Here is a 72,089-nt window from a genome sequence, read left to right as displayed (position 1 = left end):
TAAAGATTATCATCTCTATTTCTGCAAAGGATTGTTCAAATGTTTTATGATTAGGAGCAAAACAGAGAAGAGAAAGGAAAAGATCTAACTCTCATAGAGCTTATAAAGATCAAACAATTGTGGGCGCCAATATCTCTATGAGATCTCATGTTTCATTTAAATCTTTGCATTATTTTAATGCAATGAAATAACCCCAAAAACTTCTTTAAAAAAATCCTTTACTGTAGTGTTAACATTCATTTTTTGATTCCCAGAAAAAATATCTCTTATCAAATATTTGTGTTAGAACTGAGAGGTGTTGTTCACTTGTTGATATACAAAAATATGACTGTTATATTGAGTTGTATATGTAACTTATATATAAGTGATGTATCCTTGATGTTGGTGTATTGGAAAACGGCACTAGCTTAATAACCAAGGTCACACGCACAAATTTATCATATCCGTCTAACTAATACTAGAAGTGAATAACACAGAATAAACGTGTCAAATAAATAGAACGACTGTTCCCTGTTAGTGGTCGTCACCAGAGAAGGCGTTATGTTTTATAAATAGTGTTAATCTGCCTCAACGACAACCAGCACCACCTGATGTACGATTGTGTTCACAATATAGACAGGTGAAAAGACCTCAGATATGATTCACATAAAAAACTTTAACATCAGCTAGTCCTTAATACATTAGGGAATCATAACTAATCTTACAGTTCTGGTATACACAGGACATGGTTATAACTTGGTGTTTCCGGGCCATTTTATTACAACTGGACATTTCCACATTCTTCAGTTACAACTGCGTGTTTCCGGGTCCTTTGAACTGGCCGTTTGCAGGTCATTTGGTTACAACTGGCCCTTTCCATGTCTACAACTGGGCGTTTCCATGTCCTTTGGTTAAAACTACCCGTTTCCATGTCCTTTGGTTGAAACTGCACATTTTGAGGTCCTTTGGTCATTTTGGTTTATAGTCTGAACACTACGTGTGATTCTTAACTTTTTTAAATTTAAAATTGTGAACGATTGTTATGCAACCCACGATTATGTACCTCATCGAAGAGTACGTCTAGATGTATTGTAGGCTGGATAGAAGGGCTACAGCATTATAGTAATGACATTTTGTAGAAATTTGTTATTCGTTACAATACACACCCAAGTCATGCGCTTGAAGGTCGTCACCTGTCAAACACTGCATTGACTCCAATTTGAAGACTATAAAATCTCAATCTCTTTGGCGCTTGTGACGTAAGTCGAAGCCAGAAGAATTTCCAGGATGGAGAAAGCATTGGACTTCCGTTGCCACCCCCGCATGCCAGTTCGGCTTTTAGTATTGATTAGGCGAGACACACTGCTACATACGTCTGTCAACAAGCACTCTCGCCAGCCTACACAACGCTAACATATTTCTCAGGTCTAATATCTTCTATTTCACCAAGTGTTGCAGGAAATGATGAAAACAACATTATTTTGGTTTTACTGTAAACAAGACAATCCATTCGATGATCCGTATTACTGTTTAGGAAATCATGTAGACATAACGAAACCATAACGATCGGGGAAACACAGAGCTCAAATCATATATATTAGATGTTTTGAAGTGATCGTGCTTATAAGGTGATTAGAATAAGGTGATTAGCATGGGTTTCTACCGTTATAAACTAAATTCGGAAGCGCAAGGGCGTATGCATTATTGCAGGAACATCGGAGAAGCCTAGGGAATTCGCATAGCTAATAAGTGGCATCTCTTTGATTTTAGGAATATCTGGAAATATCGAGAAATCCATGATCTAGGAAAAGCATATGATACATGCATTTACAACCGGAAGTAATGTGATAAGATTATCAGGTTACAGAAATTAATGGACGAATCACATGCTCTGAAACACTCCCAGGTCACTATGGGATATCTATATGAAATTAATCACAGTAGACTATCTCTATTAGCAGTAGCTGTCGTCTGCTCCAGTAGATGTTGATTAGTGGCTCTGACGTAATGCACTACACATAGGTTTACATAACATCAGACAAAACACGGCGGTATGCTTTGTAATGAATGACGTCACTTTTACGGCAAAGCTGCGGGCGGCAATCACAACAGATTCTGTATGCTGCTTTTTACTGCAAGGGCCAATTTGTTAGGTAACATAACAAAACGTACATTGGTTCTACATTGTCTCATCACGAAGTACTACAGATTTTCTGGTAGTGTTCTAATTGTACTACCAACCGTAAGTTTAGGTAGATTTTGTCTGTCTTCCATTGCCATCATTAAACATTCCTCGTCTTCCACTCCAATTGTGTGCATGTTGTAGATTCATGAAATCAATCAAAATGTATTGTGTAATTCAACGGAGTACAATAAAATAGATCCAAAAATTACATATGTGAATGAACGGTTTTTTAACCTTTTTAGAAACACTAGAGTTATATCTACGGTTTTATTATAAAACATTTTTGAACAGCAGTTGTAGCTTCAGTATATGTATAAAAAATGTGCAACTACACATCAGTGTTTCTAAAAACTTCAAGGTTTCACATGTTCGCGAAAGCAAATCGAAGATTCGAGGCTGACAAAATCAAAATGACAATGCAGGTGAAACAACTCGTTCAGAATTTAGCGTATGTATACATTAATTCCAGGTTTAGCTCTCGGTATTTTATCTGCCTTTAACTTGTTTTTTTTTTCGTTGAAAAGTATTGTTGAAGAAATTCGCATAGCATTTCACGAGGATTTGCTTGGCTCTACAACCATTTCTGATACACCTGAAGTCGTATATCAACATACAGACCATCTATTACTGTCAGAAACATCAGTTAAACAAAGAGTTTATCAGACAATTGATTAACATCTTCAACTGCATGCCTCGTTTTATCTCACACGAATAATGATGGCACGGCTCAGAATATGCACATGTACTTGACGTTGTTCTAAAGTCATTGGATATTTGAAAATACGAACGTTATTGAATTATGGGACCAGTACACCTTCCCATGTAGATTTTGACTTCTTTCGATCAATTCGGATTCTCCTTAGTTGCCTCCTCTTTTTCGAAATATAGGGTCTTATCATCACTGATGAATCCTAAAAGGACGAACCAGTTGTATGTTGCAGTTTAATTCGCTGTTTGGCTCTACTTTATCTAACGCTATATTTTTATTGAAAGGAGTTGTTCACTTGCGTGACTTTTGTACAATCTTTACTTTGTTTTGGCTCATTTCTAAATATTGTACAAAAGATACACATGTGAATGACATCTTTTCATAATTTAGAGTGAGATACAGTAAAGACAAACAATGAATCAAACTGCACCATACATCATGGCACGTGATTGCTCAAGGTGTACATTACATGAATTAACGTGTTATCCTTGTTACTAATGTAAAGCACGATGTACAGTGTTCTACATAATTGGATGTACATCTACTCGAAAAAGAATTTTTTGAAGTTCAATTAGATAAATTGGGTTTTAGTTGTAGATATGTTATCAGTACTTTACCACCTCAAATTCAAACGCTGACTTTCATTGTATGTAAAATCGAAATGGACCATGCTCAAACATGTTTTGTATATAAAGAACAGTAGACATTTTCACAATAACTAAAAATACAAACCTGGGGTGAATTCATGTAAAGATACGACATTATCTTTGTTCACATTGAAGAGCTAGACTGGGAGGTGCATTAGTACATAATTAAATGAATTTCGACTGAGAAAGAAAGGAAAATAAACGAAAACCACTGATGTCTAAGATGAGGGTGAAATTATATGACTTGGAAGCCACTGAAAATAACTTTGTTACTCATTGTTTTAACGAATTTATTCCATTGTTGAGTCACCTGATGTTTTTTTTAAGATATATTTTTGATGTGTTCTAACAAGAAGTTAATTGAACACGTAGATGGTATATTATCTCCCCATCTGAAATCTATAACACCATTTTCTCCTACTGTTTAAGTCAGTCTTTACTTACAATGTAAACAATTCGGTCAGCTAACTACTAAATAGTATTTTAAGCATATTATTTTACTGCAAATTTCGATAAATTTCTATTTTCGTAAGTAACATACCTGTTTCTCTATATTATTGGAGGTCGACATCATCAAAAAGTCATTCATTTGTCTAGTCGTTCCATTGTCATTAATCCTGATTTTTTTTAAATGTTATATTGTTTTGGTCAAACAATAAATTAAATAATACTGTCGAGAGAATGTTTACTCTACCAAATGCATGGTCTTGTTGCTGTCAATGATGACCACCTTGTGTTTTTCTATCATCCGTTGTTTCTGGTTCATCAATTATACTATGACGATTTCAGTCTCAATTACGTCATTATTCGTTTGCGTTTTTGTCATTATGAAGATTTAATTGTACTATGTCTGATATATGTAGATATAGATGGACAGGTGTTATACATACCTTGTAATTCATTTTGGCCTACCCACAGTTTTACTCCACGTCGTGCGAACAACATGGTATGGTTTTAGGAGATGAGGTTAACGACCGCCAATGACGGATTGCTTCTTGTTTTGGTCCACATGAAAAACAGCTGTTGCAGATACAATCTTAAATTCCGTTATCGGTTATTGCTTTGTTCCAGTGTCGTTATCCTTTAATACATTATGATCTTCATGTCAGCACGGAGAAATCTATACGTCAGCGTTAGATGCTTCCGCCTTTTTAATATTCTCTAGTATGCCCCAGAAGCCTTTCGTGCGCCCTTCAGTAAGGAGCATTCTGTCATAATACAACCTCCACAGTAAAGATAAGACAGTAAAATCTGTCCACACGAGATTCTTGTACATTTTATTTTCTCTTTCTTTTTGTTTGTTTGCTTTTTATTTTGTTTTCTTTTCACCAAAGTACTTACATATTTTAAAGACCATGATCATACCGTTTGCCTGTCTGACTTTCCACGACTGCTGTCTGAGGTGAGACAAGAAATTACATGTACCTTCCCCTGGACAAGTGTATCGATGCATTTCTGAATTTCTTAGACGTGAGGTTTCCTTTTCTTGTCTTGAGGTTGAGACGGGAATAACTCTTTTATATCTGTTAAAGTAACGTCAGTGATGCGAACCACTGGACCAACGGAAACAGGCATGTAGAGCGAGAACGAAAAATTTATCCTTCCCCTTAGAGGTGATTTTGGAGGATTTTAACCTTGGGGAAAGATGATTAAGTTGCAAACACTCGGAAACCCCTCGTGTTTGTCAACATAAACATCTTTCCCCTCGGGTGAAGATCCCCTAACCTCACTTCTTCCAAGGATGTGAAAGATTCTATGTCCTGCTGATCAGGATAATGGGGTCTGTTTTTATAGTTTTTTATGAGTTTATTTGTTTTCAGTACCTTCAATTCTTCAATATTGCATATTCTTCAGTAACCAATTATTATTTTCGTGTGCATATTTGTAATCGTATAAATTAATATCTCCGCCAGCTTTCTTTAAGAACTTCCATGCAATTCACTGCCTTCTTAATTGGCATGTGATATGTATTGTTATGACCTATATATAAGTCTCTAAAGCTGGTTTTTCAGTCTTATGTATGCGTTTGATTTGTTAAGAAGTCCCTTCAGAGTCGTACTTAGTTCTGCGTCGTTTGTCTCTTAAAGGTTTTTTCTAAACTGTTTATGTTTTGATTTTGGCAAATGTTTGAATGTGGAAGTTTAATCGTCTTAAGAGGATAGTTTAAATACAAAAGGCTTTACGAAAAGGAGAAAAATTAAGATCTATGTTGAGTTCTTCTATCTCTTGTTTCGGCTACAATTTCCGATATATTTGTATCTCAATATCTTACGCCACCAGATCCCGCAGGCGTGTCAAAATTTTGTAAAAACATCCGAACTATACTGGAGGATGTCATTGTCTTTCTTGTCGATTAGGTAATTTGAGTAAATGTGGAGTGCAAAACATATTTTCTGCACTATTCAACGTTTTGGATTCCAATTATTCATGTTGATCATCACTTCCGCTAAATTTGGCGAGTCAGTACTTCCTATGGTGGTGTCTCCTTACGAATTCCATGTGACCTAGTTCATGTGCGGGAGATTAGGAGAGATGTTGTAATTTTCCAGTATTAAATAACGTATTTGACTTCTCTACGAGGTACGCCGTCCTTGTGATATACAGAAATCTGATCAATATATTTACTGAAACTAAGAGCAGAATGTTTCCAAAGACAAATCTCAACATCATGAACACAAATAACTTTGTAAACGTCATAGGGGGATAAAGCCATGTTTCTGGACGAGCGAAATTTCAACTACATCAGTAGATCTAAATCATTCTATATATTGTTCTCAAAATAAGAACCAGGTCAATAACAACGAAGACATCAAGAGTATTACGAGCAACATAACTAATCTCATATTAAACAAGGAAAAATCGTTCATCTTCCTGTAAAACTCGTTGTATATACAGTGTATATAATATTTTCCGTTCTTTATCAGGTACATGCCATATTTACGTATATGATTCTTATGGTGGTATGCCTTTGTTTCCTTTGAAAATGATCATGTTGTGAATGAAAATATTCTAAGCACCTTTGATTCACCTTTCTTGACTATATCTACTATTTCTTGTTGATATAAGATAGCTGATTGATAAGTTGTGAGCCCCATATTAATGGATTTGACTTTCGGCGGACATTTTGCATTATTTTTCAACATAATCCCCTTCAGTATCTATAACATTTTGCCAGTGATATTTCAGGGCCTCAATGTCGCTATTAAAGAAGTCTTTTTCTTGAAGGTACAGAAAGTTCTCCACCGCATGTATGACGTCATCATCTTACCGAAAGTGGGTATCGGAAACGACCCTTTTTAATTTTAGAAATAGATGAGAGTCTGATGTCGCGAGATCGGGCAAAAAAGGTGAATATTCAATTAATTCAAAGCCACAATCATTAATGTCAGCCATGGCAATGACTTGTGAACAGGGACATTCCTTTGGTCGAAGAACACACCTTTACTGAGTTCCCCAGCATCCCAGAAAACTGAGGCCAGCTGATGGAACAGACTTTGCCTTCTTTGGCTTGGCTGAACCAGGGTGCTTCCATTGTAAAGTGTGTTGTTTGGTCTCTGGGGTGAAATGATGGACCCACGATTCATCCATAGTCACATAATTCTGCAGAAAGGTAGCAGGTTCGGCCTCTAACAGGTTCAGATTTGCACGCGACAAAGTCTGCCTAGTGTGCTTCTGGTCCACTGTCAGAAGTGATGGTAGCCAACGAAATGGAATGTACGCTTTCTTGTGAAATCCCATCTGTACTGACTATGTATTACTCTGTAACTTGCCTGTCAGTCTTGAGAATATTATGGACTTTATTGACTATTTCTAGGGCTGCAACAGTGGTAGGCCTTCCAGGACGGGCGTCATCCCCAAGGCTCTGTCTGCCGCGCTAAAATTCCACTCACCTTTTCACTGTAGCATATGAAGGGGCATCATGCCCTAGTATTGATACTATATCAATATGGATACCCTAAGGTGCTAGACCTTTGTTATCCAAACATGCTCCTTCAGCGATTTGTCCAGTTTCAAAATCACCCGCCACCTTTACTTCTGAGTGCTACCTCTTCGACATAAACTGACCAAATGCCATCAGTTGTCGGGTTCACAGCCTTAAACAGTCCGGGAATAGTAGAGCAGAAAAAGGACATCCCTGCTTAACTTCTTCAGTTCAAGGCTTACAACTTATCAATCAGCCCTCGTATTTTTCAATGTTGTATCCATGTCTTGATTCTAACGAGCTCCGTGTAGCTTGTTTGCTTATTATTATCGTATTACTGTATGCTATTATGACATTACATTTTCTGGTTGAATTTGCTAAGTCGTATAATTCGATAGTTTTCCGTTGTCTTTGTTATAACCCAATGGGATATCCAATATGATATGGTAACCATTCTTCACCTTTTCTCCATTGGTTGGTTGGTTGGTAGGTTTTTCGTCTCCACGACTCCTACCAATACCGGGTATCGTCTCACCGACGAACGTCAGTGTTCTGGCAACGTGTCCTTTTCAGATGTGTGATGTCCATTTTTAACCATATGACGAGACAGCTGTATGATGCAGTTTAGTTCATTATTTTTCTCTGTTCTTTTAATTCTATATTGTACTGAAAGACTACATTCACATCTGTCTTTTGTACATTATTTGTAGTGTTTGATATACAGAACCAAAAACTATGTCCATCATATTGCACCGATGGAAATTCTGTAACGTTTTGCTTCCTAAATGTTCCTTGTAGTTTTGGAATACATAAACGTATTATCATATCTAATGAATATTAAGCTGCATTTTGAGTTGGTATAACTTCAGATTTTGGACATGATACGTTTGGATGTATCTCTTGGTTGCCAAGGGTGCGATGGTATTGGTTTGATATTTTTCATCGATATATGATTTGGCGTTGAAACAACCAGTCCCAGTGTACCCAAATATCGTCTTAACACCGACGTCCGTATGTACCAGTTTCAGTGTACCCAAATATCGTCTTAACACCGACGTCCGTATGTACCAGTTTCAGTGTACCCAGATATCGTCTTAACACCGACGTCCGTATGTACCAGTTTCAGTGTACCCAGATATCGTCTTAACACCGACGTCCGTATGTACCAGTTTCAGTGTACCCAGATATCGTCTTAACATCGACGTCCGTATATACCGCTATTTTTTTATTACGATTATACGTTTTCCAGTCTTTTAATCTCAATAAAAATGGAAACTTTATATACATTAGGCATACAGTCGGTTGATATGTATATAGTATTGCTTTATATATTGCACTGATCCTAATAGAAAACATTTAGAGACTGCACAAATTGACACTCCTACATTACACCGGAGATACTCTCTTCCACCTCATTACACAACTCATCCTCATATCCGCCCACCTCACTATTCTGTACCATGGTTTTTATGGTGTTTACGCTACGCCAGTGTTACAGAGATTGCTTAAATCCAATTGATGCAATACAGTAACAATAGCGTTATATTAGTCTGGCTAATTGATAACTTGGTATTTGACATGACAGTTATCAGATAGAAGCCGTTATTGAACCAATACCTGATAAAACGGTATTTCGATATTTATTCGTGTTTTTGAATCTCACCACATCGAAACCATTGGCCACTTTCCGGTAGCACGGACTATCGTGATGTCATCTTATTCCGGTCTAACAGACGGTCATGTGATCACATTTTCTCGACATTAAAACTCCACGCGATCATATGTCCACCTCCAATTAAGCATGTCATGAATGATCATATGACTGACTTCCCGCCACACATGCCCTAAATGATCATGTGACTGCATTCAGATGTATTTCACGGTCATGTTTTCTGTCTTTATTAGGTTTGAGGTGACAGTTTGGTGGCAGCGTTGGAATGGTGGAGACGGCAGCATGCAACTAGCTAGTGTTGTGTTTACCTGGGACCCGATCGATCGCGAGGTCTCCCAGCACATGTAAACACACCGTCACCGCCATGACGTAAGCACCTCGCTCTGGGCCTGGAATAATTTTCATCAATGACAATCTCTTCCCATTGAGAGCTGCCGATATGTGAACGGACCTCTACCATCACTGGGTGGTGTGGACATTCTGCTACAACATGGCCACACGCGGTACAGACCAAAGTTTCATTAGAACTATAAATGGCGCGCGTGTGACCAACTGACCATGGGATACGTCTCATCACGTACATCAGCACGTACTCTCGCACATGCCTTGACATTAATAAGGTAAAGTGAAACATAGTCGATCCAGTGGCGACTGTTATTGTAGTATAAGTATTGATTTGAGAGACTGGTGTTGGTGCAGAACCACCATGGCAGTCTGGCGCGGAGTATATACTTATGCAGTGTAGGAAATGTACAGATTTCACACAAATTACGTCGACTTCTGCTAATGTGATTGACACACTAGCTGGCAGCCGAACGCTGTGATAGAGGACCGTGGTTCGCTCGACGACGTTACGTTAGGTAAGTGTTGATGACGTACTACACACGTATTAGTACACACATACCAGGAGAGTTGTAGTTGTCTGTGTGTAACTTGTGATGGTTTACGAGATGTTTGTAATAGCAATTTAATTGACTATCATATCAGTGTGTATCGTGGTAACAATAAACTGTTTAATTAAGAAACGTTACATCATTACAATGTTTCGCGGTATCAATATGATGTGTACCGGTGTCAGACTTGTAAAGTGTTTAATGATATCGTGGTATAAGTATCTTTATCAAGTATAAAGATATCATATCTTAGTGATGTGAATATTCAATATCGTGGTATCAGCATTCTCTCAGAAATATGTAGATATTATATCGCGATGTTCAATATCGTGGTATCAGCATTCTCTCAGAAACATGTGGATATTATATAGCGATGTTCAATATCGTGGTATCAGCATTCTCTCAGAAATATGTAGATATTATATCGCGATGTTCAGTATCGTGGTATCAGCATTCTCTCAGAAATATGTAGATATTATATCGCGATGTTCAATATCGTGGTATTTGTAAGCATCGCCTTTGTTATTTGATATATTATCTATGAACTTGCCTTAACGACTTTGGCCTTCGAATAGTTTGATATATATAATAATTTGCATGTCATATGAAAAGATATGTATTGTATCATATAAATAAATTTCCTGGTCCTGTAAAAGTAAGATTTCTCTATAAATATTATCATATATATATATATAAAATATCCAGGTTCTGTGTCAGTTTGATGTGTCTATAATACCGTGGTATATATAAAATATCCAGGTTGTATCAGTGTGTCAGTTATATATAAGATGTGTCTATAATATCGTGGTATATATAAAATATCCAGGTTCTGTGTCAGTTTGATGTCTCTATAATACCGTGGTATATATAAAATATCTAGGTCCTGTATCAGTTTGATGTCTCTATAATATCGTGGTATATATAAAATATCTAGGTCCTGTATCAGTTTGATGTCTCTATAATATCGTGGTATATATAAGATATCTAGGTTCTGGATTGATGTGTATATAATACCGTGGTATATATAAAATATCTAGGTCCTGTATCAGTTTGATGTGATGTCTCTATAATATAATACCGTGGTATATATAAAATATCCATGTTCTGTATCATTTTGATGTCTCTATAATACCGTGTATATATAAAATATCTAGGTCCTGTATCAGGTATATATATAAGATATCTAGGTTCTGGATTGATGTGTATATAATATCGTGGTATATATAAAATATCTAGGTCCTGTATCATTTTGATGTCTCTATAATACCGTGGTATATATAAAATATCTAGGTCCTGTATCATTTTGATGTGTCTATAATATCGTGGTATATATAAAATATCTAGGTTCTGGATTGATGTGTATATAATACCGTGGTATATATAAAATATCGTTCTGTATATATAATAATATCGTGGTATATATAAGATATCAGGTTCTGGATTGATGTGTATATAATACCGTGGTATATATAAAATATCTAGGTCCTGTATCAGTTTGATGTCTCTATAATATCGTGGTATATATAAGATATCTAGGTTCTGGATTGATGTCTCTATAATACCGTGGTATATATAAAATATCTAGGTCCTGTATCAGTTTGATGTCTCTATAATATCGTGGTATATATAAAATATCTAGGTCCTGTATCAGTTTGATGTCTCTATAATATCGTGGTATATATAAAATATCTAGGTCCTGTATCAGTTTGATGTCTCTATAATATCGTGGTATATATAAGATATCTAGGTTCTGGATTGATGTGTATATAATACCGTGGTATATATAAAATATCTAGGTCCTGTATCAGTTTGATGTGTCTATAATATCGTGGTATATATAAGATATCTAGGTTCTGGATTGATGTGTATATAATACCGTGGTATATATACAATATCCATGTTCTGTATCATTTTGATGTCTCTATAATACCGTGGTATATATAAAATATCTAGGTCCTGTATATATGTGTCTATAATATCGTGGTATATATAAGATATCTAGGTTCTGGATTGATGTGTCTATAATATCGTGGTATATATAAAATATCCATGTGTATCATTTTGATATATATATATATAAAATATCTAGGTCCTGTATCAGTTTGATGTGTCTATAATATCGTGGTATATATAAGATATCTAGGTTCTGGATTGATGTGTATATAATACCGTGGTATATATAAAATATCTAGGTTCTGTATCATTTTGATGTGTCTATAATATCGTGGTATATATAAGATATCTAGGTTCTGGATTGATGTGTATATAATACCGTGGTATATATAAAATATCTAGGTCCTGTATCAGTTTGATGTGTCTATAATATCGTGGTATATATAAGATATCTAGGTTCTGGATTGATGTGTCTATAATATCGTGGTATATATAAAATATCCATGTTCTGTATCATTTTGATGTCTCTATAATACCGTGGTATATATAAAATATCTAGGTCCTGTATCAGTTTGATGTGTCTATAATATCGTGGTATATATAAGATATCTAGGTTCTGGATTGATGTGTATATAATACCGTGGTATATATAAAATATCCAGGTTTTGTATCATTTTGATGTGTCCATAATATCAGAATGCAGATTATGTATCAGTTTTATGTGTCTTTAAAATAGTGGTATACACCATGATATGTTAGCTTTACGATTTTTACCACTATAACAGGCTCCGTTTAATGTAGCCTCCGTTATGATCTCTCTTTGTTACCTCAGTCTTCTCTAGGCTAAATATAGGTCTTTATTTACATCACTTATAAAGTTGATGTGTTATGTTCTCCGTCTGGTAGTCAGACATTCCTACCAGTGATGTTCTACTATATCCATGTAAGTTGGGATAAGAAGCATTCTCATCCTTTAAAATCGTGCACCAAGCTTCACAAAAAATAGGACTGTTTACACGATGTTTGAACCTGACGATCGGCGATAAAGGAATCTTCACGATAGTACAGATAAAGCTGTAAGGTAAATATAATGTAAGTTAAACCCTTGTGACGTGTTCTTAGTAGATTTATGAATATGTGTTCGATACAAAATCTATTTATTCTGTATTGTGTACAGAGTTCGGGTAAGATGTGGTACGGTGGGGGAGGTAGGGGGGGTTGTTGTGCATTAGGGGTTGTGACCAGCTAAACGAAATCACAAGGCTAGTAATCAAGCAAAACACTTCAACGTAATTCCAAGCAAATATACAATGGTTAGGTATTAATGATGTCGGTGGCAGACCAATATTGTTACGTGGTCACCAAATCATTAAATAAAACATCACGCGGTAACCTGCATGTTGTGTTTATAAAGGAAAGCGATTACGTGGTTACCCGTGTAGTATTTAATCAGGAGGATGGGTGATCACGTGGTGCGGAAGTTAGAAATTATGAGCATGTACAGAGAGCATTTGGCAAACCTGTCTGTTACACGTGAATAATTCAACAGCCCTAGTAAGTTAAACCGTGAGGGATGCGGGTGTGTTCTCAGGCGCCGCTCACCTTTCATATTGTTTAATTGCTTGGGAATGGATGGCGTGGTGCTGCCGGCGCTGAAGGTGTCGAAATCACACCGCTTGGAATTAGTTTCCGTTGAAAACATAAGTTATACAAACGAAAATAGAAGCAATATTAAAGCCTTTATCACTAGGCCTACCTTGTGTGCTGTATGAAGACTTATGGTCTGGAGCATTGTCAGTGTTCTGTATCGACATCTAGAAAAGCAGTGGGCTGCTATGTCGAGGGGATGGAGAAAGGGAGGGGAAGGGGGTGTTTAAATATGTTTATCTGTCCATCTGATGTTATTTTGTTAACCATGTTATTTTGATTTTAATGGTATTCCTAATTCAATCTTTATAATGTTATGACCAAAGATCTGTTCCACACTATTTTGATGATCACCATGTGATGATGATAGATATTATAGACTTTACAATTACAATCCTAAAAAAGTCAAGGTCACTGTTACTAAAAATGTCGTTTTATTCTTAACACTGTATGATTTATACTACTGCAGGGGACTTTTTCCTTTCTTTATTTTTTACTTTACTGATTTCGATGTATGTATAAGTTTATGCGTGGTTGACAGAAGATAAATGAAAATAAATACTACAGATAAGATTCCATATGGTGGTTAACTCATTTTCTCAATTAAGATTTGTAAGATCTAGAGATAAGTAATCTGTTCAGGACAGAATGCCATCTCAAGGACATGGTGACCTTTCAACAACACGGATAAGATTGAAGCACACTTTCTAGTCAATACGATTGGATTTACGTAGCGTAATTTCATTAAAACAAAATGACGTCAGTCCTTTTTACATTATTTAGTGGGATGATTATAATTTCTCGAAAGATTTCTCTGATATTGTTAAAGAAGCGGGAAATCCTGTTGGTTAGCTTTTACTACACCGGTAGTGACGTCGCTAAATAGTATAAAGCCGGATCAATTATCGTTAATTGGTGACGTCATTGCTACAGGGCGATGCTCACACAATCACGGTTAACGACAATCAACACCGAACAACTATATGGGCTGTTTACAGCTGCCAATCGATGATGTATGTGAGAGACGTGCGGGGGATGAAGCCGAGCTCGGGTAAACCGTACAACCCGATATTTACTACCGTCCTCAATTAATACGTCTGCTGTCTGTCGACGGTTAACTGGGACACGGAATTGGCGGGTTCGTAAATGAATTAAGACCCTTAGATTTACATAGGTGTATTGTAATTTAAGAAACATTTACTACGTCAAGCCCGACAAAATACCACGACATTGTTAAATAATTCACAATCCAGTAACAACTTATGGAAATGAGGTCACTTGTGAATGTCATACCAAGTACAAGTTACGGTAACTAGGTATTTGTTGATGGTATACCAAGTACAACTTACGGTAACTAGGTCATTTGATGGTGTCATACCAAGTACAAGTTACGGTAAATAGGTATTTGTTGATGGTATACCAAGTACAAGTTACGGTAACTAGGTATTTGTTGATGGTATACCAAGTACAAGTTACGGTAACTAGGTCATTTGATGGTGTCATACTAAGTACAAATTTCGGTAACTAGGTATTTGTTGATGGTATACCAAGTACAAGTTACGGTAACTAGATGGTGTCATACCAAGTACAAGTTACGGTAACTAGGTATTTGTTGATGGTATACCAAGTACAAGTTACGGTAACTAGGTCATTTGATGGTGTCATACCAAGTAAACAACTTACGGTAACTAGGTATTTGTTGATGGTATACCAAGCACAAGTTACGGTAACTAGGTCATTTGATGGTGTCATACCAAGTAAACAACTTACGGTAACTAGGTATTTGTTGATGGTATACCAAGTACAAGTTACGGTAACTAGGTCATTTGATGGTGTCATACCAAGTACAAGTTACGGAAACTAGGTATTTGTTGATGGTATACAAAGTACAAGTTACGGAAACTAGGTATTTGTTGATGGTATACAAAGTACAAGTTACGGTAACTAGGTATTTGTTGATGGTATACCAAGTACAACTTACGGTAACTAGGTCATTTGATGGTGTCATACCAAGTACAAGTTACGGTAACTAGGTCATTTGATGGTGTCATACCAAGTACAAGTTACGGAAACTAGGTATTTGTTGATGGTATACAAAGTACAAGTTACGGTAACTAGGTCATTTGATGGTGTCATACCAAGTACAAGTTACGGTAACTAGGTATTTGTTGATGGTATACCAAGTGCAAGTTACGGTAGCTAGGTATTTGTAGATGGTATACCAAGTACAACTAAAGGTAACTAGGTCATTTGATGGTGTCATACCAAGTACAAGTTACGGAAACTAGGTATTTGTTGATGGTATACCAAGTACAAGTTACGGTAGCTAGGTATTTGTTGATGGTGTCATACCAAGTACAAGTTACGGTAACTAGGTATTTGTTGATGGTATACCAAGTACAACTAACGGTAACTAGGTCATTTGATGGTGTCATACCAAGTACAAGTTACGGAAACTAGGTATTTGTTGATGGTATACCAAGTACAAGTTACGGTAGCTAGGTATTTCTTGATGGTGACATACCAAGTACAAGTTACGGTAACTAGGTATTTGTTGATGGTATACCAAGTACAAGTTACGGTAACTAGGTCATTTGATGGTGTCATACCAAGTACAAGTTACGGAAACTAGGTATTTGTTGATGGTATACCAAGTACAAGTTACGGTAACTAGGTCATTTGATGGTGTCATACCAAGTACAAGTTACGGTAACTAGGTATTTGTTGATGGTATACCAAGTACAAGTTACGGTAACTAGGTCATTTGATGGTGTCATACCAAGTACAAGTTACGGTAACTAGGTATTTGTTGATGGTATACCAAGTACAACTTACGGTAACTAGGTCATTTGATGGTGTCATACCAAGTACAAGTTACGGTAACTAGGTATTTGTTGATGGTATACCAAGTACAAGTTACGGTAACTAGGTCATTTGATGGTGTCATACCAAGTACAAGTTACGGTAGCTAGGTATTTGTTGATGGTATACCAAGTACAACTAACGGTAACTAGGTCATTTGATGGTGTCATACCAAGTACAAGTTACGGAAACTAGGTATTTGTTGATGGTATACAAAGTACAAGTTACGGTAACTAGGTATTTGTTGATGGTATACCAAGTACAAGTTACGGTAACTAGGTCATTTGATGGTGTCATACCAAGTACAAGTTACGGTAACTAGGTATTTGTTGATGGTATACCAAGTACAAGTTACGGTAACTAGGTCATTTGATGGTGTCATACCAAGTACAAGTTACGGTAACTAGGTATTTGTTGATGGTATACCAAGTACAAGTTACGGTAACTAGGTATTTGTTGATGGTATACCAAGTACAAGTTACGGTAACTAGGTATTTGTTGATGTATACCAAGTACAAGTTACGGTAACTAGGTCATTTGATGGTGTCATACCAAGTACAAGTTACGGTAACTAGGTATTTGTTGATGGTATACTACAAGTTACGGTAACTAGGTCATTTGATGGTGTCATACCAAGTACAAGTTACGGTAGCTAGGTATTTGTTGATGGTATACCAAGTACAAGTTACGGTAACTAGGTCATTTGATGGTGTCATACCAAGTACAAGTTACGGTAACTAGGTATTTGTTGATGGTATACCAAGTACAAGTTACGGTAACTAGGTCATTTGATGGTGTCATACCAAGTACAACTTACGGTAACTAGGTATTTGTTGATGGTATACCAAGTACAACTTACGGTAACTAGGTCATTTGATGGTGTCATACCAAGTACAAGTTACGGTAACTAGGTATTTGTTGATGGTATACTAGGGTATAGGTATTTGTTGATGGTATACCAAGTACAAATTACGGTAACTAGGTATTTGTTGATGGTATACCAAGTACAAGTTACGGTAACTAGGTATTTGTTGATGGTATACCAAGTACAAGTTACGGTAACTAGGTATTTGTTGATGGTATACCAAGTACAAGTTACGGTAACTAGGTATTTGTTGATGGTATACCAAGTACAACTTACGGTAACTAGGTCATTTGATGATGTCATACGAAGTACAACTTACGGTAACTAGGTATTTGTTGATGGTGTCATACCAAGTACAAGTTACGGAAACTAGGTATTTGTTGATGGTATACCAAGTACAAGTTACGGTAACTAGGTCATTTGATGGTGTCATACCAAGTACAAGTTACGGTAACTAGGTATTTGTTGATGGTGTCATACCAAGTACAAGTTACGGTAACTAGGTATTTGTTGATGGTATACCAAGTACAAGTTACGGTAGCTAGGTATTTGTTGATGGTGTCATACCAAGTACAAGTTACGGTAACTAGGTCATTTGATGGTGTCATACCAAGTACAAGTTACGGTAACTAGGTCATTTGATGGTGTCATACCAAGTACAAGTTACGGAAACTAGGTATTTGTTGATGGTATACCAAGTACAAGTTACGGTAACTAGGTATTTGTTGATGGTATACCAAGTACAAGTTACGGTAACTAGGTCATTTGATGGTGTCATACCAAGTACAAGTTACGGTAGCTAGGTATTTGTTGATGGTATACCAAGTACAAGTTACGGTAACTAGGTATTTGATGGTGTCATACCAAGTACAAGTTACGGTAACTAGGTATTTGATGGTGTCATACCAAGTACAAGTTACGGTAACTAGGTCATTTGATGGTTGTACAAACTTACGGTGGTATTTGTTGATGGTATACCACCATTTGATGGTGTCATACCAAGTACAAGTTACGGTAACTAGGTCATTTGATGGTATACAAAGTACAAGTTACGGTAACTAGGTATTTGTTGATGGTATACCAAGTACAAGTTACGGTAACTAGGTCATTTGACATACCAAGTACAAGTTACGGAAACTAGGTATTTGTTGATGGTATACCAAGTACAAGTTACGGTAACTAGGTATTTGTTGATGGTATACCAAGTACAAGTTACGGTAACTAGGTCAAGTACTTTGGTCATGGTGTCATACCAAGTACAAGTTACGGAAACTAGGTATTTGTTGATGGTATACAAAGTACAAGTTACCAAGTACAAGTACAACTACGGTAACTAGGTATTTGATGGTGTCATACCAAGTACAAGTTACGGTAGCTAGGTATTTGTTGATGGTGTCATACCAAGTACAAGTTACGGTAACTAGGTCATTTGATGGTGTCATACCAAGTACAAGTTACGGAAACTAGGTATTTGTTGATGGTATACCAAGCACAAGTTACGGTAACTAGGTCATTTGATGGTGTCATACCAAGTACAAGTTACGGTAACTAGGTCATTTGATGGTGTCATACCAAGTACAAGTTACGGAAACTAGGTATTTGTTGATGGTATACCAAGTACAACTTACGGTAACTAGGTCATTTGATGGTGTCATACCAAGTACAACTTACGGTAACTAGGTATTTGTTGATGGTATACCAAGTACAAGTTACGGTAACTAGGTATTTGTTGATGGTATACAAAGTACAACTTACGGTAACTAGGTCATTTGATGGTGTCATACCAAGTACAAGTTACGGAAACTAGGTATTTGTTGATGGTATACAAAGTACAAGTTACGGTAACTAGGTATTTGTTGATGGTATACCAAGTACAAGTTACGGTAACTAGGTATTTGTTGATGTTCATACCAAGTACAACTAACGGTAACTAGTCATTTGAATGGGGATACCAAGTACAAGTTACGGATGGTATATGGTGTCATACCAAGTACAAGTTACGGTAAATAGGTATTTGTTGATGGTATACCAAGTACAAATTACGGAAACTAGGTATTTGTTGATGGTATACCAAGTACAAGTTACGGTAACTAGGTCATTTGATGGTGTCATACCAAGTACAAGTTACGGAACTAGGTATTTGATTGATACAAAGTACAAGTTACGGTAACTAGGTATTTGTTGGTAACTAGGATGGTATACCAAGTAAACTTACGGTAACTTCTTTGATGGTGTCATACCAAGTACAAGTTACGAAACTAGGTATTTGTTGGGGATATACAAAGTAAAGTTACGGTAACTAGGTATTTGTCTGATGGTATACCAAGTACAAGTTACGGTAACTAGGTCATTTGATGGTGATGTTCCAAGTACAAGTTACGGATGTTCTGATTGGGGAATTCCAAGTGTTACTGACACTAGTTATTTGGGATGTTCTGATTGGGGATGTTCTGATTTGGGGAACTAGGGGGATTTGATGGTGTCATTGGGGACAAGTTCCCTTCTGGGGATGTTCTGACAACTTGGGGTCATGTTCTGATTACAAGTTCCGAGAAGGGATGTTCTGACTACAAGTTTCCGAGAAGGGGATTTCTGATTGGGGATGTTCTGATTGGGGAAGTTCCGAGAAGGGGATGTTCTGATTGGGGATGTTCTGATTGGGGATGTTCTGATTGGGGATGTTCTGATTGGGGAAGTTCCGAGAAGGGGATGTTCTGATTGGGGATGTTCTGATTGGGGATGTTCTGATTGGGGATGTTCCGAGAAGGGGATGTTCTGATTGGGGATATTCTGAGAAAGGGATGTTCTGATTGGGGATGTTCCGAGAAGGGGATGTTCTGATTGGGGATGTTCCGAGAAGGGGATGTTCTGATTGGGGATGTTCTGATTGGGAATGTTCCGAGAAGGGGAAGTTCTGATTGGGGATGTTCTGATTGGGGATGTTCCGATTGGGGATGTTCTGATTGGGGATGTTCCGAGAAGGGGATGTTCTGATTGGGGATGTTCTGATTGGGGATGTTCTGATTGGGGATGTTCCGAGAAGGGGAAGTTCTGATTGGGGATGTTCTGATTGGGGATGTTCCGAGAAGGGGATGTTCTGATTGGGGATGTTCCGAGAAGGGGATGTTCTGATTGGGGATGTTCTGATTGGGGAAGTTCCGAGAAGGGGATGTTCTGATTGGGGATGTTCTGATTGGGGATGTTCTGAGAAAGGGATGTTCTGATTGGGGATGTTCCGAGAAGGGGATGTTCTGATTGGGGATGTTCTGAGAAAGGGATGTACTGATTGGGGATGTTCCGAGAAGGGGATGTTCTGATTGGGGATGTTCTGAGAAAGGGATGTTCTGATTGGGGATGTTCTGAGAAGGGAAGTTTGGGGATGTTCTGAAAGGGATGTTCTGATTGGGGATGTTCCGAGAAAAGGGATGTACTGATTGGGGATGTTCCGAGAAAGGGATGTACTGATTGGGGATATTCTGAGAAAGGGATGTTCTGATTGGGGATGTTCCGAGAAAGGGATGTACTGATTGGGGATGTTCCGAGAAAGGGATGTTCTGATTGGGGATGTTCTGAGAAAGGGATTTTTCTGATTGGGGATGTTCCGAGAAAGGGATGTACTGATTGGGGATATTCTGAGAAAGGGATGTTCTGATTGGGGATGTTCCGAGAAAGGGATGTACTGATTGGGGATATTCTGAGAAAGGGATGTTCTGATTGGGGATATTCTGAGAAAGGGATGTTCTGATTGGGGATGTTCCGAGAAAGGGATGTACTGATTGGGGATGTTCTGAGAAAGGGATGTTCTGATTGGGGATGTTCTGAGAAAGGGATGTACTGATTGGGGATGTTCCGAGAAAGGGATGTACTGATTGGGGATATTCTGAGAAAGGGATGTTCTGATTGGGGATGTTCTGAGAAAGGGCTGTTTTGAGGGGCTGTTCTGACTAGATTAGGTTCTGATTGGGGCTGTTCTGAGAAGGGTATGTTCTGAATAGGGGATGTTTTGAGAAGGGATTGGGGGATGTTCTGATTGGGGATGTTCCGAGAAAGGGATGTACTGATTGGGGATGTTCCGAGAAGGGGATGTTCTGATTGGGGATGTTCTGAGAAAGGGATGTTCTGATTGGGGATGTTTCGAGAAGGGGATGTTCTGATTGGGGATGTTCCGAGAAAGGGATGTTCTGATTGGGGATGTTCTGAGAAAGGGATGTACTGATTGGGGATGTTCCGAGAAAGGGATGTACTGATTGGGGATGTTCCGAGAAAGGGATGTACTGATTGGGGATGTTCTGAGAAAGGGATGTTCTGATTGGGGATGTTCTGAGAAAGGGATGTACTGATTGGGGATGTTCCGAGAAAGGGATGTACTGATTGGGGATGTTCCGAGAAAGGGATGTACTGATTGGGGATGTTCCGAGAAAGGGATGTTCTGATTGGGGATGTTCCGAGAAAGGGATGTACTGATTGGGGATGTTCCGAGAAAGGGATGTACTGATTGGGGATGTTCCGAGAAAGGGATGTTCTGATTGGGGATGTTCTGAGAAAGGGATGTACTGATTGGGGATGTTCCGAGAAAGGGATGTACTGATTGGGGATGTTCTGAGAAAGGGATGTTCTGATTGGGGATGTTCTGAGAAAGGGATGTACTGATTGGGGATGTTCTGAGAAAGGGATGTACTGATTGGGGATGTTCCGAGAAAGGGATGTTCTGATTGGGGATATTCTGAGAAAGGGATGTACTGATTGGGGATGTTCCGAGAAAGGGATGTACTGATTGGGGATATTCTGAGAAAGGGATGTTCTGATTGGGGATGTTCCGAGAAAGGGATGTACTGATTGGGGATATTCTGAGAAAGGGATGTACTGATTGGGGATGTTCCGAGAAAGGGATGTACTGATTGGGGATATTCTGAGAAAGGGATGTACTGATTGGGGATGTTCCGAGAAGGGGATGTACTGATTGGGGATATTCTGATTGGGGAAGTTCCGAGAAAGGGATGTACTGATTGGGGATGTTCCGAGAAAGGGATGTACTGATTGGGGATATTCTGATTGGGGAAGTTCTGAGAAAGGGATGTACTGATTGGGGATGTTCCGAGAAAGGGATGTACTGATTGGGGATGTTCCGAGAAAGGGATGTACTGATTGGGGATGTTCTGAGAAAGGGATGTTCTGATTGGGGATGTTCCGAGAAAGGGATGTACTGATTGGGGATATTCTGAGAAAGGGATGTTCTGATTGGGGATGTTCCGAGAAAGGGATGTACTGATTGGGGATATTCTGAGAAAGGGATGTACTGATTGGGGATGTTCCGAGAAAGGGATGTACTGATTGGGGATGTTCCGAGAAAGGGATGTACTGATTGGGGATATTCTGAGAAAGGGATGTACTGATTGGGGATGTTCCGAGAAAGGGATGTACTGATTGGGGATATTCTGAGAAAGGGATGTTCTGATTGGGGATGTTCCGAGAAAGGGATGTTCTGACTAGATTAAGTTCTGATGGGGCTGTTCTGAGAAGGGTATGTTCTGAATAGGGGATGTTTTGATTGGGGATGTTCCGAGAAAGGGATGTTCTGATTGGGGATGTTCCGAGAAGGGGATGTTCTGATTGGGGATGTTCTGAGAAGGGGATGTTTTGATTGGGGATATTTTGACAGGAGATGTTCTGACTAGGGGATGTTCTGACTAGGTCTGATTTGGGGATGTTCTGACTAGGGGATGTTCTGATTGGGGGATGTTCTCTCACTAGAAGTATCATCTTTTATGGATGGTTCATATCGTGTACTCCGACACAATAAACCACACTGTTTTACATAGTAACCTGAATTTAGTCGTGGTCTGACGTAACTTTCAATCCATTATGCAAAGCGAAATTCCGGAACTGTTGACGTTCTTAGCCTGTCAGAACCGGAAGCCATGACGCAACTATATACTGCGTTGCGGTAGGCTGTTCTATCATTTAATAAAGTCATTTATTGAAATTATTCAAAAACACACACACACATAGTAAGATAAAACAGGGTTTCCGTTGTTTGTGTGAACTTACTCGTACATCTAGGAGAATATGGTTGAACGAAACTGCAGCATATTATTAGAACAAGAATTATTTCGTGATATTGAAGTGTAAGATCGTTAGTAATCCAAACCATTAACGGTACTGAGTTTTTCTGTCGTTATTCCGACATAACGGAAAAAAAATTCAGCAAAGACATAAGAACGTTTGCATATTAAAGGTATATGTTCATTTTCACGATGGTCAAATGCTATACAGTGTATAGGACATTTGCATTAATAGGCCTATGTAGGCAATTTCTTCACATTGTTTTTATTTGGACTTGCAGCGGGAATATAAATAAATATCTTTATACTATGACGTCACAATGCCGTGACCCCTAAATAACTACGTCACTACAGGCACCCTTACAGTCAAAGCCAGTGGTGTGTAATCTAAATCAATAATGTCCCCGACATAAACATTCCGGCACAATGCAGGAGACTCCGCGGTATTGCCAATGATAAATGGCGACGTTGTGATCCAGGTCTATATGGTATCACGAGAAACGTCTCTGTTGAGTATAACTGTCTCTGTTTGTACACTATGGTATATGTATGGTATCACGAATGTCTGTATGGTATCACAAAAGTGTATGATTGTCCATCGTCCATGTCGTTTTTGGGGCCTGTATGATACTGCGAGTGATGTTAGTTGTCTATGGTAACAACCATTTTGGTGTCTGTATGATACTGCGAGTGATGTATGGTTGTCTATGGTGACAACCATTTTGGGGTCTGTATGATACTGCGAGTGATGTATGGTTGTCTATGGTGACAACCATTTTGGTGTCTGTATGATACTGCGAGTGATGTAAGGTTGTCTCTATAGCTCGGGATCACTTGGTAACTGTCACTTTAGCTCGGGATCAATTGGTGACTGTCACTTTAGCTCGGGATCACTCGGTGACTGTCACTTTAGCTCGGGATTACTTGGTGACTGTCACTATAGCTAGGGATTACTTGGTGACTGTCACTATAGCTAGGGATTACTTGGTGACTGTCACTATAGCTAGGGATTACTTGGTGACTGTCACTATAGCTAGGGATCACGTGTTTCAATAATGGGTTGACTTTAGATTCGTGGTCACATGACAGATTGTTATGGCTGACTATTTTAGGAAGTATTTGCCGGAGTTTCATGGTTGTCTTTTGATAATCTGGTTCTGGAACAGGTTCTATGTACGTGTCTGCTTTAAAAACTTTCCTATTAATATTATACAGCTGATGCTGCATAAGTGAGTCGAGTGGTTTGGCTTGTTGTTACCATTACAATAGCATAGATAACGACCAAATTTCAACTCCAATGAAAAACACATACATCTGGAGGTTTGCGAATTTTATGAAGAAACATTCAACAAAAGTAATGTTATTAATGATTAACGTGTGTTTTGCTTACTTTGTACGAAAATATGCTGTGAGTTTCTATACACAGCCATGACTGATTATATAACAGTAAATTATTGATCACTCCTGTACAGATTTTGCTGAAATGAGAAATTCGTTTTCGATGGAACAATACATTGTAAATCATTGCTTAGGTTCTCCTGGTATGATACAGCTGTCACTGTAGCATACTGAACACGAATGAACGTCAACGAAAGTTGGATTGAAGGTAGTCGACGACACGTCAGAACGGACATATAACGCGTCTGTAAGTGTCCATTATATATATGTATTGTGAATAAGTCTCCAGAGATTGTCTACAGATAGAAATAGTGCTGTCAGCTAGTAACAGGACTTGTAAGCATTCATTTGTACGTGGAATAATATAACTGTGATGGCTAGTGTTGCTTCCTTACCTCCGAGACTGGCAGGGATAGTTACATAAAAACATTAAAAATGTGTCCTAGAAAGTGGACATATAACATAAACTCGACTAAAGACATGTCTCCTTACCACAAACTCTATCAGTCATTTCTCCTTACCACAAACACTATCAGAGTCATTTCTCCTTACCACAAACTCTATCAGTCATTTATCCTAACCACAAACTCTATCAGAGTCATTTCTCCTTACTACAAACTCTATCAGAGTCATGTCTCCTTACCACAAACTCTATCAGTCATTTATCCTAACCACAAACTCTATCAGAGTCATTTCTCGTTACCACAAACACTATCAGAGTCATTTCTCCTTACCACAAACTCTATCAGTCATTTATCCTAACCACAAACTCTATCAGAGTCATTTCTCGTTACCACAAACACTATCAGAGTCATTTCTCCTTACCACAAACTCTATCAGTCATTTATCCTAACCACAAACTCTATCAGAGTCATTTCTCCTTACCACAAACTCTATCAGTCATTAATCTTAACCACAAACTCTATCAGAGTCTCTTCTCCTTACCACAAACTCTATCAGAGTCGTTTCTCCTTACCACAAACTCTATCAAAGTCATTTCTCCTTATCACAAACTCTATCAGAGTCATTTATCCTTACCACAAACTCTATCAGAGTCATTTCTCCTTATCACAAACTCTATCAGAGTCATTTCTCCTTACCACAAACTCTATCAGTCATTTATCTTAACCACAAACTCTATCAGAGTCATTTCTCCTTACCACAAACTCTATCAGTCATTTATCCTAACCACAAACTCTATCAGAGTCATTTCTCCTTACCACAAACTCTATCAGTCATTTATCTTAACCACAAACTCTATCAGAATATCTTCTCCTTACCACAAACTCTATCAGAGTCGTTTCTCCTTACCACAAACTCTATCAGAGTCATTTCTCCTTACCACAAACTCTATCAGAGTCATTTCTCCTTACCACAAACTCTATCAGAGTCATTTCTCCTTACCACAAACTCTATCAGAGTCATTTCTCATTACCACAAACTCTATCAGAGTCGTTTCTCCTTACCACAAACTCTATCAGTCATTTCTCCTTACCACAAACTCTATCAGAGTCACTTCTCCTTACCACAAACTCTATCAGAGTCATTTCTCCTTACCACAAACTCTATCAGAGTCATGTCTCCTTACCACAAACTCTATCAGTCATTTCTCCTTACCACAAACACTATCAGTCATTTATCTTAACCACAAACTCTATCAGAGTCATTTCTCCTTACCACAAACTCTATCAGAGTCACTTCTCCTTACCACAAACTCTATCAGAGTCATGTCTCCTTACCACAAACTCTATCAGTCATTTCTCCTTACCACAAACTCTATCAGAGTCATTTCTCCTTACCACAAACTCTATCAGAGTCACTTCTCCTTACCACAAACTCTATCAGAGTCATTTCTCCTTACCACAAACTCTATCAGAGTCACTTCTCCTTACTACAAACTCTATCAGAGTCACTTCTCCTTACTACAAACTCTATCTGAGTCATTTCTCCTTACCACAAACTCTATCAGAGTCATGTCTCCTTACCACAAACTCTATCAGTCATTTCTCCTTACCACAAACACTATCAGTGTCATTTCTCCTTACCCAAACTCTATCAGAGTCATTTCTCCTTACCACAAACTCTATCAGAGTCACTTCACAAAACTCTATCAGAGTCATGTCTCCTTACCACAAACTCTATCAGAGTCATGTCTCTTTACTACAAATTCTATCAGTCATTTCTCCTTACCAAAAACTCTATCAGAGTCATTTCTCCTTACCACAAACTCTATCGGTCATTTCTCCTTACCACAAACTCTATCAGAGTCATGTCTCCTTACTACAAACTCTATCAGAGTCATTTCTCCTTACTACAAACTCTATCGGTCATTTCTCCTTACCACAAACTCTATCAGTCATTTCTCCTTACCACAAACTCTATCAGAGTCATTTCTCCTTACCACAAACTCTATCAGAGTCATGTCTCTTTACTACAAATTCTATCAGTCATTTCTCCTTAGAGTCATTTCTCCTTACTACAAACTCTATCGGTCATTTCTCCTTACCACAAACTCTATCAGTCATTTCTCCTTACCACAAACTCTATCAGAGTCATTTCTCCTTACCACAAACTCTATCAGTCATTTCTCCTTTCCACAAACTCTATCAGAGTCACTTCTCCTTACCACAAACTCTTATCAGTCATTTCTCCTTACCACAAACTCTATCAGAGTCACTTCTCCTTACCACAAACTCTATCAGAGTCATGTCTCCTTACCACAAACTCTATCAGAATCATGTCTCTTTTGCACTAACTCTATCAAAACCATATCTTCTAACACAAACTGTGACCCATTCTATGGAGAACTATTCAAATGACAAAACAGGCTTCAGTATGATAACTTCTACCAAAATAATAACCTCAATCACAGTGTGATATTCGCGGATTAAGAGAGTATATCACCATTGCGTGATGTTGACAAGGAAATATCAACCTAAGGCTGGAACTTTGAAGTTTATCACGATGTAGTGCAGTCATAAGGTTGTGGTATTCAACACAGCATATTGATTTGGCTTTCGCCTGACCTGGTTTGACTTTCTTAAGAAATTACTGAACGAAGTTAATATGGTGATCAGAGCCTTGGAGCGTCAGAGCTAAAGAATATATGGCTGCGTTGGCAGGTTTGTCCTTTTATTTTAGACATCACTTGATTGAAAGCGTTCTCCAGTGTAATGTATAACGACATTGTACGATAGAGTAAACGTTGTGATAAGATACTATGTACAAAGTTATATATCACACATGAAAACATTTGTAGTAAATTTTATATATATTCCCTAAGTATTAACCATGACAATGTGATTTTATCAGACAATTATTTTCGTTATTTTATCAAAGCCGAACAGCTATATTTGGATGTAATACCTTTAGAAATTTTCCCTGGGAGACCGTGGATCATTTGCTACCATTTCACATCCAATAATCCTGACATGGATAAACTACTCCCTCTCGAATGCTGAAAGGCCATTTGCTATACAAACAAGTAGCGAGCCGGATCTGTTGAAATATCTCTGACTTGTCGATTGGCTGGCAAACCTTTAGACGTGATGTTGACCAATCGGTACCAATGTTCTCACTAAGTGGTAATACAGTCTGTGACAAAAGGTCTTCTCATTAACAAGGGAATATTCCTGTTTTGTATTAGAGTGATACACACATACGCAATACGTTTTCCCAAAAATGTCGGAACAAAATATATTTTCATTGTCTCTAAGACATAGATTTCTCGTAGATTTAACAATAACACTTTATCTTCGTTAATAGCACACGTTTGATCTTGTGTTTCCTGTGTCATTAGAACTTCAACCTGCGTTGTGATGTCAATAAAGAAAGCGATATTGAATTTACTGCTTGTAGTTTTAATTTTCTCATCAGCTTTGGAATGTATTGATATTGAACCGGAGGTGAAGTGACCATTAAGTATTTTGATTTACATACATTTGCGTACTAATTATCGAAATATAGATGCCCTATCTGTAGTAATCTTAAGCCTGCTTGACCTATGCGTGTCTTCATATCGACCAGTACAAGTCCGTGACGTAAACCGGACATGAATGTCCGCTACAGATGTCACTATCCTCCCCCTCTTTCCAACCGTACTATGATGCTGATCTGACGTGTAGTCTCAATCTTGTTACGATTCGTGTAGTCTGTCTCCGCCCATTCATACTTTGTGTACTTACAGTGAATTGGCATCAGCCTCCATGGCTGATTTCTCTTCACAAACAATGTACAACCTTCACCTCTAAAGATGTCTTACGATACGGTCATCAACCCTCTCAATCAATGGATTTCTTCTAAAACAAACCGAGAACCCTCCTCATTAAACGATCTCTTCTAAAACAACCAACAACCCTCCTCGTCAATCGATCACTTCTAAAACAACCGACAACCCTCCTCGTTAATCGATCACTTCTAAAACAAACCGACAACCCTCCTCGTTAATCGATCTCTTGTAAAACAATCGACAACCCTCCTCGTTAATCGATCACTTCTAAAATAACCGACAACCCTCCTCGTTATTCGATCTCTTCTACAATAACAGACAACCCTCCTCGTTATTCGATCTCATCTAAAACAAACCGATAACCCTCCTCGTTCATCAATCTCTTCTAAAACAATCGACAACCCTCCTCCTTAATCGATCTCTTCTAAAATAATCGACAACCCTCCTCGTTAATCGACCTCTTCTAAAACAATCGACAACCCTCCTCCTTAATCGATCTCTTCTAAAACAACCGACAACCCTCCTCGTTCATCAATCTCTTCGTATACAACCGACAACCCTCCTCGTAATCGATCTCTTCTAAAATAAACGACAACCCTCCTCGTTCATCAATCTCTTCGTAAACAACCGACAACCCTCCTCGTTCATCAATCTCTTCTAAAACAAACCGACAACCCTCCTCGTTAATCGATCTCTTGTAAAACAACCGACAACCCTCCTCTTTCATCAATCTTTTCGTAAACAACCGACAACCCTCCTCGTTCATCAATCTCTTCGTAAACAACCGACAACCCTCCTCGTTAATCGATCTCTTCTAAAACAACCGACAACCCTCCTCGTTAATCGATCTCTTCTAAAACAATCGACAACCCTCCTCCTTAATCGATTTCTTCTAAAACAATCGACAACCCTCCTCGTTAATCGATCTCTTCTAAAACAACCGACAACCCTCCTCGTTAATCGATCTCTTCTAAAACAATCGACAACCCTCCTCGTTAATCGATCTCTTCTAAAACAACCGACAACCCTCCTCGTTAATCGATCTCTTCTAAAACAATCGACAACCCTCCTCCTTAATCGATCTCTTCTAAAACAACCGACAACCCTCCTCGTTAATCGATCTCTTGTAAAACAATCGACAACCCTCCTCGTTAATCGATCTCTTCTAAAACAAACCGACAACCCTCCTCGTTAATCGATCTCTTCTAAAACAATCGACAACCCTCCTCCTTAATCGATCTCTTCTAAAATAACCGACAACCCTCCTCGTTAATCGATCTCTTGTAAAACAATCGACAACCCTCCTCGTTCATCAATCTTTTCGTAAACAACCGACAACCCTCCTCGTTAATCGATCTCTTCTAAAACAACCGACAACCCTCCTCGTTAATCGATCTCTTCTAAAACAATCGACAACCCTCCTCGTTCATCAATCTTTTCGTAAACAATCGACAACCCTCCTCGTTCATCAATCTTTTCGTAAACAACCGACAACCCTCCTCGTTCATCAATCTCTTCTAAAACAATCGACAACCCTCCTCGTTCATCAATCTCTTCGTAAACAACCGACAACCCTCCTCGTTAATCGATCTCTTCTAAAACAACCGACAACCCTCCTCGTTAATCGATCTCTTCTAAAACAATCGACAACCCTCCTCGTTCATCAATCTTTTCGTAAACAATCGACAACCCTCCTCGTTCATCAATCTTTTCGTAAACAACCGACAACCCTCCTCGTTCATCAATCTCTTCTAAAACAATCGACAACCCTCCTCGTTAATCGATCACTTCTAAAACAACCGACAACCCTCCTCGTTAATCGATCACTTCTAAAACAATCGACAACCCTCCTCGTTAATCGATCTCTTCTAAAACAACCGACAACCCTCCTCGTTAATCGATCACTTCTAAAACAATCGACAACCCTCCTCGTTAATCGATCTCTTCTAAAACAATCGACAACCCTCCTCGTTAATCGATCACTTCTAAAACAATCGACAACCCTCCTCGTTAATCGATCACTTCTAAAACAATCGACAACCCTCCTCGTTAATCGATCACTTCTAAAACAATCGACAACCCTCCTCGTTCATCAATCTTTTCGTAAACAACCGACAACCCTCCTCGTTCATCAATCTCTTCTAAAACAAACCGACAACCCTCCTCGTTAATCGATCTCTTGTAAAACAATCGACAACCCTCCTCGTTCATCAATCTTTTCGTAAACAACCGACAACCCTCCTCGTTCATCAATCTCTTCGTAAACAACCGACAACCCTCCTCGTTAATCGATCTCTTCTAAAACAACCGACAACCCTCCTCGTTAATCGATCTCTTCTAAAATAACCGACAACCCTCCTCGTTATTCGATCTCTTCTACAATAACAGACAACCCTCCTCGTTATTCGATCTCTTCTAAAACAAACCGATAACCCTCCTCGTTAATCGATCTCTTCTAAAACAAACCGACAACCCTCCTCGTTAATCGATCTCTTCTAAAACAACCGACAACCCTCCTCGTTAATCGATCTCTTCTAAAACAAACCGACAACCCTCCTCGTTAATCGATCTCTTGTAAAACAATCGACAACCCTCCTCGTTCATCAATCTCTTCGTAAACAACCGACAACCCTCCTCGTTCATCAATCTCTTCGTAAACAACCGACAACCCTCCTCGTTAATCGATCTCTTCTAAAACAACCGACAACCCTCCTCGTTAATCGATCTCTTCTAAAACAACCGACAACCCTCCTTGTTAATTAGTTTCTTCTAAAACAATCGACAACTCTCCCGATCAATTGTTCTCTTCTGAAAACAATCGATGATCCGATCCATTAAATCGATTTCTTAGTAAACAATCAATCTTTATCAATGGATTTATTCTTGAGCAATTAACAATTTTCCCCATCAATCGAATTCTTCTGAAAAAGATTAATGTGGGGATATAGCTAGCAATTTATTCCAACATTAATGGAATTGCTTGGCTATATGATGGCGTAATTTGATCCCCATCTTTGTAGTCCTGGGTATATTTTTTAGGATATCTCTGATTGGATAACATTAAGTACAGTTGATTACTGTACTGTTAATGAACAGGAAATTGTAATTGTCATATTTTCTGTCGTTATTTGTTATTTTTGATAAATGGCATATTTCAATTTCAATCAGAGTATGGTTTTATGTATTTAGAATAAGTATAACCCAGGTTACAAACAGAGCACATCCTTTCTTCGGTGCAGCGCTAAAAACTCTCTTTCTTGTTTAATTTCATCAGAAACACCAAACAACCCTCTTTATTTGTTTATTTCTTCAGAAACACTAAAAAACCTTTATTGGTATTCTTCTTCAGAAACACTAAAACACTGTTTTCATTGTTTTATTTTTCAAAAATAGTTAAATACCCTCTTTCTTTCTTTGTTTCTCCTGAAACAGTCGACGTTCTGCAAAAGTTCGAGATTCCTTAGAATAAAATCATCGGAAACAAGTTCTGGATCTAATGAAAACAGACCATATACGCCCTTGTCGTCTCCCCTCACAGCATTTATTATAATCTTGATATCGATGCCAAGTGTAAGACATAATATAGCTATACAAATTCAATTATTGTAACGGGCCCCCTACTTAAAGATAAAACAAAACCGTCTCTTTACTGACTATGAGAGCCGCTTGTCAAAATTGTTCTTCGTCTTCATCGATGTAAAACTGATGTTAGAAGTACACCCAATATATGAATCGTATATGTAGGTACCATTTGCTGTGTATTTTCATTTGTCCAAATCGTCCAATCTCTCAATACCGCGGCAATTGAGTGATAGATATGTCATTTTAACGTCTTCTTCTTTATTTGATCAAGCATTATGCATCTTTGGAGTTTCGTTTGCGGAAAAAAGAAGTTATTTGTCAAAACCTTTTATTCCATACTTACACACATGTCGTATCGTTTGTGTAATACACGTGTATTATTTTCTGTCTAATATATATATATATATATATTGAAAGGTTGGGTACGTCCTGGTGTCTTTAAGTTAGTTACTCGCCTACAATTGTGCTATTTTGGAGACCTACGCTATTGAACGTCGAGGTCCAGTGGCGAGAGTCTTACTCGCGTGTCCACCTATAATTTACAATTTCATGAATGAAAAATCAATAGTGTGTGACATGCCGCATACCAAGATAGTCGCGTGTCGCCTCATAGAAACAGATCTTCAACACATCTCGACACTGTTGTGTAGTGGTAAATGTGTTGCTCTGGAGATAGAATGCTGTGTAACAAAGGTATATGTTATGTTACCATAGAAACAGACCTTCAAGACATCTCGACACTGCCGTGTAGTGGTAAATGTGTTGCTCTGGAGATGGTATGCTGTGTAACAAACGTATATGTTATGTTACCATAGAAACAAACTGGTAAGACACCTTGATACTCGTGTGCTAGGACACGTGTCTTCCCAAACACATTGTGTGACATACGTATACGTTGTCACCAACAAACATTTTGGTAAGACACATTGACCCTTGCGTACTGGGACACGTTTCACCCAATAAACCCCATTTAACATTTATATGATTTATATTACCCTAGAAACCTGTGTGTACAAATACAACAAAGTATATTGTCCTGAAGGTGTTATAGTTTATGTTACACCTGGTCTACAACGACCTAGATTAAGTTTGTAGCATCAATAGACGGGAAAAAACACACACAAACACAAGAAGACGTTTTCTCGCACTTTTTTTTCGAGTAGTCTGCACTAAGGTAAATACATCTGGACTTATGCAAAGTTAAATTATGTGTTGATATAAAGTTTTTTTTTAGCTGTGAACAACCGGTTTTGCTTGACTTTTTTTATTCTAAAAAATGGTTCATGCATTGTCCTAAATATTTGAAACGAAGATAAACAATAGTCATCTGGGTTCAATGCGCCGCTATAGTTTAATTGCAAAATGTCATTTTGTACACGGTAGACCCACTAACAAGTGTTTCTATGCAGTGTTTCTAGGAATTTTTGTCGCTATTCAACACTTCCTGATATGGATGCACAACCAATGAGTTGTCCATACAAGGACAGCACTCATGTGACATATTGTATTACGTATGCGAAACAAAGCAACGATCAATGATAAAGTTTATGGCCTCCATGTTTAATTTAGTGCTGGTACATTTTTACAGCGAGGTCAAGGTCACGTACAAGTGTATTGATATAACGATCCTAACTCACCAGATGGTGTAATTTACAATATTTAATATTGACGCACAGACACTTAGTTCGCCTGTAAAAAGCACATATCATCGTAAAGATGACTAATTTTTCTTCAAAAGGTGATATTTGATCTGTAACTTTACGAAAAGTACCCTGCCAATTTCGACCACACGACACGGAAAATATCTACATATCTTTTGTTCGGGATGAACTCGTCAACCAATACACCAAAACTTTCCCAATGAGCAGGGATCGTTCCGTTGTACCTGCGCTGAAAACTACCTATTTCCAAAACTTGAAAAAGACATTTTTGTTCACCACAAAGCAATATGAAATAAGGGCTATGATTGGGCCGAAAAATGGACAGATTTGTAAAAGTGCCAATCAGGTCCCTTGTTTCATTTTGGTTTCAGAAGGAAAACCAAAATTTACCAAATGACAGTGCAGGACTCATTTTATGTACAGTACATGCATTATGTGCCGGCAATCAAAACTCACGTGCCGAGAATCAAAACCATGATATGAAATAGCGAATTGTTCATATGTCGCTGATTAAAACTTACCAAAGGAAAATCGAAATGTGCGTGCATGTAATGCACAGTTCAGACATACACCAGGGCATCAGAGCCTACCAAACTCGCTATCAAATGAGTTATTGTTAAAATGTCATTTCTCGTGTATTCATTCCCCACATAGTATACCTTTTGTGCAACCTGCACTCAAATACGATGGCAACTACAAAAACCTATTGTGCAAAAGTCGATATTTTCTCAACTTAGGATAGAAAATAAAGCGATGGTGCTAAAACTGGTGTAGATATTACAACACCGTTAACAGCAACGCGTGGTACAATTTTTCACAGGACTGGTATCATTGTGTACAAAGGTCTCCAACACACATGTTTACCTTAGCAAGTGTCACTGTAATCAATGTCGTTCTGTATCATCTCCAACTTGTCGTCTCCCTTGACGACACCCTAGTTACAACACTAACCCGATAGTTGACACGGGATTATATACACAATGGTATCGATACTGCAGAATATTAAATTTTTTTAGTCATAAGAAAGATACGCTACGGGACTTTAATATAATGGTTTTCAAAAACGTGGCAAATTACCGGACGAAAGCCGATAAGTGTCAGTGATTGCATTAAAGACACAAGTAAATAACAAATCTCCATGTAAATATAGAATTAGATACAGAAGGGTCAAATCTGCATCACATAGCTGTTTCTTCGTCCATCTTGGACTCGACAGTGATGCGAAGGGCCTGAATTTTGAAACCTAGGAGGAGGCAGAAGGGAAACCAAAATTGACTGAAAGAAATGTCCAAACCAGATGGGCGTGGTGCACTGTATCCGCATATATATATATATATATTTTATAAATTTCTTGATTTTAAGATATCTGATCCTTTCAAAGAAATTCTTATACATGTGTGTGAATAAAAAACATAGCACGAATGTTACGGCAAACCTCGGGGATTAAAAATGTCCACCAGCAGTGTCTACCACCTGCAATCTCAATGACTGAACAGAAAAAAACGTCTTTCGATACAAATATAGAATTTGATACGGTAGGGACAAATAATTTATTTAAGTGCATCATACAGTTATTTCGTCCATTTAAAATGCTGAGGGCTTGTATTTTGTAACGAAGGAACCAATAAAAATGATCACGTGAAGTCGTAATGAAGTGCAAAAAGTTGCCATTTTGTAAATACTTCGTAAACACGTATGAATGTGAATATGTTCGATAACAAAAATATCAAAAACGCAAAACACACGTAATTTCAGGAAAAGGGTGTAATAGCGCGAACGCGAAGTTGTTATAACGCGCACGATATCGGAAACGAATTTTATATCACTTTCGTTTAGTTGTCATAATTGTCCAAGACGAGTTCCAATTTCCGGCCATTTCTGACGCCATCTTGGTTATTGATTCATGTTTTCGTTGTTACATAATTTCAAGTACGTGAGTCATTTCAAAACTGTCTTATAACTTTACTACAAATCATGCGCAATAATATGAAAGCAATACATCAACGCAAAATTCACGCAAAACCATGAAAGTAATCAATTACACCCATTGTGATGTTGATACATAACCCTGTGTCACTATGATGTTGATATATTTACATACCTCGCTATAACTATGATGTGTATATATTTACATGTATCGGTGTAACTATGATGTTGATATATTTACATACTGCGGTGTAACTATGATGTGTATATATTTACATACTCCGGTGTAACTATGATGTTGATATATTAACATATCCCGGTGTAACTATGATGTATAAATTTAGCATACCCCGGTGTAACTATGATGATATATTTACAAACCCCGGTGTAACTATGATGTTGAAATATTTACATACCTCGGTGTAACTATGATGTGTATATATTTACATACTACTGCGGTGTAACTATGATGTTGATATATTTACATACCTCGGTGTAACTATGATGTTGATATTTACATTGTAACTATGATGTCATATATTTACATACCCGGTGTAACTATGATGTTGATATATTTACATACGCCGGTGTAACTATGATGTTGATATATTTACATACTCCGGTGTAACTATGATGTTGATATATTTACATACCTCGGTGTAACTATGATGTTGAAATATTTACATACCTCAGTGTAACTCTGTTGATATATTTACATACTCCGGTGTAACTATGATGTTGATATATTTACATACCTCGGTGTAACTATGATGTGTATTTACATACCTCAGATATATTTATATATTTATACCTCGGTGTAACTATGATGTGTATATATTTACATGTATCGGTGTAACTATGATGTTGATATATTTACATACTCCAGTTTAACTATGATGTTGATATATCTACATATCCCGGTGTAACTATGATGTATATATTTAACATTCCCCGGTGTAACTATGATGATGATATATTTACAAACCCCGGTGTAACTATGATGTTAAAATATTTACATACCTCGGTGTAACTATGATGTTGATATATTTACATACTCCGGTGTAACTCTGTTGATATATTTACATACGCCGGTGTAACTATGATGTTGATATATTTACATACCTCGGTGTAACTATGATGTTGAAATATTTACATACCCCGGTGTAACTATGATGTATATATTTAACATACCCCGGTGTAACTATAATGTTGATATATTTACATACTCCAGTGTAACTATAATGTTGATATAGTAACATACATCGGTGTAACTATGATGTGTATATATTTACATACTCCGGTGTAACTATGATGTTGATATATTTACATACCTCGGTGTAACTATGATGTTGAAATATTTACATACCTCAGTGTAACTCTATTGATATATTTACATACTCTGGTGTAAAAATGATGTTGAAATATTTACATACATCGGTGTAACTATGATGTTGATATATTTACAACCCCGGTGTAACGTTGATATATTTACATACTCCAGTGTAACTATAATGTTGATATATTAACATACCCCGGTGTAACTATAATGTTGATATATTTACATACTCCAGTGTAACTATAATGTTGATATATTAACATACATCGGTGTAACTATGATGATGATTTATTTACATACCCCGGTGTAACTATGATGATGATATATTTACAAACCCCGGTGTAACTATGATGTGTAGATATTTACATGTATCGGTGTAACTCTGATTATGATAAATTTACATACCCTGATGTAACTATGATGTTGATATATTTACATACATCGGTGTAACTATGGTATTACTATTACAGATCACCATGACAACAGCCTAGATTAGCCAGATGTCCGCGCCATGCCGGGTTCCACTTTCATGCCACCATTTAACGTAAGTACATGTCTTAACATGTTTTCCTTCTTGTACATGTTATTATACATCCGTTACCAGATCGGTAACCGGTCCTCTGTTGGAGTCGGATATTAGAGTTAAATAATTTACCTACCCAATATATGTCATAGCACACAGATCACACAATACTGCGATACAGCTAGGAATTGTAACGATGCCATTTTGAATTTTAACTCGTAACTATGTTCATCGTAAGAACTTGGCGGTGCCTTTCGCAGGAAGTAAAAAGATTTGGGTATTTGTCAATGAAAAGAACTTCTTATTACCATCGTTGTGAAATCAGTAGCGTAGTCTGTTTAGGATCTAATTAGTACTTTGCAGATTTTTAGAAAAGTGTGTTTACTTGGTCCATTCTTGTTTCCAGATACGCATGATAATGTGTTTTACGTGATTATATATCTTTACTGTGGAGATTCATAATAATTCAGTGTTTAAAAAATCCATCTCTGGTTGTTTTTGTCAATTTTTTTGAAGATATAAATATAATTTTCAATCTCTTCTAGAACAAGACAAGGGCATTGTTTCATCTGTTGAAATTTTTAAACTCCGGGTACCCGCTCATTCCTGATTATCATTGTTAGGATAGAATAATCATCATTAAAAATAGTTGTATACTAGTAATCATCAAGCTGTCCAATTTTTGCCATGTGTTTTATACCCGGTCACATGTTCAGTACGGCGGTGTCGGCCAACAAATCTGTCAATATGGCCACTGGGAAGTTTAATTGTCACGAGGACGTCAAAACTTTACTTAATTGATTAATCTATTTTCCTAAGTAGCTATTGCTACAGTTTAACGGGATTACTAGTGTTTCATCGACCTAGTTACTGTCGCGATATTGAATACTGACAATATGTCACACGCCATCAGATCTCCATCTATAGGAAATATTCAGTTTTCATTGTATCCTGAATTGTGGATTGTGAAAATAAAATTTAAATGTTCATTTTCAAATTCTAGAAGACTTATCAGTTCTTTAGACGAATTGCCAATGGTCAGATGGAAGACTAACTTAAGAATTTTCTTAGATATACGATAAATTGCTAGGTGTGTTGGTTCAGGGGAGATAACTCTCACTTAAATCGTCTCCCACAGCATTACATATTCTTGCAATTTGGATGCCAAAACACCATGTGTTTCTTAAGTGAGCATGATGTCCATATAAGTAAAAGCAAAATGCAGCAGTAACAACCACCAGAGTCACCTCATGTAGGAACGATATATTGTAGTAACGAGCTTGAGATAGGTTTGTGTTTTATTCGCTTTCGACACCACACTTGATCACCTTATACTAACGTGATGGGTCTTTACTTCTGTGAATTCACTGTGACGTTTGTGTTGCCAGGGCGACGTTCCCGGTCAGGCCGTGTCCCCTTATGTTACTGTGGGTATCCTCGTGGCCGGGTTCGTTGGAGGCCTTGTCATTGTCATCGCCGTTATTCTCTTTTGCAAGTTTTGTCTAAAAAAGGACAAAGGACTCGGAAGGTACGTGTCTATTGCTTTTGTTACTCAAGTCAACCACTAAGATAAAGTTATATGACAATAAGATATGTACATGTCAGTGCAGCAGGTTAGTATCAATCAATACGGTCATTGATATAAGTTAAAAGCTATAAGATGTCCAATCCGCGAAGACTTTCTCCAAGATGCGATATCTCGCTTTAAATGATTGAAAATGCATACGTTTTATTAGCGTTTTCGTCCAACCTCTCATTCTAATGGAGATAAAGGAAGAAAAATCTACATTCTTTACGACAAAACTTGGTGGCTTTTTATGAGGTGTATGTTTTGATATAACACAGACAAAGTACAAGTGACAGCAGATATGCATCTGACAGGGAAAGACGCTTTAAACCGCTACAGCGCTATGAAACCATTAACTCGGATGTCTTCTCAGAACCCAGCACGGGATCCATGGAAGGCATTCCTATCAGTCCCCGCAAAGTCTACGATACCAGGTAGGAATTTAACGAGAGTTTATGTTATATATAAATATATAAACTTTCTTTTATAATAATTGCGGAAACAGGTTATGCTATACTAATTACTCATATTGGCCCGGATGGAAGCGCACGACGGGACTTGCTTTGTAAGTCGACGGAATACCCTGTTACATTTAACACAAAAATTCGTTTTCAAAGCGAAACTATTACTCAAACTATGTATTCCAAGCTTACCTGTCACCAAATAAACCGTTGTCTGTAAAATGAAACTTGATGTTCAAAATTGTGTTTAATTAAATTTTTAGTAACAGTTGGCTAACTGTAATCTGTCAGCAGGTCATACAATTTTATAGTACAATGTTGGAGCTTGACACTGTTTCAGTTAACTCAGATTAATTTCGAGCATTTTTGACCAAATGGAAATTATGCGCAAAGTAAAATTTATTTCATTTAAGTTTGTGTGCTGGGTATTTCAGTGCGATTGCCAGGTACATGAAAACAGATCAGGAAATTTCACGAAACGTTAAATTATTGAACTAGGTGGACCCGTGTCTGCTTCATGTCAGAATAGCACTGAAATATTAAAATACTGACACTGTCGAAAGACCAGGTGATGAAACGGAGAGACAGTGACACACGTTTGTATGGAATCCGGCTAATATTGGTGTTTATCTTATGTTGTGGTACATCTGACGTAATTTTCCTGTTAAAGCATATTTTGTAAATATAGTTCCATTCAACAACTATAATACTGTATTAGTGCGCTATTTGTACTCAAGTGATTAAATTCTACATCGTATTTCACAGAAGTGTTGAGAGGTTCCCAGCCGATGTTGAAGATATAGATGAAACAACGAAGCTCAAGTCGGACTTTGACAAAGGTACTTATCATTCAAAATGTCAACGGAACAATGTATATAGGTATTCAGATTTTAATGGAGTTACATGAAAATTTCTTTGCAAATAAGAATAAAAATGTCTCTGTATCTTCAAAAAAAATAAAATTGCTAGACAGAGCCACATGGCAAATTGTGAAGAGAAGTTCTGTTATAACACCTGTCTGTTATATTATGTAATATTCATCAGGTAAGGTATGGAAGGTGGTCAGACTATGTCGAACCAATTGTTTTGGGATCCATGTTGTTAACAAACACTGTTTCTGAATTACTGGGGCAGGTACTCGGAAACAGAATCTATGTTTTATTTCAAAATGGTGTACTGCTTCCTGTTAAAACTGATTCCTAAAGGTAGCGGCAATGGTGTAGAATAAATTTCCTTTTTCTACCATGGAACTGTAGCGACCTTGTTTTGGTAATGTTTACAATGTCTTACCAGGGGAAGAAAGTTATCACTTTGTGGTATAATGTAGCATTATTTACTCTCAAAGAATAACTACCCATCTCCTAAAAAAAAAAATCTTTGAAATCGGAAATATTGAAATATTTCGTGCATGTTTTGTGAAAGCCACTAGGCCTTTACGTCACTCCAGGCCGATCAAAATACGAGAGTAGTTGTTATTTATGAACATTATTACAATACTGTGACTTTTTCGTCGTCTGTTGATACGATAAGATATAAAATAGAGTTAGGTATCATAAGGTTTAGTGTCGTTCATTTTTGGAATTATCCCTATAATCGACTCAATGTTCTGTAACATTCATGTATATGGAATATGGAATAAGATAGGGTTTTTAGACAACATGAAATTTCCACTGTCATTTCTCAATCCATAATATGGCGATCCAATATATAACGAAAAATTGAAATGTGGCAAGTCCTACAGAAGTCGTCATCCGCCTTCCAGTCGGTATCAGGACGAACTAATGGATGACATAGTGACAGGTTATTGAGTGATACTGTAGACGGGTGTATGTATTATGTAATCCCACATACCGTTGTTACCGATATAATACTCACGGATAATAAAAGGTGCGAACAATGATCATTTTATTAATTTTAGTCAGAATTTTAGCTTTATTCACATGGCATTCTTGGTAGGAAGTTTTGTACATTACTTTTGTATATATGAATGGTAATGTTATACCATTTTTGTCCGCAGTGAGCTACCATGAGGGTATATATGAACGGTAATTTTATACCATTTTTGTCCACAGTGAGCTACCATGAGGGTATATATGAACGGTAATTTTATACCATTTTTGTCCACAGTGAGCTACCATGAGGGTATATATGAACGGTAATTTTATACCATTTTTGTCCACAGTGAGCTACCATGAGGGTATATATGAACGGTAATTTTATACCATTTTTGTCCACAGTGAGCTACCATGAGGGTATATATGAACGGTAATTTTATGCCATTTTGTCCGCAGTGAGCTACCATGAGAGTATATGAACGGTAATTTTATACCATTTTTGTCCACAGTGAGCTACCATGAGGGTATATGAACAGTAATTTTATACCATTTTTGTCCACAGTGAGCTACCATGAGAGTATATGAACAGTAATTTTATACCATTTTTGTCCACAGTGAGCTACCATGAGGGTATATGAACGGTAATTTTATACCATTTTTGTCCACAGTGAGCTACCATGAGGGTATATATGAACGGTAATTTTATACCATTTTTGTCCACAGTGAGCTACCATGAGGGTATATATGAACGGTAATTTTATACCATTTTTGTCCACAGTGAGTTACCATGAGAGTATATGAACGGTAATTTTATACCATTTTTGTCCACAGTGAGCTACCATGAGGGTATATGAACAGTAATTTTATACCATTTTTGTCCACAGTGAGCTACCATGAGAGTATATGAACAGTAATTTTATACCATTTTTGTCCACAGTGAGCTACCATGAGGGTATATGAACGGTAATTTTATACCATTTTTGTCCACAGTGAGCTACCATGAGGGTATATATGAACGGTAATTTTATACCATTTTTGTCCACAGTGAGCTACCATGAGAGTATATGAACAGTAATTTTATACCATTTTTGTCCGCAGTGAGCTACCATGAGAGTATATGAACAGTAATTTTATACCATTTTTGTCCGCAGTGAGCTACCATGAGAGTATATGAACAGTAATTTTATACCATTTTTGTCCGCAGTGAGCTACCATGAGAGTATATGAACAGTAATTTTATACCATTTTTGTCCACAGTGAGCTACCATGAGAGTATATGAACAGTAATTTTATACCATTTTTGTCCACAGTGAGCTACCATGAGAGTACATGAACAGTAATTTTATACCATTTTTGTCCGCAGTGAGCTACCATGAGAGTATATGAACAGTAATTTTATACCATTTTTGTCCACAGTGAGCTACCATGAGAGTATATGAACAGTAATTTTATACCATTTTTGTCCACAGTGAGCTACCATGAGGGTATATATGAATGGTAATGTTATACCATTTTGTCCGCAGTGAGCTACCATGAGAGTATATGAACGGTAATTTTATACCATTTTTGTCCACAGTGAGCTACCATGAGAGTATATGAACAGTAATTTTATACCATTTTTGTCCACAGTGAGCTACCATGAGAGTATATGAACAGTAATTTTATACCATTTTTGTCCACAGTGAGCTACCATGAGAGTATATGTACAGTAATTTTATACCATTTTTGTCCGCAGTGAGCTACCATGAGAGTATATGAACAGTAATTTTATACCATTTTTGTCCACAGTGAGCTACCATGAGAGTATATGAACAGTAATTTTATACCATTTTTGTCCACAGTGAGCTACCATGAGAGTACATGAACAGTAATTTTATACCATTTTTGTCCGCAGTGAGCTACCATGAGAGTATATGAACAGTAATTTTATACCATTTTTGTCCACAGTGAGCTACCATGAGAGTATATGAACAGTAATTTTATACCATTTTTGTCCACAGTGAGCTACCATGAGGGTATATATGAATGGTAATGTTATACCATTTTGTCCGCAGTGAGCTACCATGAGAGTATATGAACGGTAATTTTATACCATTTTTGTCCACAGTGAGCTACCATGAGAGTATATGAACAGTAATTTTATACCATTTTTGTCCACAGTGAGCTACCATGAGAGTATATGAACAGTAATTTTATACCATTTTTGTCCACAGTGAGCTACCATGAGAGTATATGTACAGTAATTTTATACCATTTTTGTCCGCAGTGAGCTACCATGAGAGTATATGAACAGTAATTTTATACCATTTTTGTCCACAGTGAGCTACCATGAGAGTATATGAACAGTAATTTTATACCATTTTTGTCCACAGTGAGCTACCATGAGAGTATATGAACAGTAATTTTATACCATTTTTGTCCACAGTGAGCTACCATGAGGGTGTATATGAACGGTAATTTCATACCATTTTTGTCCACAGTTAGCTACCATGAGGGTGTATATGAACGGTAATTTTATACCATTTTTGTCCACAGTGAGCTACTATGAGGGTATATATGAACGGTAATTTTATACCATTTTTGTCCACAGTGAGCTACAATGAGGGTATAGAAGAGAGTGAACATGTGCCACCACAAATTTCTGAGGACTCCCCTACAGAAAGGATGGGGAGGCGAGTATCATTTCAGCTCCAACACCTGACAAAGACGTCACTCTACCTCCATCGGGGAAGAAGGTCCGCTCAAACTGCTCAACATTGCACGAGGAACGATACCATTTTCAACCTTTGACCCCTTTTGCGTTGTCCTGCAACATGATTCTTTACTAAGAAGTAGTTATATTGTCGACGATAAACAGACTTGATTTACGAGTATCATTGATGTACATGTTGTATACAGGTCATCCCTCCTCTTTATCTCCCCTGTCAATGTAGGCTGATATCCTTACAGGTTATTATCTCTATGTTTGTTTTGTTTTGTTTTTGTTAGGGCATTTGTGTTAACAACAGACGCTTCTCTTGACCTTCATTCCTGGGGATAGGTGACTGTGTTAACAACAGACGCTTCTATTGACGTTCATTCCTGGGGATAGGTGACTGTGTTAACAACAGACGCTTCTATTGACCTTCATTCCTGGGGATATGTGACTGTGTTAACAACAGACGCTTCTATTGACCTTCATTCCTGGGGATATGTGACTGTGTTAACAACAGACGCTTCTATTGGCGTTTATTCCTTTGGAAAGGTGACTGTGTTAACAACAGACGCTTCTCTTGACCTTCATTCCTATGGATATGTGACTGTGATAACAGACTATATTAACATCTGTCGGGGTCTTTTTGGTTTTTTTTTCAATGGTTTGGTAACTATGGTCTTACAAAATATGATCTTCTCTCGTGTATTCTTTTCTTTGTCAAGGTATCAATGTTAACAGAGCGCAGTAAATCATCTTCTTTCGGCCTCGGGAACAGACTAACCCTTTTAATCTTCTGCCCCCCATGTTTGATGTTGCTATGGTAACATAAAACCGATCCCTCTCTCTGATTCATGTCCATATTTGGTCTTACTGAACACAAAAGAATATACCTTCTTTCAGTTCTTAAGCGATGTTTACTGTTACTATGGTAACACAATAGATTATCCCCTCTTTTCTGTTTGTTGAATAAAAAGTCAACCTCAGGTAGTATATTATAGCAATGCTTGTCGTCCCATACTTGATATTGTGTAACAGGCTTTTTACTCGGTATATCAAATTAAAAATCAAACTTGATCTCTTTGAAATTTGATGATTAAGAATTTTATTTTTTGACAAGAGAAATCTGACAAATTTATCGAATAAAATATCAGTTGAAAATAAATCTCTTTCACACTCTTCAAAACAAAAAGTCCAGATATGGTATCCTCATTGTTTTGTACCAACTGTGGTGTTCCGCATTCGGTCACATGACGCGAAATACCCATGTTCCCATGCATGTTGTCTGCCAGCAGTTTGAATGTGCCTCCCTATCTCGAACCGGAAGTGATGTTCCCTTTCTGCATATTATGGCTATAACCAGATCTGTGTACAATTATTGTTATGTGATGTATCACAAGGTAACGCTGTGGTAGCTACTTATTTAGTAGAATTAATAATGAGTTATTACCTCGAAAAATGGTTTGCATGCACGACATCAAGTTTACTATCAAGTTTTAAGCGGATGTCCTTACTTTAGTGAAAGAAGAATATTTCTTTCCTTTTATACCCTGGTTATTTATGCGATAGTGAGAAAAAATATGATTAATTCAATTGTTGTTTGCAGTGTGCGCTATAGAAGTTTATACGTAATGCTCCTTTAACCATTTCTCATTGGTTGCTGGTAATATCATTACAGGTATACAGAGGGGGACTTCCATCACTTGAAAAAGTCCCGCATAGATAAAAACATACGGAAGCAATGTTCCCTCGGCCCGCCATTTCAAGGACAGGAAATGAGTAGCCCCACCACACCAGACCGACGTCATTCGGATTTTTACATGGAAGATGAATATATTGGAAGTCCAAAACCAGAACCATTTATATCTACATCCGCAGTTATGTCCCTTGGCGACTCTCCCTCGCCAACTGATACAGCACCGTTACATCGAGAAGTGGCTGTCGAGATACATCATAATGGTCGAGGACGAAATGGAAGTGGCGGCAGTGTTGGCAGCTGCCGCAGTGGTCGAAGTGTTGGAAGTGATGGTAGTGGAGGGCGTATCGGAAGCAGTGGCAGTGGGGGTCGACAAAGAAGTAGTGGTAGTGGGGGTCGTCTCGGAAGTAGTGGTAGCGGGGGCCGTCTCGGAAGTAGTGGTAGTGGTGGACGTCTCGGAAGCTTTGGCAGTGGTGGCAGCATCAACAGTGGTGGAGGTGTGTGTCAGAGTAACAATGAGAGTAGGCGTCATTCACTTGGTTTTGGTGGATCGGTTGCTCCTAAAGCCGAAAGGCGAGTGCGCTCCCATTCACACAGCCTTGACACTAATCGAATATTTGAGAGAGTGAATGAACGAAAAGTGAAAAGTTTTGAGGATATTGTTGATTACGATGTGTTAAAAATAACAGAATTCAAAGGACCATTCTACAACACAGACTTCGACGTGATATCGGAACTTAATTCACCGGACACGTGCAAAGTCCGGTACAATGATACGGGCAGTATCGAGATACTAAACGAGGACCAGCTGGACGAGATGGATATGTATGGAGAGCTAGACACGATACGAGTAGATAGTGATGATACGGACACATTAAACGGCACGCAGAAGTATCGCGAGCTGTGGAATCTGCGAACAACGTTCGAGGAGGAGGAAGAATGTAGTGATACCATTCGTATGGAGGACATGATGTCGCCGGATCAGTCTCCAGACGGAGAAGTGCCTAACTCATACACCACATCGTTTGAATCGAATACCGAGTCGGTGCCATACGCAGAATGTGTTGAGAAACGTTGTAGTCCCCATAGTGGTGACTGCCCGCAGAACTCGGGCTGTCACCAGTTACATCCCTCTCATTACGAAAACAGGAGACAAAACTATAAGAATATTTTAGCTAAGAGACTGCAGCGAAAACCCCCGAATGCGAGTGCCGACAATAGTTTTGATAGCATAGAGACTGTGGACACCGACGGTGATGTATCTGACACTAGCAGACCCGAGGTGACGACCACGTCATTCGAGTCTACAACAGATAACACAGACAGTACAACAGAGAGTCAAAACCACAAACTGATTCAGATGAAGGCGGATAGTGGGTATAAGTCCTTAGAGACACAGTCTCCATATGTCAAACGGACTCACAGTACTAGTGAGATTGAAGTGCTGGAGGAAGTCGGCAGTCCTGAGCCATGTGCACGTATCTATACACATTCCTATTCTCTTCCGGAAGCGGGAACGTCTAAAGAGGCGTACGGCCGACGGTCCAAATACTTTGAAAGGAGAAACGGAAAGACCGCATCAAAAAAGCGAAGGGAGTACAGTCGGGAAAGGCAGATTGTACAAATTTATGAAAGCATCAATGAACCAGAGACAGATTCGAGATCGGACCAACCTTCTGGTGACAGTTTTGAGGAAACACATACACCAAGTAAGTCGTCTTTGTTCTCACGCTTCTTTAAATCACACCGGGAGCCAAAGGAACGTATCATGATGCGAGACTTAAGTGTCGACCAGAAAACGTACAAAGTTTTCCAGGAGTTTGTTCGGTACGACCCTTCACTTGAAACAACTCGGTCGAGTCGACACCGATCCCCGCGGTTCACGCGTCACAGGTTGCAGAGGAAACATACAGATCCAATATACTTTGAAGAACGACGACGTAATCGGTTAACCCCTGAACTTAGAAGCACGAGTCTGGGAAGTGATAGCAGTGCGAGCTCAGCGCGTCGTCTGTCGCCACAGGACAGCATAGAGGAAGAGGACTATGATAAAGTGCGCGAGGCGGAGGAAGAGGAGGGTTGGTCACCGGAACAGGCTTCCAGGGAAGCCGTGGGCAGACAATCACTAACAGTCTCAGTTCATGACATTCCAGTTATCCACCTACCGGAGGAGGAGGCGTGTACCGCTGCTGATGTTTAGAATTGCTATCATCGCCACAGGAACCAATATGGCGCCACGTTGTGGCAAAATGACATCAGATGTAATTTTTGTTCATATTTTACTTTCGCCACAATTTGGCGAACGAATGTTTGATATTGAATTTGTTTTTAACTGTGACGTCATCTGAGGTATATACTTGTAGGCCTCATACAGTCTAATGATGTAACACGTTAATTGATGATTAACCAATATATTATTTTTAAACAATTTTTTTATTTACAGACCAGTAGAAACATTTATGTTGATACTGATGTGACGTTACATTATTCACACGATATTCTATTATCAATGAACAATCGAAATTGTTTAGTCAATTGATATATATATATATATATATATATATATATCTTACTTATTTGGTGCCAATTAACATTTTCTTACCTCTTGTTTTCATACTGACATGTTTTACACTGAGGTCATAGGTCATTGAATTACATCTGAAGGAGTAACGCATTCACATACTAACAAGATAGGAAGAGTTAATTCTTTCTCTGTGACAGCACTCTGATGTTGTTAGAGAGCGGATAGTTATCTCCCTTACCCAGGCAGTACATTATTGAGAAATACCTCCCTTCATACTGACAACAGGATTTGTAACGTGTTTCGATATTGTTACAGTGAATGGGTCATTTAAAGGTAAATTGTAAGAAAAGATAAACAGTTTTGTATCATTTTGGGGACACTTCTAGGTGAATCGTAAAGAATATAAAGCAATAGTTATGTATATCACCGAGGTCATCGTGTATCACCGGACTGTACAATGGGCGGTCACTCTAGAACACGTTAGGTAAGATAATTCATTTTATTACCTGCGGAAGAGCTATCGTAGACATTGCATATTCGTTTCTTAAAGGTTCAAAAACACGACAGAAATATAAAGTTCACATATCGATAACGTAAGTTTGTAACCTCTTAATAGAGAAACAAAAATGAAACAACATTCATAGCCAAATTTATATTGCAAGTAGCTAAATCATGCATTGTAAAGTTACCGCTTCTGTACTCTGTACTAGCCATGCATACAGTGATCATGTTTAGGTATAACTGAGTCGGAAAGTGTACTGCGCATGGGATTGTGTACGGCTTGTATGATCTGTTCATCGAAAGATGTATTTTGAATAATGATTCTCAGTTACATGTACAATCATCAAAGTTAGCGCACCTAGTCAGCCATGTTACCGACATTCTCCTCCTCCGATTAACAATTACATACAGCATCTTTATAGTTACCATGGATATATTTTGTGACAAGGTCGAACGCTTATCCACAGACTTGGTATTCTGTATTGGTTGTGAACTTCTTAGAAACGATTGTGCAAGGTTTGGAATCGTGCCTTTTCTTTGGAAAGCAAATATAGAGATTTTCTTCCGTTGTGTTTCCATCGTGATTTCACCCCGTTCATTTTAGTACCGATGATACACGATGTTGTCACCCAAATCAACCAGACAAGCTAATGTGTAAGGATTTGCCACGTGGTAATCATTTTTCGCTCAAAGTCAAGGATATCAAAGCCATGGAAACAACGTTTATATTTCCTGTAATTAATCTGCACATGATCTGTTAACTTCGACAGATATCAATTTGATGTGTGCTCCAATTAGAATTATGAATCTCTATTTTGACCTCCGTGAGGTATCAACATGGGATGTCAGTAGTGACCATTTGTAGATACATCAGGGTTATGGTTATATAATAAAGACAAGTGTCGTTCTAGTTATCTGTGGTAATATTTTGAATTTTCCTTGTCAAATGTGATTTATCTAAAAGCCAAGTAGTGTTATCATGTTAACCTGAATGACATTTAGATATTAAAGATTACACCAAATCTATGATCTCAGATATCATCGTAATCAGTCTGATTTGAAAAGGGGAATGTTTTCTTTGTTTAGGCCAGTTACAATACTGGTGAAAAAAGTCAACTCATTGAGGACTTTAGTCAGTCTTACATTTTAAACAATTGTCGTTGACAAGTTACTTTTTGACTCTCATCATCGACAAGTTACTTTTTGTCCTTCTCATTGACAAACTACTTTTGACTCTCGTTATTGACAAGTTACTTTTTGTCCTTCGTCATCGACAAGTTACTTATTGACTCTCGTTATTGACAAGTTACTTTTTGTCCTTTTACTTTTTGTCCTTCGTCATCGACAAGTTACTTTTTGACTCTCGTTACAAGTTACTTATTGACTCTCGTTATTGACACTTATTGATTCTCGTTATTGAAAAGTTACTTTTTGTCCTTCTCATTGACAAACTACTTTTGACTCTCGTTATTGACAAGTTACTTTTTGTCCTTCGTCATCGACAAGTTACTTATTGACTCTCGTTATTGACAAGTTACTTTTTGTCCTTCGTCATCGACAAGTTACTTTTTGTCCTTCGTCATCGACAAGTTACTTTTTGACTCTCGTTATCGACAAGTTACTTATTGACTCTCGTTATTGACAAGTTACTTATTGACTCTCGTCATCGACAAGTTACTTATTGATTCTCGTTATTGAAAAGTTACTTTTTGTCCTTCGTCATTGACAAACTACCTTTGACTCTCGTCATCGACAAGTTGCGTTTTGACTCTCGTCATTGACATATAACTTTTTGACTGTCGTCTGTGAGAAATTACATTTTGGCTCTCATCATTGACAAGTTTTCTTTTTACTTTTTGACCTTCGTCATTGACAAACTACATTTGACTCTCATCATGGACAAATTACTTTTTGACTCTCGTTATCGGCATGTTACTTTTGACTATTGTCAGTGACAAATTACGTTTTGACTCACATCATCGACAAGTTATTTTTTGACTCTCATCATTGACAAGTTACTTTTTGACCTTCGCCATTGACAAACTGCTTTTGACTCTCGACATAGACAAATAACGTTTTGACTCTCGTCATTGGCAAATTACTTTTTGACTAAAGTCGGTGACAAATTACATTTTGGCTCTTGTCGGTTCCAAATTACTTTTTGGCTTTTTACTTACTTAGGTGACAGCAAATCAGGGAGTATTTAATTGTTATTTACCAGCGACGATTTACTTTTTGACTAACTATAGCTTCAACTTAAGTTTTGACTTACGTCAATGACAACTCACTCGATTAATTACATCTTCCCTGAACACAATGACAGTCTTACACTTGGTTGACCTAGTTACTTAAGTAAAAAACTGTTTGTCGTGGTGAACTAATGCTATATGATACCGCCTATTGTTGAACAGATTTAGAGTCTATGTACCCAAAGTAGCCCATCGCTCAGCACGAACACCATGATATTCCAATAATTAACATTTTCGTTTGTTCTCGGGATGTTTTTGATAAATGAGTTTTGGGGTACGTTGGTATTGTAATATTTTGCATGTACTTGAAAGTCGTTTCGCATGAATTATATTTATAAAAAGTTTACGAAAATCTTTTTTCAATTTTATACATACATCACCAAATGTTTAAACCCTGTTGTCCGTTAGCTTAACTAAGTGCACTACTAACTGTTTACGCCTTATCTGTGACGTCATCACAGATGTGTCTACCGGTGTAGTGGGAAATATCTACCAACACAATATTTGTACAGTTCGTTCAATGAATATGAATCCAATCACATATGATGTCAACATTGTACTTTTATCAATTCTACACCAATTTCGTTTTTTGATAAATAACCATGTTATCACTTGTATAAAGACAGTTAATACATTGCATTAACTAGATTTTCTGCTTGATATTTTCTATTTTCATAGACTTAAATCTCATAAGCCATCATTGTTAACTGTCACGAACATCCAGCATTATAACTCCCATGGTACACCGGTGTTTGGTGCTTCTCCTTGACCCCGGGGAGAACTTTTGTCAAATCCTATATGTTATAAATGTACATTTTTTAAATATATTTTTCTACCCATCCGATGAGAAGATGTAAATGTGGATGACGTTTGAGCACCTGTATGTCAAAAGGTCATTGTTCATACCGACAACTGTGTAGTATCCATTGTATTCCACATCTTTCGTAACTGATAAATGTCTCTCCCGGTTAAAATTCAAAGCCCATCATGGTTCCACATCTTGGCCAAAGCTTTATACACCACTGGTCGTGTCAGTTCATGACTTGCCATACCCGTTGTCTGCGTGTCACGTGTTCCCATTCCACTTGACTCAGCAGATCCCGCTCTTAAACCTTGTGTCAACCATTATTCAAAGCCTAACATTCATATTAGATAAAGTCTATATTAAAATTCTATCGTTTTACTTAAAACACGTGTGTTTGTTGTCTGTTTGATATGTTTTTATGGCGTGATGAAATATGAAATGTGTTATATTTTTATGTTATCCTACCGGAAGCTTGGATATCGTTACAGTTACTGGTTACCTACAATGTAAGCTTCTGATAGAAATGAGCCGACTGGACTACCAAGGATATATCAAGAATCGGGAGAACCGTGTCATCCAAACATTGTTTTATTACTTATTTATTATCTTTCAACAAGATATTAAATGCGTTTTTCTTTCAAGTGTTATGTTTAATTTAGCTCTAAAAGAAGATAATAGCAATAGAGACTTATCCGCCCACCTTCTGATGTTAACAATCATTCCTTAGCACTTGTTGTCACAGTGATATGGCAAAGGATATTTTATCTTTGGATCTGAGTTTCACAAACGCAGCTCAATTCGTTATATTGTTCTACAGTATCTAATTCATAATCTTTACTAGAGTTTGTGTCTTTTACTATATTCTCATTACCGTACAGACAATTACAAAGCAAAAATATCAAAAACATCTCTCGGAAAAAACACTCCAATGTAATTCTTCTTTTACTTTTGTTAGGCATTGTCACTCTCTTCCGAAACACTACACAATTGAGCCCTCATTTACATTGATCCCCGTTCACAAAAACATAATGGTCAAAATACCTGAACATGTGAAACAATTGAAGATTTACTTCTTTCCCATAGTGGGCACCTCACCTCCTTGTAAAGAGGGCCATTCCTTTCCTATCTACGAAAATAAATCTCCTGGAACCAAAGATGCTCCAAAAAGAAAGAAAAAGTTAAAATTCCATCAGAACAGAATTTTTAAAGAATTCACTAGGTTTCCCTATTGTGCTCGTGTTCCTTTCACATCCACACTTTCCGTTTATACTGAAGTAAGTTATCTTCATTCAAGGATATTAAAAAAACAAAATTCTGCATGTTTTCTTGACAAGTAACTTAAGGTCTCGCGGACGAAAGGTGTGACAATATGAAGTCTACTGATCGAATCTTTCGTCATAAAGTTAAACAGGTGTGATGATTGAAATTGTCGCCCTTGGCAATGTTGACATCAATTATTCCCGTTGGAATCCCTTTTAGTTTACTAATATTGCAGACTTCTTATAAGCCTGATTGTTTTTGTCGCACATCTCGTAATTGAATTCCTGTACATTAAATGACATCAAACTTTGCTTCCAGTCGTCATTCCCAATCAGTCGTCGTCTGCTTACTGTTTAAAAGAGTCCACATTGTCTAAAATTCTATCACGTCTCCTTGTAACTGTCGTCTGCCATCTTTGTTGTTTACTCTAAAGCTGGGTCGGTGTAATGTTTGTTTCAATGGTCCAGAAACATTGCGTGCGCCTATGAGCAAGATGATATTTTAAAATAACCGTTATCTAAAAGCAATCGGACAATATACTATTTTTGTAAACTTTTAATTTTTATCGTGTGATTATGAGACCCAACCAATGAGAAAGAGAAACAATGTGAGATTTTTATCTTGAACGTCATTTATAAATCACCTACCTTGCATAATTGCATAATTCATATCACATTTCGACATGTTCGCTACACTGCTTAGTTACAGGGTTTCATGCTGAAACATAGCTGTGATAGAATGTTCCTCGATTTGAACTTTGAATGGTATAAATGGTACATCGTGGGTTTCGTGAAGTCAAAGATTACTTTGAAAATTTATGTTATCATTATTAGTGATAAACAGTATCCCAATAAGGGTCGGAATCAACAATAAAATTATGTACGGTATGTACAAGTGAATACCAGTGTACTGTGGGTAAAGATTCAGCAGTATCATAAATATCCATGGAAACTTACATATCACATGATAACATTTTATTTTATTGAGCTGGTCGTAATCAGTCTAGATGGTATGAAAGTTACATGTACAACATCATGCGAGAATCTGAGTTTTAAGGGTTTTTCATGTTTGTATGTCTTTGATGACACATACAGTTTTAATGATATGTGGTACAAAGTAGTCTTGTAAATAATCAATTATATCATACCGTTTTATTTTAGCGAAATTACATTAGGTATAAATCCGCTAAAAAGTTACAAATCAAAACTACATGTTTTTACGAATTTATGAAGCAAGAATCAATAACTCTCAAAAACACAAAAATAAAAGTCAAGACGAAAACATGAATCCTACAATTATCTATAAGCGAAAATTCCACAGTATTTCATAGTATTACGTCCCCAGCTCGTTTCACAGTCGTCAGGAAATACTTAGGGGTACGCTCCATTCACAATGAAGATGTTGGTCCAGTGCAGTATGAATACTTTAAATGCGGAACAAAGATACCTTGTTTGAATTGTCTTCCTCTTGAATAAATATACTCACATAAACTAGGATAATGTAAGACTGAAACATGCTTCTATGAAAATAGATAGCTTGTTTGTTGTCTATGATATTAGATAAAATGTTTACCAAATGTGGTATTTCAGTCCATCCAAATATTCAAAATCAAATATTTAAAACTCCTCCAACCCAACTCCCCAACCCTGCTGATTTATTTCAGTTGCAACTATCGTCACCACAACTGGACATATCTTTTTAAACCAAGACACACAAATGTTCAGCAACTTTTACTATATTTTAAGAATAAGACAAGGCTGTTATGCAGTGATAAACACGGATCAAACTGCATCATGAAATCAGAAGGCGTCAATGATGCTAAGGCCTTAGATCATGACCTAGGAAAATGATAATTGGTTGAAAGACAATAAAGTCATTATTTTCAATATCTAAAAGGATGTGAAGTACATGTCTTTTTCAATAAAATATGTTTAATTTCTTCTCAGCCATAACCTATTTTGGGACATTAGATCATTTATGTAACAAGGCTAGTTTCAGCTATAGCGCTCCAATATTTTAACATTAAACGGCTTTCATATAGGATAGATCTATATGTCTAAATATATATCGGCCAGAGAAACAGGATGCACCAGGAACCAATGTATTCTGTGTTTTTAACGTGACGTTTGTACATACAATGTTTCTTCTTCCTGGAGATGTACGTCTATATCATCATCGTGTCGCACTGACAACTGGATTTGTGAATCTGTTTCACACTCTTTTCTAGATGCATTACTAATGCATGGAAATGCATGTGAGAGATAAAATCCAGTTCCCGACCCCAAAACCACTGCCGTATATATCCAAATATTAAATGTCATCACAAACAACATCAGACAATATCCGACGGCAACACGCAACACGTGGTATATTGTAACCACCATCTGTGTCTTCATTGAAGTACTGCAGATCGATGACTTTTCTTTTCTGTTAGAAATAAATAACAATTGATAAATAAATACTATATGCGTATAGACGGGTAGTTTTCTGCAAAATTTAATATTCAATATATTCAATATCTATGTCGACGGACGTCGACAAAAGGAAAAGGGAAAAAGACGTCGTACCCGTATTTCACTAGGTGTGAGGGAGGTCGTTCCTATAATTGACCAATGGTTAAGTTGCCGTACCTGTGCTTGACTGTTTTTTCGATGCCGTTATGTTCTAACGTAAATTTCATTATGACGTGTATGTACTCCAACAGGACGGCCAGGATAACAGACACCAACATGGCGAACACCAGACCTGAAAATGTACAAAGTATTTATCTAGAAATGACAAAAATGACATTATGCTTCGATTTCAGGACAGAAAATTTTAAAGGACCTCTTGTTTAACTCAAGCAACGCCACAAATATAAAATCCTGACAAAACCAATTTCACAATATGACATCATTATTTAGGACCCTTATGCAGTTTTATTACTTTCCCGTCGAAAAGCAATGTTGATCGCAGCTCTTGATTAAGTAAAACTGAAAGTGTCGTTGTCTAATATATTGCTACATCCTTCTTTCTGGAATAACAAAAAAATCAAAGTATACAAAATGGCTTTTTAACAATCTAGCGAAATTGAAATTCTATCCGTATTATCAGAGTAGTAGGTATATATTTGGGTATTTGAAAGAGGACGACAGTCAATTTAATAGACAACATGAATAAATAAGTATCTGTTATCTTCAGAATAAATTGAGTGAATAAATTACCTACAGGTATACTGACACACCCTCATCAATAGGACGTACTGTTAACATCTAGTCTTATTCTCCTTAAATTCGCGAAAAACCGTTGTTTTCTTGAACAAAGTGTCTAGAATACAAGGTGAATTGTTTTGAATTAATATGATATTGTAGATAAATAGAAATGTTCTGTTACGATGAAAACTAATTTTAGAATAATTGCTACATTTAGGGCAGGCCAGGCTGACGGTTGATCCCAGACTGCAACGCATGTCCCACGGCGTTATTATGTAATTCTATCTTAACAGCATTGTAATCACCTAAGTCCTCAGGAAATCTTGTGACATGCCTATATGGTAGCGAAGGGGTGGGAAGCCGATAACATCCACGAGTGAAGGAAAAATCTGTCTGCGGTAGGTAATTCGTGTGTGAGCAGAGGTTCCAACCTCGAATTCTACTCCAGAATAGCAAATTATTAAGCAATAATTCTAAATGCAGATGTTACAAGAATATTTTTATTTAAAAATACACATACGTATATGCATGATAGACACTATAATAATTGAAAGTTAATGGAAATCACCTTAAATTTAGGTGTAGGTACTAACTTCTTATCTACAAACATTTGCGAGGCGAGGGCCAAGGTGTATTTTAGTGGGTCTTGAAAGTCATTCCTTTAGATAAAAGTATATAGAGATGTTTTTGCATATTTGAAAATAAGACACAAAATATTCTCTGGAACCATTTACGATTTCTACAAACAAGAACTGTCCCGCAGATTTGTACTCGCGCCCCCTGGTGCATGATCGTAATATTTTCCTTCTTTTCTGATCATCTTTCTTCTTCCTAACGTCTCCCTTTGCGCTGCTTCATTTTTGTTGTGAAACATTATAAAACTATACTAAACCAGGTAGGAGACATGAACGAAATAGAAATCACTGTTTAATGTTAAAATATTGGAGCAAGTATTATCTGTTTTAAAGATTTTAATGCAATCTGGTAGTTATTTTAACAAGAGTGCTAACTAAACGACTTGAAACTTTCCCCCCAGTAAAATGAGAGGTTGTTTGATGTTATGAGTGTGAAACATAGAAAAGAAAACAAATCTAAGGCATGAAAATATCCATACAATTTATTCCAGGAAGTAAAACGCCTTTTTGTGTCGAGGCCGTTTATCGCCTCATCTTTGGAAACTCCCATCAATATGATTACGGAACCCAATAAAATTGTATTCTTAAACATATCCATGTTAAACCTTGCATGACAACTTTTGTGCTATTAATAGACCATATGTCGGTTAATGATGTAGTATGTGTATGTACACAGTGTATTTATCTGATGTTTATGACGTGTCTATATATAACGTAACACGAAATATACCTGGTATCGTCCCGGTATCCCAAATCTTCAGTATCACCGTCTCCCCGCTGGTGTTGGTGGACATGGTCATCTGAACAAGAAACATAATAATGTTGATAAGAATAAATGAGAAACGAACAAAAAGAGAACATGTACTGAAAGACAATAACGGCATTATTTTTGCCATTACTTCATTATAATCTAACTATTGAAATGAGTAGAACACCAATAAGACTACATTCATCTTAAGCCAAGTGTGATATACGTTTTGTGTATTCATATCAAAAGCATTTATCGACTAGAATGAAATCAAGTGAGGGGTCTTGTGATATAGGAGGAGATATCCAAGTACCCACGCCAAATCCACGCGGTCGGACAGGTAAACGTATATCTACGTACACATGTCCACAAGTAGGTGGAAGGCGAGTGTTTAACTAATACTCCTATTGACAATTGACTGTTGAAGTGGTATATCAATATACAAGGACAATACCATGGAAAAAGTACCATAGATATACTGTAATGTCGGTAACCCTTGTCAAACAAAGTTGGTATTCATCAAACATGGCTAAAATACCAACGTCAAACAACATCAAAACATGTATTGTCAAACAACATCCATGTAAAATACCAACGTCGTATTGTCAAACAACATCTAAACATGTAAAATACCAACGTCGTATTGTCAAACAACATCAAAACATGTAAAATACCAACGTAGTATTGTCAACAACATCAAAACATGTAAAATACCAACATCGTACTGTCAAACAACATCTAAACATGTAAAATACCAACGTCGTATTGTCAAACAACATCAAAACATGTAAAATACCAACATCATTGTCAAACAACATCTAAACATGTAAAATACCAACGTCGTATTGTCAAACAACATCAAAACATGTAAAATACCAACGTCGTATTGTCAAACAACATCAAAACATGTAAAATACCAACGTCGTATTGTCAAACAACATCTAAACATGTAAAATACCAACGTCGTACTGTCAAACAACATCTAAACATGTAAAATACCAACGTCGTACTGTCAAACAACATCTAAACATGTAAAATACCAACGTCAAATCTAAACATGTAAAATACCAACGTCGTAAAATACCAACGTGTCAAACAACATCAAAACATGTAAAATACCAACGTCGTATTGTCAAACAACATCAAAACATGTAAAATACCAACGTCGTATTGTCAAACAACATCAAAACATGTAAAATACCAACGTCGTACTGTCAAACAACATCTAAACATGTAAAATACCAACGTCGTACTGTCAAACAACATCTAAACATGTAAAATACCAACGTCGTACTGTCAAACAACATCTAAACATGTAAAATACCAACATCATTGTCAAACAACATCTAAACATGTAAAATACCAACGTCGTATTGTCAAACAACATCAAAACATGTAAAATACCAACGTCGTATTGTCAAACAACATCAAAACATGTAAAATACCAACGTCGTATTGTCAAACAACATCAAAACAACGTCGTAAAATACCAACGTAAAATACCAACGTCTGTCAAACAACATCAAAACATGTCAAACAACATCAAAACATGTAAAATACCAACGTCGTATTGTCAAACAACATCAAAACATGTAAAATACCAACGTCGTAATGTCAAACAACATCAAAACATGTAAAATACCAACGTCGTATTGTCAAACAACATCTAAACATGTAAAATACCAACGTCGTACTGTCAAACAACATCTAAACATGTAAAATACCAACGTCGTATTGTCAAACAACATCAAAACATGTAAAATACCAACGTCGTATTGTCAAACAACATCAAAACATGTAAAATACCAACGTCGTATTGTCAAACAACATCAAAACATGTAAAATACCAACATCATTGTCAAACAACATATAAACATGTAAAATACCAACGTCGTATTGTCAAACAACATCAAAACATGTAAAATACCAACATCGTATTGTCAAACAACATCAAAACATGTAAAATACCAACGTTGTATTGTCAAACAACATCTAAACATGTAAAATACCAACGTCGTATTGTCAAACAACATCAAAACATGTAAAATACCAACATCGTATTGTCAAACAACATCTAAACATGTAAAATACCAACGTCGTATTGTCAAACAACATCAAAACATGTAAAATACCAACGTCGTATTGTCAAACAACATCAAAACATGTAAAATACCAACGTCGTATTGTCAAACAACATCAAAACATGTAAAATACCAACGTCGTATTGTCAAACAACATCAAAACATGTAAAATACCAACGTCGTATTGTCAAACAACATCAAAACATGTAAAATACCAACGTCGTATTGTCAAACAACATCAAAACATGTAAAATACCAACGTCGTATTGTCAAACAACATCAAAACATGTAAAATACCAACGTCGTATTGTCAAACAACATCAAAACATGTAAAATACCAACGTCGTATTGTCAAACAACATCAAAACATGTAAAATACCAACGTCGTACTGTCAAACAACATCAAAACATGTAAAATACCAACGTCGTATTGTCAAACAACATCAAAACATGTAAAATACCAACATCGTATTGTCAAACAACATCAAAACATGTAAAATACCAACGTCTTATTGTAAAACTTGATCTTACTAATTAATATACCAATGTCGTATTGTCAAACAACATCAAAACATGTAAAATACCAACGTCGTTGTAAAATACCAACGTCGTATTGTCAAACAACATCAAAACATGTAAAATACCAACGTCGTATTGTCAAACAACATCAAAACATGTAAAATACCAACGTAGTATTGTCAACAACATCAAAACATGTAAAATACCAACATCGTATTGTCAAACAACATCAAAACATGTAAAATACCAACATCGTATTGTCAAACAACATCTAAACATGTAAAATACCAACATCGTATTGTCAAACAACATCTAAACATGTAAAATACCAACATCGTATTGTCAAACAACATTTAAACATGTAACAACATGTATTCTAAACATGTATAAACAACATCATGTAAACATGTAAAATAAACATGTAAAATACCAACGTCGTATTGTTAAGCAACATCTTAACATGTAAAATACCAACATCATAACAGCAAACAACATGAATTATACAACATTGAAACAACATTTTAAAAAACATACGTTACAACAGCAAACAACATTAAAACCACATGTAAATTATGAACGTTGTATTAGCATCAAAACAACATGTGAAATACCAACATCATAACAACGGATAACAGTACTACAAAATCCAAAGACACCATACCTCAAAACCAAAACGTGTAAAAGTATACAAGGAGATAGCATTCCACGGTTCTTAAGAGCAATATCATTATTTGATATAACGGCGAAAGACAACGTCATTTGTTTGTTTCAGAAGTTGCACCAGTTCTGTTGTAATTCCAATACTATACTATTCTATATCATAATTACCACAACCTGTTATGTATCTCTATGTCAAACCACAAGTAGTGTCAGATTTGCCAAATGTACGGTTGGGTACCGACGAACCTACTCGAAATGTTTACAGGTATCAAATTAAATAAAATACACTCAAGTCAAATCACACTGGTGTATTTAACCCAAACAACGCTTCCAAAAGGACAGAGAAAACAAATAAAACGAGAACCTACTGGATTCGATTCACTTTTACTGAATAGCCAATCCAACGGCTTCATCCATCCATTTTAAACGAATACACAACATGAAAGTCCGCTCATTAAAATCATCAACCATAAGAATACGCAGCTAAACTGAGTCAATGTCTCAATTCTCTTGTTATAAAATATCCCACATGTGTTATTGGAAGGCCTACAACCAGATCTTCCTGTTTGATGGTAATTTCTTCAGTTCATTGTCGTGTTGGAAAATACAACCTTTTGAGAGTGCAAATAAATATTTAACTTCAACACAGTGTAAATATGTTAAAGCGTCAGGTACTTTGTAGGAAAATAACTGCCTATGTTGGGACATTTAAATATTGTACAAATGGTAATGTAATGTTATACAGGAACTTGTCTTCTAACGAAGTCACTACTCTTTTTTCAGTTCAGTTTTTGAAGACGGTAGATTCTGTCGGTTATCAGTAATATTTCAAAGATATAAAATGTTATGGTTGTTTTAAGGAACTCCGAAAACATCCTGATAATTTGTTTTAAAATTCTGTTAAATTCTTTATGATAAATTGAAAATTAATAAACTTTGCTTTCCTACATATTTCATGGTGATTGTCAATTTAGTTTAGTTTGGGTTTGTCAAAATTGTACGACGAAAAATTATAGTCATCTTAATGATGTAGATAAACAACGGAAACAACATTTTAAATGAAAGATGAAATAGGAAAGACTGAGTATACCATCACCTAAGATATACACAGATATACATTGGGATTAAGACATTAGTCCGTAATCAATATCTTAATTGGGCAGATTTTAAGATAACTACCTCAGAATTTAAGATACCTTCCTCAAATTTTAAGACACTTACCTCGGAATTATAGATGCTAGCTCAGATTACATTTCTTACAGAATACAATGACAAATATAAATTCATTAAAGGGGAAAGCTACAGTTCTGCTAATGAAAGTAATCCAGAATGCTTCCACGATAAACTTATAGGCTAAGTTTACCAATATGTTACAAACCCGCCATAGATTTCAACCACAGTCCTTCCTGAGTCCCCGTGATTACAGCCCAAATATCAGACTGGTGTTTGTAAAAGGTTTATATTGGGAGTTATTATTCAAATGCAAATTATTTACCTCAACTTGTGTCAAATGGGTTTCATTTCATTCTTCAATTTGCTTTTGAATAGAATATAAATACATGCTAGAGTTTGCAAAAGTGCAACACGAGCGTTTGCAACAACACAGTAATGTTGAGTCACGTGATCATTAAAAACAAGTTTCTATTGATATTTAACGTATGCTTTTGTTTGGTTCTTAACAGATGTTACTACTATAAGTTATCAGAGGCTTTACATTATATCACGTGACAGGATTAACATTGCCGCTTTATGCATGTTCTGCCAGTGTGTCAAATATAAATTTCCTGGGTGTTGAGTCAGAGACATAATATGCTCGGTTGATATGGCGTATATGCTATATAGATTTAAAATCGATTCAGGGCGAAAGACATTTCATTACATACATTATAAGTCGTATGGAACCAATAACGAAACACATCACTTAATACAATGGAACCAGCCATGCAATGCCTCTAGGAACGTCAAATTATTAACAATGTACGATTTCAGAGTTTAATGGATAAGGGTAATTTTGCCAATAGATCGAATCAGTTTCAACTTAGCTTTTTGAAGTTAAATTTCAACAATGCACCATTAAATATTCATGTATTTATATTCGTAATAAGGCTATACAAATCGATGTAATGATCAGTAAAGACACGGTAACATTAAACAGACATATGACGCATCCGGGACAAATATTTGTACATTGTCATAACTAACACGATTTCTGTATTTTACACTACATAACTACACAGGATTTAAACAAAGTAATACCTGGGTTTCTGTTTCATATCAAGGCCGTGTAAACCTTGTATTGTCATCACGGCTAAGACAAGGTTATATTCATTGTACCAGGATTTTTACAGACAGAAATTGTCAATTAAGTGTAGTACTAGCTGGAGTTGAAGAAGCTAGTACAACATTATCATAAGAACAGTACATACATACATGTTTACGTCTACATTCGACACATCAGTTTATGTTTTTTTCCAAACAGGATAAAAATACCACATCTTCGTTTTATCGTTGAAATGTCATCAAAAAATGACGCTGTTAAACCTAAATTTCTCTGACACACATCATATTTATTTTACAGTTATGATTTGAATTCCTTTTCCATCTAAGAATTCTATTTCATTTATCTATCTTTCAACTATGTATCTATATATAATCCCGTTTGGTTATTTGTGAAATTTCGCATCACTGATCACATACTGTGAATAACATGGGACTCGTTAGTGATGTTACGAGCCAAACATTTGTGAAATCTAGGAGGCGACTGAGCTAAATTAAAACTGATCGAAAGAAAAGTGAAAATCTAGATGCGTCGATGCGCTAATCAATAAATTTCTGGTATTTTTAATCAAAAACTGATGAAGTTTTCATAGACATTTTTGAAAGACGTTAATTGATAAGTACTTAATACCTGATAGTCAGATCTATCAGATTTCATACTTAAGATGTCAAAATATTGAAAGATCTGAAATGCTATTTGGATTAGAGAAAAATGTACACCGTTATGTTAACAAAGTATTGAATGTATTACTCTCGTTATAAGCAAAGGACTTTCTTTCTGTCATCGAGTAAAGAACAGCATTAACTATTGAATAGCTATGCCATAGATAATGGACATCTGTATTCATTAAATAGAATGGTACCATTAAATGTTAGAACACAAATGCAAAATGAATCACATTTGCACTTAAAGTCGGTCACTATTTGAGAACAGTTTTTCACAAGATAAGTTTATTTTTGTCGTCGTTGATGGAACTTAAAAGGGAGTCGTGACGTTAAAGGAAACCGGAGTACCTGTTGAAGAAGAAAACAATGAGACCCGGAAGATGAAAGAGATGTGCGTAAACCGACATTTCAAAATGCCCAAATGTTTGTTCGTTTGCTGGATTTATCCACCTTAGAGAAACCGGTGGTCCCCTCACTGAAACACAAACGGGAGACCCGTCGAATGCCCTTCAAATCAAAAAGGTTAAAACGTCCCTGCGTAAGGACACAACAAGGTCAGCACAGACTAGTTATTTCTTTGCTTCCTGAGAAACGCAATCCGCCACGGGTAAGGAGCTCCGAACTATTCACCTCAGACCTTGACCCGTGGTTACGTAGGCTGGAATACTTAAAGAGCTGGTTGACGGGCATTATTACAAATGGATCGCTTATGATAAAATGAAATGAAATATTTACATTCAGCTTAATATGCATTCTATTGAGGTAAAATTTACAGACTGACTTTTTATATATGAATGTATGTCAATAGAACCTTAATTCAAACTCAAATTTGCTAAAACTTCAGCAAAATATAAACAAAATATAAATCTGAAAGCCGAACTGAAAGACTTCGCAAGGTCTTTGTGACAAAGTCAGCAAAAAAGAAAGGCACAAATTGTTCTAAAGGTTTGTTAATGGTGTGTCGGAAGATATTACCACCAAACTCGACGAAAACATGGTCAACCAGAAACTAGATCGAGTTTTATCATTTTGCCTCTGTACATATTTCTTCATCGATTTGGGCGCATTAAAAATACTCTTCAGCATAGTTCATAGCCATGTACATATATGTGTTTGTACCGTATTTGAAATGAAAGCTGTCATTTAATAAGAGAACGAATGATTTCATTTCATAATGAGGTATTGAATTGAGTGGAAAATAGAAGAAATTCTCATTAGAAGAGATGTTGAAGATTCGTCAACAGCTTTTCTGATTCTTTAAAAAAACCACTTAATATTGATTCCATATTCAGACTGTAACCCTGTTTAAAAATTACTATTGTGAAAATTTACAATGGAAAATATGTTAAGGTAAAGAGAAAGCCTATGATGTGTCGTGAACGGCTGTTGCAGTGTACGATAAGTCCATAATAGAGCCGAAACACATCTGTATATTTCGACCAAGTACACTACAACGACTGCTGTGACTTGTTGATGCGCAACACCTTAGGGGCGAGCTGACCTGATCCAAATTACTAATGGATGTCAGCTCGTCACCTACATCGTCCATTCACAACAGTAGAGTTGTAGTAAGAAGCTCTGATAAAGGTTTGATGAACAACTAGACGAACCAGCAATGAGTTACTGTTGCTATAGATTATTTTGCAGTTTGGAAATCTTATCAAAACGATTTATAACGTGCATATACTTTTTTCTATTGATAACACGTAATCCTTACATAAATCTTGGTTATTACAGCATGGGTCAAAATCAATATCATCTTATCTCTGTCCTGAAAACTACACGTTGACCATGTACTGTAAATAGACGACCAGTGTTGTCTTTCAGTCTTCCCTGCGGGTGTCATGAACGAGACACAGAGAATAAACTAATATTGTCCAGAACAGACAAGGAAGTAAAAGCTGCTGCGAGGTCAAATGGGTATAGCAAAAAATCACAGCCAATGCTAACTTTCATCACTGGGCTAAAATACGACATAAAGAGATTACTTAAACTTCCGTGTAGGAAAGCGTAATCATGTCGCCATTAGCACAGAATGGATATCGTTTAGAAATCGTCGCTTAAGGCTAGGATAGCGATAAACATTTACACCTCAATATCTTATATCACAAAAGGCAAATGTTATTTTCAATGTTACAACCGTGTTTTTATTTCATATTGTTAAAATATTTGCCATTTTGTTCTTTTTGAAACAAAATGATTTTATAAATGACCGGTTTTTATAATCATATTTTAAAACATAACTTTTGAAAATAACGACAATGATTGTAATTTCGAAGAGAAATAGCTTACCTTGTGCCCATGGGACTCTTTATCTTCGTGTAAAGTAACAGTATTTCCAGTGTGTACCTAGAGTCTAAGCCTGCCAGATGTAGTTAAAGAGACTCACGACCTGGTGAGGCAGAAAATAGTTAAATCCGGTATCGCCAACCTGTGTCGCTTAATCGCCTATGAAATATTCATTTTACAGTCCGCTACAGAAATCGACATTTTACTGAGGGTTGTGAAACTGCAGTTCCGAGAATAAGACAGCGGCGTATTATATGTAAGTTAAAACGGGAAGTGGGACGATATGGAGAATTTTCTTTAGAATAAATATTCAATAGCTCCAAGCAAAAAACATAGATTTAAGATTGAATAGCAAGCATATGTGGATGTTATCTTTCAATTTTTATTGAATCAGTTTAAGTACCAATTAGTACGCCGATTTCCAGTAGGTAACATTATAAAAAAAAAAACCCCAGAAAATATGACATAGAATGATACCATTAATGATACGAATGTTCAAGCTAAGAATTATATTACAGTATACACGTATATTTAAACCATGAAATAATTAATAGACGAATGATATGATTAATTACAATTTGGAAATGTTGTTAAAGTAAACAATTATGAACATGCCGTATATATATGTATGTACAGAAACACGTGGCATATAAACAAATGTATCGTTTTTATCAAATAATAATTGAATGTAACAACATGTCATATTACAAAACAATGCTAAACTAATATGTATGCTAAATACTTTAATGAAAATGATGTTCGTTTCATACACTATGTCAGCTTAAGCTATGTCGTTTCTATAGCGCTATTGAAAACTAAAATAAAAAAATATTGTCTCACCGGTATCCGAAATCGCTATGACAGAACCAATAATATATCTTCATGTTGATCATGTATATCACATGTAAGTAAAATTTCTCGCTATCTCTTAAACTCGGTTTAAAGTCGTAAATAAGTGTGATACTTTTTGAACAATTTAAATAATCAAGATCACTATACAGGTGTATATATTTATGTCTTCATCATTCTTTTTGAAAGTAAATACAACTATGAAGAGTTATTTCTCTTTTCACGAGAACTTATAATAATTTATATATATATTTATATATATATATATATATATAAAATAAATTTACGTGAAATACGTTAAGAAATCATCACGTTGATTACTCAGACTTGAGTAATGTAAGTTTGACTTAAGATGTATGCCTTCCTAATCTAAAGATCGCTACAACATACAGTGGGAGGCTTGCCGCTGTTTGACTGTAATATTCTCGAATTTGACAGACATTCAATTTGTTTGTATTAACTGCGTCTAAGATCACCTAAATTTGAAAATAGACTCATCGAATTGGAAACAGAGGTGTATTGTGACAGAGGTAAGCCTGGCGACTGTGTGGTAGTGATGTGGGCGTTACAAATGGAATTTGTTCACTGTATGGAGGACTGTAATGTAGATATCAACTGTACTCACGATAGAGCTAAAATTCGGAATTTTTAAGGGGAAAATTGTTTAGCTGTTATCTGTCCGATCAATTTCTACAACAAATGGTGTATCACAAGACGTGTTTCAATTAAAAGAAACAAATTCTTTTGATAGTAAAATTATGATTATTGATGAACTGGAGTGATATCTGCACCGGTTAGGACTTCATAGGATGCTTTTGACTTACGCTCTTATTAAGATAACAAGTAACATGAATTTTAAGTTGGAATGTTTTTTCACGAAATTCATTCATTTATTCTTTTTTTCTATGAAGACCTTTCAATCAGTATTCAATAGAAATACCTGTAGCCTTATCCAGTAAAATTACGATTGTTTAAGGAAGTTTAAAGATCTCAATTACCTGCTGTAGGTATATAGTACCTGTAATACCTGTATTAATGTATGATGTGTATAAGTTACAGGCTCTCATGTCACCATATATTTGTTACTGGCTATTTCATCAGACCATTAGATTTTCTATACATTTGTACAAGATAAGATGCAATTGAAAGGATTCCATTGATAGCTATCGTTTTAACTGACAAATGAAGAAAGAAAATGATTAAATAAACAATATTTCGACGAGAGAACGGAGTCTACCTGTATGGAAACTCTGAGCACGCTTATAAATATAATAGAAGTGTAGTTTCACAGTAAGTCAGGTCAGATCACCCGAACGGAGCGAGACTTCTACAAAACATTTAGTTTAATATAGATATATACGAAGATTTACCCGAACACACATTTAAAATCGTCTTTCAACTTATTTCGTCGTACAACCATGATTGTAACTGGCGTTTTGTTTGAGTGATTAACATTTTTTTCGAAAGAAACGAAAAATGATAATGTATTTTGGTGATTGTACATCATGAACCTCCATCAGGCATGCCATGAACCTCCACCGGACATGTCATGATCCTCCATCAGACATGCCCTGAACCTCTATCAGACATGCCATGAACCACCATCAGACATGCCACGAACCTTCACCGGACATGTCATGAACCTCCACCAGACATGCCATGAACCACCATCAGACATGCCATGAACCACCATCAGACATGCCATGAACCTCCATCAGATATGCCATGAACCACCATCAGACACGCCATGAACCACCATCAGACATGCCATGAACCTTCACCGGACATGTCATGAACCTCTACCAGACATGCCATGAACCACCATCAGACATGCCATGAACCTCCATCAGACATGCCATGAACCACCATCAGACATGCCATGAACCACCATCAGACATGCCATGAACCTTCACCGGACATGTCATGAACCTCCACCAGACATGCCATGAACCACCACCAGACATGCCATGAACCACCATCAGACATGCCATGAACCTTCACAAGACATGCCATGAACCAACATCAGACATGTCATGAACCTCCACCGGACATGCCATGAACCTCCACCGGACATGCCATGAACCTCCACCAGACATGTCATGAACCTCCATCAGACATACCATGAACTACCATCAGGCATGCCATGAACCACCATCAGACATGCCATAAACCACCATCAGACATGCCATGAACCACCATCAGACATGCCATGAACCTCCACCGGACATGCCATGAACCTCCACCGGACATGTCATGAACCTCCATCAGACATGCCATGAACCTCCACAGGACATGTCACGAACCTCCATCAGAAATGCCATGAACCTTCACCGGACATGCCATGAACCTCCATCAGACATGCCATGAACCTCCACCGGAAATGCCATGAACCTCCACAAGACATGCCATGAACCTCCACCAGACATGTCATGAACCTTCACCGGACATGCCATGAACCTCCATCAGACATGCCATGAACCTCCACCGGAAATGCCATGAACCTCCACCAGACATGCCATGAACCTCCACCAGACATTTCATGAACCTCCATCATGAACTTCCATCAGACATGCCATGAACCTCTACCTGACATGCCAGGAACTTCCATCAGACATGCCATGAACCTCCACCGGACATGCCATGAACTTCCATCAGACATGCCATGAACTTCCATCAGACATGCCATGAACCTCCACCGGACATGCCATGAACCTCCATCAGACATTCCATGAACTTCCATCAGACATGCCATGAACCTCCACCGGACATGCCATGAACCTCCATCAGACATGCCATGAACCTCCACCAGACATGCCATGAATCTCCACCAGACATGTCATTAACCTTCATCAGACATGCTATGGAGCCGATAACCTCTACCCAACCTTCACAAAAATTTTTAATGAGAGCGTTCTAGTGTTTATTCTAACTTGTCACGAACTGATATAGCCGCCAGGATGTTAGCTTCCTTTATGTCACTGCAGACTAAACAATGGAGGCAGTATATATTACCAACAAGGTATGATATAACAGACGACCTCCCATTCAAACAAAAATGTTTATCAACATACCCTTGTTTAAAATGACTAGGATCATCGAAAACTGGTTTACCTAACCTAGATTAGAACGCGTCTAGACTAAAAAATTTTCATCCAAATTGTTTTCCTGTTTTTTTTTCTCTGATATAAAATGTGTCACGATAGAGATTTTCCATTTGAACTCCAGACAACAATTTGGATTATAATTTCGACTCCGAACCTTAACATTTATGATAAAAAACATATATACTGATATTTTTTACCGTTTGTCGTACTAATTGGTCCGCCTCGCTATTATCCAAATTTCTCACAATCATTGTTTGTACCTTTACAAGAGGATAGCAGTATAAATAGTATATTTCTAACAAAGCACACAACATCTCAGTATGTAATAAACGTTACCTTCTCTTCCGTACATTATCCTATTTCCTGTAAACAACACCTTAACTTTTGCATTCTTAATGAAATATTTCTTTCAAAATGGCAACCGACGCCATTTTTAAATGCGTAATATACTGCAGCATAAATTGCCAACACACGTCAACACCCTGAAAAAAAATCAGGATTTCCAGTTAGAATGTCTTTATCAGTTGAGATAAAGACATTCCAGCAGGCTATATATTCACGGAAACAAAATACCACTCTTTAATTTTTTCTTCCAGTTATCCAAAGTTAAGTCTTATTATAATTTTGTTTACATATTTGTGTTGTCAAGAAAACAATTCTTTACTAAACTAGTATTACAACGTCTCTGACGTCACATCTTTAATTTATGCAATCTAAATAAGAGAAATAATTATGTTATATATAGATCGGACAAGTGTCTTGCCCAAGGACACAAACAGGTAAGTTTTTACATTTTCGCCAAATACATACAGCCACGGATAAGGAGTTTCGAACTTAACACCTTGGATCTGTTGGCCAACGCTATAACAGACTGAGCTTTATAGATATAGGGTTTCTATGTATCGGAAAATAGCGTGGGCTGTTTACAGAAGTGCAATAGACGTACCCGCAACACACTTCAGGAGAGTGTAGGTTTACAAGGCGTTGAAGAAAAGTACCCCCTTCAATTGCTGTTCTTCGCACTAAGGTAGTGTTACAGTTTTTTCTGATCTTGCCATGGATGATATGTTTGTTCATTAAGTTACCTAATTATAAAGGTTTTTATTGGGAATTTCAAAAGAAATCCTCACTAAAATTGGTATAGTCATGCTGAAGTGGACAATGTGGGACTTAATAATTTTTTGAAAATGATATTTTGTATCAGGTTGGAGATTATTGTTTGGACAGTCTCGAATCTGTGTCTACTCCCCCAAAAACTAGCTTTACACCTAGTAGGACTTCCCAAGTATCAACACCTGTTTATGTTGTAAGTCGTTCCTAGCTGGGATTCGGTGAAACGTGGGTAATTTGTTATCATGGCAGCGCCGTTCATGTTATGACAGGTGTTCAGAAATAGATTTCTTTCTTTAATTTGATTAGTTTTTAAATTCAATTCAGCATTTTCCCCAAACTAGTATCGATATCTTGTTGAGGTATATTCGTTCATCTAG

At 37.0% G+C, this 72,089-nt stretch overlaps 3 protein-coding genes across 3 annotated transcripts; 2 read left to right on the top strand and 1 right to left on the bottom strand.

Moving 5' to 3' along the window:
- The first annotated feature begins 37,978 nt into the window (after positions 1 to 37,978).
- LOC132553284 (uncharacterized) lies at positions 37,979 to 44,643 on the top strand. The gene is made up of 5 exons (XM_060217515.1): positions 37,979 to 38,011; positions 39,379 to 39,518; positions 39,836 to 39,991; positions 40,796 to 40,857; positions 44,444 to 44,643. The coding sequence occupies exons 1-5, from the start codon at positions 37,979 to 37,981 to the stop codon at positions 44,641 to 44,643; spliced, it is 591 nt and encodes a 196-aa protein (XP_060073498.1).
- Positions 44,644 to 46,320: 1,677 nt separating this feature from the next.
- Positions 46,321 to 48,441, top strand: LOC132553283 (uncharacterized). The gene has a single exon (XM_060217514.1). It carries the CDS (start codon positions 46,321 to 46,323, stop codon positions 48,439 to 48,441), a length of 2,121 nt encoding a protein of 706 aa, XP_060073497.1.
- A 7,122-nt stretch (positions 48,442 to 55,563) lies between these two features.
- LOC132553282 (protein SLC31A2-like) lies at positions 55,564 to 70,313 on the bottom strand. The gene is made up of 4 exons (XM_060217513.1): positions 70,113 to 70,313; positions 58,137 to 58,206; positions 56,211 to 56,325; positions 55,564 to 56,007 (listed from the first exon to the last, which is right to left on the bottom strand). The coding sequence occupies exons 1-4, from the start codon at positions 70,311 to 70,313 to the stop codon at positions 55,695 to 55,697; spliced, it is 699 nt and encodes a 232-aa protein (XP_060073496.1). The 3' UTR covers positions 55,564 to 55,694.
- Between the last annotated feature and the right edge of the window lie 1,776 nt (positions 70,314 to 72,089).

This window comes from Ylistrum balloti, unplaced genomic scaffold, assembly GCF_031769215.1.
Source record: "Ylistrum balloti isolate Yb309-2 unplaced genomic scaffold, AGI_CSIRO_Ybal_v1 Utg370314, whole genome shotgun sequence".
NCBI lineage: Eukaryota > Metazoa > Mollusca > Bivalvia > Pectinida > Pectinidae > Ylistrum > Ylistrum balloti.
This window is presented reverse-complemented; position numbering and strand designations above follow the sequence as displayed.

Excerpts from the sequence above, each read along its gene's own strand:
- LOC132553284 (XM_060217515.1), top strand. The coding sequence starts at position 37,979 with ATGCCGGGTTCCACTTTCATGCCACCATTTAAC. Across the intron at positions 39,519-39,835 it reads AAGGACAAAGGACTCGGAAG|ACAAAGTACAAGTGACAGCA; the intron begins GTACGTGTCTAT and ends GATATAACACAG. Across the intron at positions 40,858-44,443 it reads CAAGTCGGACTTTGACAAAG|TGAGCTACAATGAGGGTATA; the intron begins GTACTTATCATT and ends TTTTGTCCACAG.
- LOC132553282 (XM_060217513.1), bottom strand. The coding sequence starts at position 70,313 with ATGGCATGTCTGGTGGAGGTTCATGGCATGTCTGATGGAGGTTCATGG. Across the intron at positions 58,207-70,112 it reads ATGTCCGGTGGAGGTTCATG|ATGACCATGTCCACCAACAC; the intron begins GCATGTCTGATG and ends TTTCTTGTTCAG. Across the intron at positions 56,326-58,136 it reads GGATACCGGGACGATACCAG|GTCTGGTGTTCGCCATGTTG; the intron begins GTATATTTCGTG and ends GTACATTTTCAG.
- LOC132553283 (XM_060217514.1), top strand. The coding sequence starts at position 46,321 with ATGAGTAGCCCCACCACACCAGACCGACGTCATTCGGATTTTTACATG.